The 71,537-nt window shown below is 46.9% G+C and overlaps 2 protein-coding genes and 1 pseudogene across 3 annotated transcripts; all 3 read right to left on the bottom strand.

Moving 5' to 3' along the window:
- Positions 1–1,093: 1,093 nt before the first annotated feature.
- On the bottom strand, positions 1,094–1,507 carry LOC130036106 (centrin-2-like). The gene has a single exon (XM_056128079.1). The coding sequence runs from the start codon at positions 1,505–1,507 to the stop codon at positions 1,094–1,096; it is 414 nt and encodes a 137-aa protein (XP_055984054.1).
- Positions 1,508–15,760: 14,253 nt separating this feature from the next.
- LOC130035713 (40S ribosomal protein SA-like) lies at positions 15,761–16,640 on the bottom strand (annotated as a pseudogene).
- A 30,401-nt stretch (positions 16,641–47,041) lies between these two features.
- On the bottom strand, positions 47,042–62,823 carry LYRM9 (LYR motif containing 9). 2 transcript variants are annotated; one of them, XM_056127883.1, is made up of 4 exons: positions 62,742–62,823; positions 51,346–51,482; positions 48,798–48,890; positions 47,042–47,181 (listed from the first exon to the last, which is right to left on the bottom strand). In XM_056127883.1, exons 2-4 carry the CDS (start codon positions 51,469–51,471, stop codon positions 47,164–47,166), a joined length of 237 nt encoding a protein of 78 aa, XP_055983858.1. In that variant the 5' UTR covers positions 51,472–51,482; positions 62,742–62,823; the 3' UTR covers positions 47,042–47,163. The 2 variants fall into 2 exon arrangements, with proteins under 2 accessions (XP_055983858.1, XP_055983857.1); XM_056127882.1 differs by lacking the exon at positions 62,742–62,823 and adding an exon at positions 55,352–55,426.
- Between the last annotated feature and the right edge of the window lie 8,714 nt (positions 62,824–71,537).

Genomic DNA, 71,537 nt, shown 5'->3' with positions numbered 1-71,537 from the left:
ATCTAATTTAGTGGTAAAATATTGAACATTTTTATTTTGAGAAAATGTTTGAGAAAATGCAAATATCCACTATTGTCATTTATATTCAACTCCTTATTAGAGGTCCAGGCCAATGCAATAAGTCGAAAAAAAGATATTGAAAAGGAAGTTGCAAAATTGGGTGGGGAGGGCGCAGAGAGTGGGAAGGTGATTTTCTACATAATCATATATGTAGAAAATCTGAAGAACTATTATAGCAATTGACAAGTTGACTTAACAAACTCACTAGTTACATCAATATACAACATCAATTTTATTTCTATATATTAAGAATATTGATAATAGAAGTTTAATTATTTTTCAAAACAAGAAAGAATTTGGGGCTGGAGCAATAGCACAGTGGGTAGGGCGTTTGCCTTGCATGCGGCCAACCCAGGTTCGATTCCCATCATCCCATATGGTTCCCCGAGCACCGCCAGGAGTAATTCCTGAGTGCAGAGCCAGGGGTAACTCCTGAGCATCGCTGGGTGAGACCCCCCAAAAAACCAAAAAACAAAAAAGAAAGAATTTATGTTAAAGACATAACAAAGTAGCACAAATACACATCCAAATGCAAGTGAGAGTTTTATAAAAGAGAAAGCACAAGGTGTCAATTAAAACAGGATCCATCAAAGAGATTCCCCTACCTGAGGAACACTGGCACGAGATGTGTTTGTCCAGGAAATTCACCTCTGGTTGGATAAAGTGGAATGCATGCATGAAGGGAGCAGTATTGGATGGGAAGTAGAATCTCTGAGGCCCTTTCCTCCATTGTAATGTGCTCTCTTACTGTGCCTGAGAGAATTTAAGAGTCATCAGATCCTTTGGAAAAGAACTTACTAGCAAAGAGAACTTTCAGAGGTTAAAAACAGTTCTGAGCTGGTGGCTAAAGTTAGACAGGGAGTTCAGAGGCAGGAAGTGTTTGTGTTGCACAGAGACAAGTTTCACAGAGGCTGGTTCTAAGCTAGAGTTGGATGTGCTTGCAGTAAAAATAGGCTGATCTTAATAAAGGCTGAAGATGATGTGCAGAAACTACTGCTCACTGACCTCTCTGTCTCCCTCTTGATCGGCTTCATCAATCATTTCCTGCAGCCTCCTTGTCAGAAAAGTTATCATCCAACTCCTCGAACATTATTCTGAGATTTTTGAATGATATTTTTCCAGTTTCATCATCATTGAAGAGCTTGAAAGCTTTTGGAATTTCTTCTCTGGTATCTTTCTCAGACATTTTCTGAGTCACGACAACCAAAACATCACTAGCATTCACTTTCCCAGGGCCTTCCTTATCAATTTTGCTTACCATTTTCTTGATCTCTTCTTTCTTGGGTTCAAAGCCAAATGCCCTCTTTGGCACCTTAACTTCTTTGACATCTATGATCCCAGTTCCATCAGCATCAAAAACATCAAAGGTTTCCCGGATCTCTTGGATCTGCTCTTCAGTAAGTTTTGGTTTTGGACTCATCCCTTTTCTCTGTGCAGCTGATGCCATGTTTACCTTCTTGAAATTCAAAGCCCAAACCTTCTGGGCAAGAACGAAGCAGAAGAAGTGGTGTCCATTGTGAAGATGTGTGCAATAGAGGCAGTGGGGTCTTTAGAACTTTAAATTAATTTCCATTTAAAATGTAGGTGTGTGTGTGTGTGTGTGGTGGGGTGGGGGAGGTTCTGTGTGTGGGTATATGATAGAAGAAGGGAGAGTGATGCCAATGAAAAAATATTTGTGTGTAAAAGAAAATACAGATAGCAGAAATGACACCATGGTGATACATCAGAAGATTCAATATTGAAAGTTGACATTGGACAAAATACTCAATGTAGTCTCAGTTGAAACCCCATCTGTGGCTGTCTTCATTGGGGCAACTTGGAGGGGGGCGAGTTGAGTTTCCCTCCCAGCCCCAGCAGAGCCCCAGCAGCCAAAAACCTCCAGAACCCAACCACACAGCCATACTCAAGGCCACTCTCCACGGGTTCGGACAAGCCTCACCTACGTAGGAACCTGCAGAAAAACCCAGGTATGTGGAACCCATGACTGAGATCCCTAAGCTTGCTCAGAACAGACTGGGCTTCCTCCCCTAGCTCCCTAGTTTTCTAGTAGCTTGGGAGTCACACCCCCAAGCTGCCTCCAATGCCATATAATCTCATCAATGGCCAAGATCCAAAAACTATGAAATAAAGCTCCTGGAAGAGAGTGACACAGAAGGTCCTGGAGCCACAAATGTGGTTGCGCAAACTCTTATACCCTAGCCCACTGATGTACCAAAAGTAGCACATATATTCGTTAACATACATGCCTATAATCTCTTATACAAGGGCTTAAAGGACTCCAGGGTGAAATACAACAATCTTTTTTCTTATGGAGGAATGGAGGCAGCAGGTGAAGGTGCATGGTGGTGGGATTGGTGTTTGAATATTATCTGTAATAAACTATTGTGAATAACTTTATAAAAATAAAATAAAATCTAAAAAAGCAAAAGAAATCCTAGCTGTATGAACCAGAGTGATAGTACAGCAGATAGGGCGCTTGCCTTGTACCTGGCTAGCCCCGATTTGATCTCTGTCATCCCATACGGTCCCCCAGCCTGCCAGGAGTGATTCCTGAGCTCAGAGCCTGGAGTTAACCCAGAGCACTGTCAGCTGTGACCCAAATAAAATTCCCAGCATTATTTTAAAAATACAGATATATAAGGGACCTTAATCATTCAGTCCTTGTCACAATCATTTAATTCTGCTTTTGCTACACAGAAGCAAGTATAGAAGTGACGTAGACATACATTGCTCCAACACATTTTTATTTACAAAAACCAGTTGTGGGCCAAATGGGTCTTGCAGGCATTATTTTGCTGACCTTTGGCCAAAACAGTCATGACAAAAAAGGGAAAAGCTGGGGATTAATGTGAAGATTCATTAAGTAACTAAAAATGGTATATGACTAATAGGGACTTTGTCTGCAGTCAGACAAGCCTGTGTGATAAAGCATCTGCTATGAATGTCTAAGAAGTCAAGAATATAAACAGTAATAAATTGTAATTTCCTTTTCCCATAAGTGATTAATATCAGCAGAGAGAAAGTTCTTTCTAATGAGAAACTATATGACTCTATCAAATGCCTTGCACTCTTCAATGCTTTTAGTCAAAAAATTAAGTGAAGATATAATACTTCATAATATCTATACAAGCAAAATAATATCTAATATATTAGAAAAGAAGATTAAGTTCATAAACACTTCAGTGAGGATGGAATAATCAAGTAAAACAAATTAAATTTGTTTTTAAAAATTATGAAGTCCAAATAAAGTTAACAGAGATTTTTTTTTTTAATTTCTATTAGTGAAACACCATGAGGTACAGTTGTAGACTTACAAATTTTTGTGCTTGGGTTTCAGTTATACAATGATTGAGTACCCATCCCTCCACCAGTGCCCATTCCCCACCTCCAATGCTCCCAGCATCACTCCCACCCCCCCAACCCCCCATCCCACCCCACCCCTGTGGCAGGGCATTTACTTTTGTTCTCTCTCTCTCCTTTTGGGTGCTGTGGTTTGCAAAAGAGGCCTTGAGTGGCTATCATGTTCGGTCTATAGTCTATTTTCAGCATGCATCTCTTATCCTGGGAAGGTCCACCCAACACCCTTTACTTGGTGCTCCCCTTTCTATCTGAGCTGCCTTCTCGCTCAGCATGTGCGGCTGGCCTCCAAACCATGGAGTGAACCTCCTGGTACTTATCTCGGCTCTTCTTGGGTGTTAGTCTCCTAATTTGTTACTTTATATTCCCCAGATGAATGCAATCTTTCTATGTCTGTTCCTCTCTTTCTGACTCATTTTGTTTAGCATGATACTTTCCATGTAGTACCACTTATATGTAAATTTCATGACTTCATCTTTTCTAACAGCTGCATAGTACTCCATTTAAACGAGATTTTAAAAAGATGCATGGAACCAGAGAGATAGTACAGTGAGTGGTTAAGGCACTTGCCTGACAATGGCCAACCTGAGTTCGGTTCCCGGCACCACATATGGTTCCCTGATACCACCAGGGGTGATCCCTGAGCAAAGAGCCAGGAGTAAATCCTGAGCAAAGCCAGGTCCGGCCCAAATCTCTCCTCCCTAAAAAAATATTTGTGTACCAGGTGGTAATCATTGTATTATTTAGAACAGATAACAAAAACATAAATGAAATGTTCAACAATAGTGGGAAAAGTTGACACATTATACAATAGAATTTTTTCATTCGTCGATTGCCTCGAGCAGGCCCCAGTAACATCTCTTTCATCCTAGCCCTGAGATTATATTCAAGGCTCTTTAGGAGAATGAGACCCATCATTGTTACTGGTATTTGGCATATTTGGTACGCCACGGGGAGTTTGCCAGACTCTGCCCTGTGGGCAGGCTACATTCAATAGCCTGCAAGTTTGTCCAAAGTAGGAATGAGATAATAAGATGTCATAAAAAATACAATAGAATGTTATATAATGTTATACAATAGAATGTTAAGATAAAATACTGTCAAGAATTTTATGTAGCAATTGTGATTGGGGTAGGGTATGGGTCAGATCCAGCTATACTCAGCTAATATTAATTTTTTTTTCTTTTTTTATTAGTGAAAAACCATGAGGTACAGTTATAGGCTTACAAATTTTGTGCTTGGGTTTCAGTTATACAATGATCAAGTGCTCATCCCTCCACCAGTGCCCGTCATCCATCCCCACGGGTCCCAGCATCCCCCCCCACCCCTCATCCCCCCCCCCGCCCATCCTGCCTCTGTGGCAGGGTATTCCCCCTTGTTCTCTCTCTCTTCTTTTGGGTACTGTGTTTTGCAAGAGAGGCTTTGAGTGGCAATCATGTTTGGTCTATCGACTACTTTTAGCATGCTTCTCCCACCCTGGGAGGGCCCTCACAACACTCTTCATTTGGTACTCTCTTCTCTATCTGAGCTTCCTTTTCACCTAGAGCCTGTGGCTGGCCTTCCATTCATGGAGCAAAATTCCTGGTACTAATCTCAGCCATTCCTGGGTGTTAATCTCCCTTTTTGTTGCTTTATGTTCCCCAGATAAATGCAATCTTTCTGTGTCTATCCCGCTCTTTCTGACTCATTTCACTTAACATGATACTTTCCATGTAGTACCACTTGTATGTAAATTTCATAACTTCATCTTTTCTAACGGCTACATAGTACTCCATTGTGTAAGTGTACCAAAGTTTTTTTAACCAGTCATCTGTTCTTGGGCACTCAGGTTTTTTCCAGATTCTGGCTATTGTAAAGAGTGCTGCAGTGAACAAACAATTGCAGATGTCACTTCGACTATACCTTTTTGCCTCTCTAGGATATATTCCCAGGAGTGCTATAGCTGGGTCAAATGGCAGATCAAATTCTAATTTTTTGAGAGTCGTCCATACTGTTTTCCAAAAGGGTTGGACCAGCCGGCATTCCCACCAGCAGTGAAGGAGGGTCCCTTTCTCGCCACATCCACGCCAGCACCGGTTGCTTTTGTTCTTGTGGATGTGGGCCAGTCTATGTGGTGTGAAATGATATCTCATTGTGGTTTTGATCTGCATCTCTCTGATGATTAGTGATGTAGAGCATTTTCTCATGTGCCTTTTTGCCATTCAAATTTCTTCTTTGCGAAAGTTTCTGTTCATTTCCTCACCCCATTTTTTGATGGGGTTGGGTGATTTCTTCTTGTGGAGTTTAACCAGTACCTTGTATATCCTTGATATCAACCCCTTGTCGGATGTGTACTTGGTGAATATCCTTTCCCATTCTGTAGGCTGTCTTTGTATTTTGGTCAATGCTTCTTTTGAGGTGCAGAAGCTTCTTAGTTTAAGATAGTCCCATTTGTCTATCTCTGTTTTCACTTGCTCGGCCAGTGGCGTGACATCTTTGAAGATACCATTATCAGCTAATATTAATTTTGTGTTCAGGAGTGACCAACCCCTGCACTCAGGGATCACTCCTGTCAATGCTTGGGAGACCATCTGGGATGCTGGGAATCAACCATGGTCAGGAACGAGCAAAGCAAGTACTTTACCTGCTGTACGTCCTCTAACCAATAAATTGACCAACTGGTTCTTGGGGGACCATTTGTGGAGTAAGAAATTCACTCCAGGGTTGAGAGGATGCTAGGTAAACACCTTGATCCCTGTACTCGGTTTCAAGCCCCAGCAACTATGGTTTTATATAATGTCATTATAAAACGGCGTTGAAAACTAGTAGTGACTTGAAATATACAATCTCAACTTTGCTTTAAAATATTAAACTAGAGGAGTGGAAGTAGACAGGTGGATGTGGCTAGGGGGAGGTCAATGAAGAGAAGGTTCTGTGCAAGGACATTGAATAGTATCAGCAACCTGGCTGTGATACTGTATTACTGTTTTGCATAATGTTATTAAGTGACATCTTGGGGATCCTTCTGCATTATTTTCTACAACTGTGTGACATGTCAATGGTTTCAAAATTTTTAATTTGATTTAATTTTAATTCAATTAATATGTATAAAATATACATGGCTAGCTGCACCTAATTTTTCCTAGTCGGTGAAGTGTCCTTAAACATAGATGTCTTTGGGGCTGGAGCAATAGCACAGCGGGTAGGGCATTTTCCTTGCACGCGGCCAACCCAGGTTCGATTCCCAGTATCCCATATGGTCTCCTGAGCACCGCCAGGGGTAATTCCTGAGCGCAGACCCAGGAATAACTCCTGTGCATCGCCGGGTGTGACCCAAAGAGAAAAAAAAACACGTAGATGTCTTCAATTCTAAAAAATTTATCATATTTATATGATACATTTATATATAATAGTATATCTTTTTTGTTTGCTTGTTTGCTTTTATTTTTTACTGAATCACTGTGAAGATACACAGTTACAAAGTTGTTCACAATTTGGTTTCAGTCATATCTTAAGGAATATCTTAATATTCCTAGGAACAAGAAAGTCCTGAGTTTTTGTTTTGTTTAGTTTAATGTTTTTTTTGTTTGTTTTGGCTTTGGGGACAAACCCAGACATGCACAGGGCTATTCCTGGCTCTGTGCTCATAAGTAACCCCTAAAGGTGTTTGAGGTCAGAGGGATTCAAACCAGGGTCAACAGAAAGGAAGGCAAACAAGCACCTTATCCCCTGTACTATCTCTCCTGCTCCTTTTTAGTGTGCTTTATTTATTTTTTAAATCCCCTTTCTCCTTGCTTTTGCTGTGGTGACCGGAAGTTTGGCAGAACTGAGTCAGGCCTGTGCATGCTGAGGGTGGATTGAACCCATGACCTCAGGGATTGCCGCTCAGCTATCCTCAGGCATTCATCCGTTTCTTTCTTACTATTTCAGAGATAACATCAACTCTGGAGAAAAGTCCCTTGTATTTTGGTATAAAATACATTCATTTTGACTGTACAATCTCAAAGTTTTAAACATATGAACACGATCATGCAACTAATACTCAGATGAAGACATAGAACATACTCATGAAGAGAAAATGCCCATTGTGTTCTTTGGGCTTTGGGTTCATTCGCTCTATTCTTTCCTGCAGACATAGCCACTGTTCTGACTTCTATCATCACTAGTTGGCTCTGCCTATTCTTTATTATTATTATTATTATTTTGCTTTTTTGGTCACACCTGGCAATGTACAGAGGTTATTTCTGGCTCTGCACTCAGAAATTACTCCTGGTGGTGCTCAGGGGAACATATAGGATCCTGGGAATCGAACCCAGGTTGGTTGCATATAAGGCAAATGCCCTACGTGTTGTGCTGTCGCTCCAGCCCCTGACACTGCCTATTCTTGAAAGGGAATCACATAGGATATATGTTCTTTTGTGTCTGGATTCATTTGTTCTACATAATATCTCTGATCGAGTGATATGTTGAGGTCATTTTCTAAACCTGCAATTGGGTTCTTGCAGACTGCTTAGTACTCCAATATGGATGTATGGATGTAGCCCAATCTACTTATCAGTATACCTGTTGTCTCCAGCATATGACTATTCTAAGTAAAGCTCCTGGGAACATTTTTGTGTGGTGTGTTTTGTGGACTCCTTTCTTGGGCTAAGTATAGAGGAGTGAAATTCCCAGGTAGTGTGATAACCTTCTAAATATTTCCAGTCAGTTTCCCAAAGTTGTGCCCATTGACACATACCTCCAACACCCACTCACCTGCAATGCCCAAAAAGTATAGTTTGTTCTTCCTATGATTTACTAGCATTTGGTATGGTTGGCTGTCTTGTTTCAGCTAGGCTGGTGGATGCAGCCCTCCTTTTATCTTCATGCCAAATATGTGTTGAAGACTCTAAGTCAATTCTCCCAAAAATGTTCCCACGTTTGGACTGTGACTTTCTGGTAGTATCCTACCCCCAGTATTTCTTTCCCTTAGACTAATGAATAGCCCTACAGAGCCCAGTGAAGATATTATTCCCCCCCGCCCACAACTTCCCAGGTGGCTCTTCCTGATCTCCAGGCATCAAATCAGAAAGAACACACTGAGGATAGTCATCCTTCAACTAATTCTAATAACACCATTGGGTTCCTATGAGGTCAGTGTGCTCTATTTAGTACTGGGATGTTGTTAAGCTTCCACTGGACTTTAACACAGATTGATAACTCCTACTTAGACTCATTATTTCATAAGTTTCCAAATGAAGATATTATTATAACATTCCTTTCACACTCATTATCTGTACTCATTTATAAAGTACTCTTTCTTATCAATTATTTGATTGCATTTAATATACTTCCTACCAGAAAAGCAAATGACTCCTTGATGCTTTTTATTTTCAATATCAGAATAATTACTTGTTCAACCTCCTTGCTTCTCTACAGAAACTAATGAACTTGAAGTATCATTATAAATTTAAGGATTTATAAATATTGGAAGTGTTTCAATTCATTGCAATCATTCTTTTCAATGCTCAGACTGTCTCCTGTTTGTCTAATGTGAGTGCCTCCAAGTTAGTGCATTGCTGGAGAGTTGGTTCTGGTGGTGCCCTGGGAACCAGAGAGTGCCAGGGATTGAGCCTACACCTCCTGCAGGCAAAATATGTGCTCAGCCTGTTGAACCATCTCTCAAATTCCCTGGACATTTTATCAGGGAACTCGCCAGAAGTACTTGGAGGCTGAGACCTGTCTGGATAATACGTGGAAAGGGCTGTGGGTCTAACAGTTTAGTGTTTGGGCTCATTGATGTAGTATCTGGTAGGGGAGGACCTCCAGGGCTACATCTGGTGATGCTCAGAAGGGTCTTGAGAGCTAGTAATAAACTTGGGGTCTGTGTATGCACTTCCCTTTTCAGCTAGCTCCTTAGCTAGAAGTGCACAAAAATTTTTTAAAAAAATTTTATTAGTGAAACACCATGAGGTACAGCTTTAGACTTACAAATTTTTGTGCTTGGGTTTCAGTGATCCAGTACCCATCCCTCCACCAGTTCTCATTCTCCATCAAGATCACGATCATCCTGCTGTTTGTCGATTGCCTTGAGCAGGCACCAGTAACGTCTCCTTTGTCCTAGCCCTGAGATTTTATTTATTTTTTTTTAATTTTGAAAATTTTAATTCCCCTTGCTTTACATAAACATTGTGATTTACAAAATTATTTATGATGATTTGTTACAGGCATTCAATATTCCAACATAAGTCCCACCACCGTTACACCTTCCCTCCATCATTGTCTCCATTTCCCCAACCACCCCTTAAGTCTGCCTCCATAGCAGGTCCTCAATAATATTATATTGCTTTTTGTTTGTTTGTTTGTTTGTTTTGCCTTTTTTGTTTTTTTTTAAATTTATTTATTTATTGAATCACTGTGGGAAAAGTTACAAAGCTTTCAGGTTATGCAAATATCAAACACATTTCCCTTTACCAATACTTATTTTTCACCATGAAGAACCCCAATAAACTCCCCTCCCAACCCTCCCAATGCCTGTGAGGCAAATTAATTCTAGTTAACACTCTATCTACTTTGACTAGATTCATTGTTTTGATAAAAGATGCCCCCGTTATTATTTAGATTTTACACCCCCAAATCAGACATGCTGAAAAGGCATTGTGAAATAATTTGTTTTCTACAGCTGGTCATGAGAATCAACTAATGTCGTGTGGCCGCAATAGCGGCCGCACAATTTTGGATTTCTGGTATTTTACTTATTAACCCTGGAAGTATTTCTGCTGAGAGTCAGATAATTATAAGATTGGTTTCTGTGCTCTGGAGCCATGGCTGTGCTGGAGAGCCGCTTGTGGGGGGCAACTCGTGACCTCAGTAGGACGTGAAGGATGAGCCGGGAATACCCCCCTTCCCATGAGGTTTTGGTCGCCCCATTACAACCAGCTCATACCTGGCTTTCCACAAAGCTCCCAAGCGGCTGCCATCTTTCTTTCCAGAGGGAAAAAGGCAGAAGAGACCAACACCCTTTCCCCTCTGGGCAGGCATGGTGGCATGGATTAACACATAGTCCATTCACTTTTCTGCTGCGAGCTGCCGTAGCCCTGAGATTTTAAAGTGCCATATTCAAGGCTTTTTCAGGGTTAGAAGAATGAGACCCATCATGTTACTGGTATTTGGCATATTGGGTACTCCATGGGGAGTTTGCCAGACTCTGCCGTGTGGGCAGGTTACATTTGGTAGCCAGCCAGGTTGTCCAAAAGTAAGAATGAGATAACAAGATGTCGTGCGACCGCAAATGCAGTCGCACGCTTCCAGGAGCTGGGTTTTGTAGTCTCTGGCTGCTGATGGGATTACACGGCACCAGGGGGTCAGTTGGTGGGTGTGACCCCTGCCTACTGGAAAATGGAGGATCTGGGTGGAGGATGCTCAGCCCCAGATCCAAGCAAGCTTGGAGATCTCAGCCTCGGGACCCACATGCCTCTGTTCCTCTGCTGGTACCTTCATGCGTGTGGAGAGTGATCTCAGCATGGTTGTGGCTGGTTCTGGAGGTCTTCGGCTTCCGGAGCTCTGCTTGGGGCAGGGAGGGAAACTCAACCCGCCCTCCTCCAAGAAGATCCGGCAAGGACGGCCAGGCATGGGGGCAGGAGACTCTGCCATTCTCCATCATCAATGATGATCATTCTCCATCATTTACATTTTTTTTTAATTTTTGTTAGTGAAACACCATGAGGTACAGTTGTAGATTTACAAATTTTTGTGCTTGGGTTTCAATTGTACAATGATCAAACACCCATCCCTCAGCTAGAAGTGCATAAACATTTTTAATGCTTTTAATATCAAATTGCTCTACAGAGGGCTCTAGCACTTGGAATGCCTAATATAAAGATTCATTTAAAAAAAAAACAAGAATACAGCTACCATACAACCCAGTGATAACACTTTTTGCATCTATTCCCAAAACACAAAAACATTCATCCAAAAGAATACATGCATATCTATGTTTATCACCAGACTTGGTAAAATAGCCAAGATATGGAAACAACCCACAAGCCCATAGATGAATGGATCAAGAAGTTGTGGTATATGTACACAGTGGAATACTATGCGGCTCTAAGAAAGAACAAACATATGCAATTGGTAACAACATGGATGGAACTTAAGGGTATCATGTTGAGTAAAGTCAGTCAGAAGGAAAAGGATAGACATGAGAATGATCTCTCTTATATGACTTAAAGATACACAGCATGTTAGCAACAAAGGCCCAAGGGCAACATAATGGGAGAATTGATCCACACAATTGAGTTGGGAGTGTTGAGAGGGAGGGGTGTTAGGGTCCTTCGGGGAGGGAGATGGGCATATTGGTGATAGGTGTGATGTTGGAATTATATGCATGAGAAACCATTATTAATAGTATTGTAAGCCACAGAATCCCAATCAATAAAAAAAGAACTTGACATACCTTCAAACGAAGAACAGAATGTTGGTTTTCTTCTACTGTCATCGATGGTGAATTCTGTAATATATTTGAAAAAAGTACCTACCAGCCTGAGAGGCTAAAATTAGTATCATAACGGATTTTTTTTTTTTGCTTTTTGGGTCACACCCGGCAATGCTCAGGGGTTACTCCTGGCTCTGCACTCAGGAGTTACTCCTGGCAGTGCTCAGGGGACCATATGGGATGCTGGGAATTGAACCCGGGTCAGTCGCGTGCAAGGCAAACGCCCTACCCACTGTGCTATCCCTCCAGCCCCCACAATGGATTTTTGTGATAAAATATATAAAACATAAAATTTACCATTTTAGTCCATTTTAATGTACAATTTTGTTTCATTAAGTACATTCATACTGTTGTGTAATTATCAACATCATCTAGAATCTCTAAGACTTAGGGGAGAGCTGGACCACATTGGTAGTTTTTGGGGGCTACTCCTGGTTTTGTGCTAGGGATAATGTGGTGTCAGACATCTAGTACTTGCTTTGCATTCAGCCAGACAACTAGTGTCTGACTGAATGCAAAGCAAGTACCTTAACACTTGTACTATCTCTTTTCAATCTGTCACTGTCACTGTCCTCCCATTGTTCATCAATTTTCTCGAGCGGGCCCAGTAATGTCTTCATCATGAGACTTTGTTGTTACTGTGTTTGGCATATCGAATACGTCACGGGTAGCTTGCCAGGCTTTGCCATGCAGCTGAGATACTCTCGGTAGCTTGCTGGGCTCTTTTTAATCATCCAAATTAAACCTCTGTATACACTAAGTGATAACTTTCATTCCTCTCTGCCCAGCTCCTGAGAAAATTCTTCTATCTCATTGAATTATTTTTCTTTTTTATGAGGGGAGGGGTTTTTTTGGTCACACCCAGCAATGCTCAGGGGCTACTCCTGGCTCTGCACTCAGGAATCACTCCTGGCAGTGCTCAGGGGACCATATGGGATGCCGGGGATCCAACCTGGATCAGCTGAGTGCAAGGCAAACACCTTACCCGCTGTACTATTGCTCTGGCCCCTTTGCACCTTAATTTTAACTTTTTAATTTTAGTCAAGGGGCCAAAGAAATAGTACAGGGGATGGTGCATTTGCCTTTTATGAGGCTAAGTCCAGTTCCATCCCTGGCATCACAGATAGTCTCTATCTGTGAATACAGAGCCAAGTGTAAGTACTAAGTGCTGAGTTGGGGTGACTTTAAAACAAAACAAAACAAATAGTAGTAAATGATGCATCATTTGTACTAACGCTACCATTTCAGGCTCAAAGCAGTCCCCAAGTCTGTGTGGTACAACTTGAGTTGTCCCCTTAACCCCCTGCTTCTCAGTCCCCATGGAGTGTCTACAGGTCAGTGGCATTCTGGACACTTCATTGTGTGACCATCACTTCCATTCCTCTCCTGAACTTGTCATTTTCCCAAACTAAAACCCTATCTAGAAGGAATGTACTTTATCCTAATTTCTTCCAGCCTCAGGCACCACCTTCTATTCCTATGAATTGGACTGTTCTAGATTCCTCACAGAAGTGAAATCCAACAATATTTATGCTTCTGAAACTGAGTATTTCCTTTAGCTAATGTCTTGAGGGTTTATTCAGAGGACTGCAAATGTGTAAATTGCTTCCTTTTTAAAAATTGACAAATAAAACATATATTTGAGTTGCACTGTGTGATATTTTGACTTGTGCATGCATGGTAAAATCTGGTTAATTCACATTACAGTTCTGACAGAATTACAGTTCTGGAACTGTGCAGGGGTGCCTCTAAAATAACTGCTCAGGGAGGCCCTTGGGCAGGGACCAATGTGTCTGTCACCAAGTTGGGGGCTAGAACAGTAAATTCCCTAGTGCCTTCAGTTTGGGAGATGAGGGAAGGGGGTAATTCTAGGGTTGTGACAAAAACTATGATATTGTTGGTCCAAGGTTCTTTGTGCATGTATGTGGTAGGGCTGGAGGTGCCTACATTAGTTGTGAGAGTCTGCAAGTCTTCCTTGATTAAGACTGAGGCCTAGTCAAGAGAATGGCTGAATGATAATACACTGGAAATGCACTGGCTGAATGCACTTGCCTTGCATACAGCCAACCTGGGTTTGATCTCCAGCATCCCATATAGTCCCCTGAGCACCGTCAGGAGCAATTCCTGAGCTCAGAGCCAGAAGTAACCCCGGAACATTGTCCAAAACCAAAACAAAACAAAGCAAAAGTGTACAGAACTTGGTCATGTGCAAGGTAAGCACCCTACCCACTGTACTATAACTCTGGTTCCCAACAAATAATGTTTTAAGTGATATAAGGAAAAGGAATCATGGCAAAAATGAGCAGTGCTTGTTTTTCGAGAAAGAGCATCACCTTTTCCTCTGCAGCCCCTCCCACTTCTCCCTTCCCCTCAGCAGCACCACACCCCACCCTCACGTAGCTCATTCCACAGCCACTCTTTGGAGTTTTACCGCCCAGATTTTGTAGTGATTTTGAACTCTATGGAATCACACTGTTTGTATTCCCCAGAGATTTTTTTCCCTACCCAAAAGTGTATATGCCTGAGGTTCACTGCCTTTGCTGGTGTGTTTTGCTGTAGGAATATTTTCAGAATCCATTTTCTGTGGCACCGTGGAAGGTTCTCTCCGTCCTTCAGAGTTGTAACTGATACAGTAAGTCTCCTCCACAGACCTGCTATGTCTCCTTCAGAACATAGGCAAGACTTTTTTAGGAAGCAAACTATTTGCAGGGAGACACACTCCAAGTGGTGTTCAGGGGTTACTCCTGGCTCTGAACTCAGGAACTACTCCTGGCAGTGCTCAGGGAATCAAATGAGGTATTGGGGAATTGAATCTGGGTTGGCCTTGTGCAAGGCAAACATCGTATCCACCGCAGTACTATTGCTTTGGCCCCAGCACCAAAGTCTTTATGGCAAAGGGCTCTTTGGATTTATCTGTCATAAATATAGGAGGTTTGTTGCTTCTCTTGATAAGTTCCAGTGAACTCAGCATGGGTTAGTTTTCTTTAGAACCCTGAGATACTTTCTCTGACACTCATGTAGATTCTTCTTCCTTAAGTTTCTTTCAAGTTGATTTTAATCCATGTTGGACCTTCTTTCTCACTGCAATTATTTAGTATCTAAGATCTTTCCTTGGGGCTGGGGAGCTGGTGTATGGTTAATTCACACGCACTACATGCATCCGACCTTGGTTTCTCAGAGTGGTGCTGACTTGCATTTCTCTCATTTTGATCATCTTTTCATATGCTCATTGACCACTTTTTACCTTCTTTAGACAAATGTCTGAGTACTTGACTCATTTTTAAAATGGGAGTTTTACAGTTTTTGTGGTTGACTGAAATGAGTTTCTTCTATATTCTGAATGTCTCTCTAAGTGATAGGACTTAAAAATATTTTATCCCATTGCCTGGGTTGTCTTTTCACTTTGTTAGTAATAGTAATGTCCTTTAATGAACAACTTTTTTTTTTTGGTGCTGAAACCCAGAATAAAACTGAACAGCTATTTTTCTTTTCCTTTTTTTTCTTTTTGGGTCACACCCGGCGATGCACAAAGGTTACTCCTGGCGGTGCTCGGGGGACCATATGGGATGCTGGAAATCGAACCCGGGTCGGCCACATGCAAGGCAAATGCCCTACCCGCTGTGCTATTGCTTCAGCTCCAGAACAGCCATTTTTAATTTTAATGAATTGTGATTTATTTTATTTTGATGCTTGTTTTTTTTTCTTTCATATCCAAAAAAGCATTATGAAATCCAGCATCATAAAGTTTTCTCCCTGTGTTTTCTTCTTAGAAGTTTATAATTTTCTTTTATTTTCAAGGTCCATTTTTGTTTTATTTTATTTATTTTTTCAGAAACTCATTTATTTTCCGTCAACCTTATTTTCATTTCCTATTTGAGTCTAGACGAACAGCTTAAGACCACTCGGTGGTGGTTCCAACCCACTCAGTGGCCTGAGTAGTAGGAGCCGCAGACCAGTCTTCTGTGGCAGGCTGAGCACTCCAATCTTCAGCAGGGAACTGCTGAATGGGCACAGAGGGCACCTGCACCCCTTCAGACCAGTCTGCAACCTCAGGGCCGAGTCACAATGAACTCCGAGCTGGGGCAGTCCACTCACCCTGGAATTCTTCCTTAATCACGGCCTTCTCAGCAGCAGCCTGCTCTTCCTTTTCAACCTTATAGGGATCTCTGTAGAAGTAGAGATCACGCATGACCTCCCATGGGTGTTCACGGGAGATGGTGCCTCACATGCACAGAACCTCCCGGACCAGCATCCACCACATGAGGCCCACAGAGTGAGCTCCCTTGTTGTTGCAAGGGATGGTAATGTCCACATAGCGCAGAGGAGAGTCTGTATTACACAGAGCAATAGTAGGCAGGTTAACGTAAGAAGCCTCTGTGAGGGGCTGGTGGTCAGCCCTGGGATCAGTAACCACCAGAAGAATCGGCTCCCAGAAAGCCGCCTGGATTTGACTGGTGAAAGTTCCAGGAGTGAAGCGGCCAGCGATTGGAGTGGCACCCATGGCAGCAGCGAACTTCAGCACAGCACCCTGGCCATTCCTGGATGAGATCACACTGACATCGGCTGGGTTTTCAATGGCAACAATGGCACGAGCTGCCAGCAGAAGCTTCTCCCAGGTTCTCTTCAAATTTATGATGTAGATGCCATCACTTTTCCTTTTGTAGATGTACTGTTCCATCTGGAAGTCCAGGTTGGTGCCATCTAAGTGGGTGCCTGCTGCAAGGAATTTGAGGACATCCTCCTCCTTCATCTGCAGGACATCAAGGGCTATGGAGATTGTGAAATTTCTCTTTAAGTTACGACTGGAACCATGAACAACGCCGTATAGGTCCCTCGCTGAGTAGCGCGGAAAGCTATTTTTGTTTTGAAGGCCACACATAGCAGTACTCAGGGATCACTCTTGAAGTTACCTGGAGTTTGTATACAGTGTCAGATATTAAACCTGGGTCAGCCACGTACAGGGAAAATGCCTTAAACTCATACTACCTCTCTGGTCCCTGAGTTGGTTATTAAATACAGTGTCAGGTAAGGGCTCACTGTCATTCTTTTGCGTTGAAGTATCGGATTTTATGGACAGTGTTGGGTGAAGAGACCATTTTCCTCCATCAACACATTTACTGGTATCATTCCTCCCTGTGAGTGAGAGTTTATTTTTGGGTTCTCTGGTCTGTCCTACTGGTCTATCTGTGTTTATGTCAGTGACAAACTGTCCTGGAGCTTTTGATTACTGTAGTGTTGTAGTAAGTTTTGAAATAAGGATATTTAAGTCCTCAAGTTTTATTCTTTTTTAAGATTGTTTTCAGCAATTTGGGGTTTCTTGAAATCCCATGTGAATTTTAAGATGATTTTTTCCATTTCTTCAAAAACCATCACTTGGTATTCTGATGGGGATTTAAAGTACTGAGGGAAAAAAAAATCATACATAGAGAGTGCTAATTAAGGCATGGCTGTTGTAGAGGCCAGGGGTGTGGCTCAGTGGTATTTATACTTGGCACACATAAGACCTGGGTTTAACACTGGCACTACAATTTTTTCAAAAAATAATTTTTAAAAAATGGAATAAATTGGGGCTGGAGCAATAGCACAGCGGGTAGGGCGTTTGCCTGGCATGCAGCCAACATGGCCGACACACGTTCAATTCCCAGCATCCCATATGGTCCCCCGAGCACCACCAGGAGCAATTCCTGAGTGCATGAGCCAGGAGTAACCCCTGAGCATCGCCGGGTGTGACCCAAAAAGAAAAATAAAAGGAATAAATTATCCAAGTGTCCAGGAATAGATGACTGGATAAAGAAACTATAGTACATATAGTACATATACACGCAGCCAACATGGCCGACACAAGTTCGATTCCTCCGCCCCTCTCGGAGAGCCCGGCAAGCTACTGAGAGTATCTCCCCGTGACGTATTGGATATGCCAAACACAGTAACAACAACGTCTCCAATGGAGACGTTACTGGGCCCGCTTGAGCAAATCGATGATCAACGAGAGGGCCTTTACTTTACTTATAGTACATATACACAACGTAATATTACTCTTCCATAAGAAAAGATAGTCACGAGATTTGCTGCTTCATGGAGGGACCTGGAGAGTATCATGCTCAGTAAAGTTAGTCAGTGAGAGAGACTGACACATAATGATCCTATATGTGGAGTATAAAGAAACTTTATGGTGGAATAATGAATACCCAAAGACAATGGAAACAAAGAACATGAGAACTGGTTTAGTATGAAACATGCCACTTGAGGGAACTGGGGGACAGGACAAGGGGGGGCAATATCTATGATGGCGGAGGAGGAAGTGGTGCTAAAAAGTGGTAAGTCTTACATGGGAAATCTTATCAGCAACAGTATTGTAAACCACAGTGCAAAAACTACATTTAAAAAAAATTTTAAAAACCCTCTGATAGAGGCAGACTGGTGGTGGGAGGCAAAAATGGGTGGGGGGCGCGCATTAGCAGAGGGACACTGGTGAAGAGGTGGTTGTTGAAACACTGTATGCCTGAAACCCAATTATGAATAACTTTGTAATTTGACAGTGAATAATTTTTTTAAATTTTTTAATTAAAAATTTTAATTTAAAAATTATTTTTTAATTTTTTTTAAATTTAATTTTTTTTTAAAAAAGGGAATAGCTGTAGTAATATTTCACTAGTGTTACTTCTTGGACTTCTAGGGAGTTAGAGAGTATCTATACTGTTTTCTGGCTACCTGATAAGGGGCTCCTTTAAGTGATGCCCATTTCTGAGGGGTGTGTGTGCATGTGTGCGTGTGTGCGTGTGTGTGTATGTGTGTGTATATGTATGCGTGTGTTTTCTACAGTAATGTCAAGACTTAGAACCAATAACAGAAAGGAAAAAGAGCCCAAAGAGCTGACTTACTTTTCTCACCCTGGCAGGGAAACCCCAGGCTCCATGCTCAGAAGAGAAGGGAGTTCCTTAGAACACACATGCAATCAGCTGATGGAGGGGATGGAATCTCTCCCCTCTCCTTTAGTTTAACATTGGCTTAATGCCCCTCCAGTAAGGGGACAGCCTCCAGCCTCTGCCTCCCAGCACTGACTCAAGCCATCTGTTGGACACAGGGAACACATCTTACTGAGACTGTGCTCAACACCCCTGTCACTTAGTACTCTGGGAGGAAGCTGTATCCCCCAAAGGGCATACATTGACAAAGCACATCACTGAGGGTCTGAGTGGGTGGGATGCTTACCTCGCATGCAGCCAACCCGGATTTTATCCCCAGCAATCCATATGGTCCCACAAAGCCCTGCCAGGAGTGATTCCTGAGTGCAGAGCCAGGAGGAAGTCCTGAGCACAGCAATGAGCTGCCTCTCAGGGGCAACCCCCATTAAAAGGGCTGGAAGCAAGCACTGCAGTGTCTCCACTCAATTCCGTTCCCATTCACTTGGGGGTACTTATTCATTCTCAGGCCAGAGGCTTAGAAGTCCCCAGGGAAAGGCTACAGAAATAACAGAGGCCACTATGACCCTATCTTCTTGCACTTGCAATGCAGATGTTTGCAGCTGGCTACAGAAGAACAAAGGCAAGGCAATAAGCTAAGTAGAGTCTTTGGCAAATGTGCTTCAACCAAGTTGCCTTTGTGTAGTCTAACATTGGTATTGGATCATTCTGTCTGCTGGTCGAAGAGGGAAAACCAGTAGATCTGCCCTGGGAAATCACCATTCTAACCACCGGTGCTAGGTGGGGCTCTGCCTCCACCCCAGGAAGCCCTCACTCTGAGAAAAACACTGAACTGTGAGGGAATTCCCAAATGTTGAAGCTCCCAAATGTCCTCCATCCAGGCTATTCCTTGTGTCACCTTTGGCCAAGACTCACTTTTTCTATTTCACTTTCTTTTTCTTTTCTCTATTGACAGCACCATTAGGGAGAATTAAGTACAGAATTAAGCAACCAGCAGGGGTGGGGAAGCATGTGGCTTTTCTGCTGGTTTGCTCAAGTTGACTTGTTTGTTTGTATTGCCTATTTCTCTTTACAATTTCTCTTTCTGGAAGTCAGCTCTGCATGATTGACTCACAGCTTACAACCCTGAATCAAAGTTAAAAATACTTGTGACAGGAACAGGACAGACAGCCCAGAGGTTAGGCCCTTGTCTTACATGTGGCCAACCCCTCTCTGATTGCCAGTACCCCCTGAGCAAAGCCAAGAATGACTCCTGAGCACAGGACCAGGAATAACCCCAGAGTACTGCTGGGTGAGGCCCCAAAACATAAAAAAATAGGGATAATAATAATAACCACTGTGATCTGTGGCCAGGCTTTGATGTGCAAAGAGGTAATTATTAAATGGTGCTCTTTTCCAAGAACCATCTTCGATTTGTACTTTGGTGATTTCCTGGGGAAACCTGGACCATTTGTGCTCCTGAAAAAAAAATAGTTAAAGCCATCACTGAGCAAGTTATCCAGCTCTGAGGATCTATGAACAAACAAATGCTCTGCTTCCCTCCCTCCTCTATTGCTCCAGCCCCCATATCTAAACTCTTTTGTCCTCATTTCTGATAGACTATTTCCTCCTTGGCCAGAACCAGCTTCCAGTTTCTCTCTTTAGTCTTCATTCTAGGAGCCAGAGAGATAGTACAGGGGGTAAGGAACTTGCCATGCACAAAGCCAACCCAGGTTTGTTCCCTGCACCCCAAATGGTCTCTCAAGCCCAGCCAGGAGTAATCCAGGAGTGCAGAACCAGAAGGAAGACCTGAGCACTTCTGGATGTGATTAAACAAAATAATAATAATAATAATAAATTTCATTTTAGCTCTATTAAAAGATTAGACCACTTGTGTCTTTATTTATAGAGAGGAAATTTAATAACACCTGACTTTGGAGTGCTCCTTAAAGAGAACTCTGCACTTTAAATGTTCACCAAGGTATTAGGTAAGCAGTTTCTCCCTGAGAGGGTAAGACCCCATGGGGGTGAGACACTGGAATGATGGGGACAAGGTAAAAAGGTAAAGGCCCTCCCGTTGATCGTCGATTTGCTCGAGCGGGCCCAGTAACGTCTCCATTGGAGACTTTGTTGTTACTGTGTCTGGCATATCGAATACTCTCGGTCGCTTGCCGGGCCCTCCGAGAGGGGCGGAGGAATCGAACTCGGGTCGGCCATGTTGGCCGCGTGTAAGGCGAACGCCCTACCCGCTGTGCTATCGCTCCAGAGGTGTAGTAATGCCTGGTGCACTGAGAGAGGGGGAAGGGTTGTTTGTCTGCTGTTTGGTCCTGTTAATTAAGCCTCATCTAAGCACCCTCTGGTGGTTCACACCAGATTAAGGTGTGGGAAATTAGATTTCCAAAGGGAGCACTGACTAATTTACCTTCTGAAAAAGGTGCAATGAGCCAACTCCATTGAAGACCCCCTGGTTACAACTATTATTCAAAAAGAATTGGCTGTGAATGTGTTTAGCTGCTGACCTGAATCCATTTTCTTGGCGCTGATTTGGATTGGTGGGGTGTGGTATAGTCACATGTTCCCTCCTCTGTTAGAAAGGACCATGTTTTCTTTTCTTTTTTTTCTTTTTGCTTTTCAGGTCACATCCGGTGATGCTCAGGGGTTACTCCTGGCTTTTCACTCAGGAATCACTCCTGAAGTGCTCAGGGGACCATATGGGATGCTGGGAATTGAACCCGGGTCGGCCATATGTGAGGCAAATGCCCTACCTGCTGTGCTATCACTCCAGCCCCAAGGACCATGTTTTCTTGGGTTGCCAGGAAATCTTCAGGTTAAAACAATCTTTCTGGGCCCAATCCTTCTGGCTCAAAGGTAGTATCTGCCTTGCATGCATGAATTCTCGAGTTCAAATCACAGTGCTCCCCCATACCATTGCATGAGATTCCTAGCACTTCCGGTACGGTCCCAGGCATGCCATAACCAAATGTACGACTCCAGAGAGCACCACCAACACAACCAAGGGAGGGGGAGAAAACAGCAAAAAAAAGCTTTAAAGAAAAGCAAGCAGAGGCCAGGGAGATAATACAGGGGGTAAATCTCTTGCCTTGCAAGCAATCGACCCCAATTTGATCCCCAGCACCATCTAAACCCCAGAGATTTAGCCCTTGAGAACTGCCAAGTATTGCCCTGGAGGTACTGAGTACTGCCAAGGTGACCTGGAGAATCCCCAGCACCACAGAGTCTGAGTAGAACCACTGATTCTATTAACTGAGAATCATAACTGGAGAGATAATACAGTGGGTAGGGCACTTGTCTTGCATGTGGCTGACTCAGATTCAATCCATGGCACTCCATACAATCCACTGAGTTCTACCAGGAGCGAGATCTGAGCACAGGGTGAAGAGTAAGCCCTGAGCACCACCTAGTATGAGCCCAAATAAAACTATTTGACTTAAGTGTCACCAGGAGGGACCCTCAGGCCATCTGAGCACCATTTGGGAGATGCTCCCAAATAAATAAATCTGTAGCACTGTAGCACTGTCCTCCCATTGTTCATCGATTTGCTCGAGCAGGCACCAGTAACGTCTCCATTGTGAAACTTGTTGTTACTGTTTTTGGCATATTGGATACGCGACAAGAAGCTTGCCAGGTTCTGCCGTGCTGGGCAGATACTCTTGGTAGCTTGCCGGGCTCTCCAATAGGGATGGAGGAATCGAATCCGGGTCAGTTGTGTGCAAGGCAAACACTACCCGCTGTGCTATCACTCCAGCCCAAATAAATAACAGTGACAATTTTAAAAAGAGTTTTAATAGAACAAAACCAATCTTTTCTCCTATAGGTAAAACTCTTTGCATGGCAACACATTCACGCACTTTCATTCTTAGGACCATATCTGGTGGTTCCGGGGTGGTAGTGGAGGGGTCTATTCTGGCCTCTGTACTCTGGATCTGCATGTGGCCATGCAGTGCCAGGGGATGGCAACCACACCTCCTGCATGCAAAGCGTGTGCTCAGCCTGTGGATTTAACTCCTCTGCCCCACACATCCAGTTTCTTAAGTCAGTTCCATAAGGAAGTAACTGTGTCCTTCCCAAAAAGGTGTCTTGCTCCGTGCATGGATGAAGACCAACAGTTCTGTGTGGGACCCTTGTCCAGGACAGATGTGCTGATGGTCACATTCAGTGCCCCTTTCAATGTGCTGCCTGGAAGACACACACAGGTCCAACCTCCCACACCAGGCTCCTTGATGAGCTTCTTCTGAGTTCCAGGTTGGGAGAACAAATATGAAGCTGGCACCTCCTTACAGAGCTCCATCCGAGGAGAGGTGGATGCACAAAACAACCCCACAGGCCCGGGAATTAAATCCACAGGCTCACCGTGCAAAGCATGTTCACTAGTCCCTGAGATATGTCCTGAGCCTCTGTATATTTTATTTCTCCTCGTGGCAAGAAAAAAATACAGTCACATGACTCTGTGCTCAACAGTGTTCCCTGGCTGTGCTCAGAGGATCGTGTGGCGCCTGGATTGGCAAGCACCTTAACTCCCTACTATTTCTCCATCCCAGATGCCAGCATTTTCAGCCCTCCTTCTAGACGATTCTAATGTGTAAACAGAGATAGAATGGTCATGGATAATATGGATCACCAAGCAGTTCCTAGCTCTTGAGTTTATGATCATAGTATCGGGGATGAGAACAAGCACAACTTATTCTAAGGTTGCTTTGTGCGCATGTGTGTGAGCTTCCCCCAATAAGAGCTGCTCTCCAGGAATGCAGAGAGGACAGAGACCTCTGATTTTGACCTCAGCAATGTTTGGAAACCATTGATTTGTTTTCTGTCCTTATAGACCTGTTGCTGAAATGGTTTCTTTCACTTAGCAGAAAACATTTGGCCTTGCTTTACATCATTGATTTAGCAGATTTTTTTATTGCAAAGTAATATTTTATTGAATGGATGTGCCACAACTTTCTTGTATCTTCCTTAACTCGGGGAAATGTAGGCTGTTTCCAGATTTTCACAGAAACAATATAGCTATAAACACCGGTTTTGAGTGATTGGACTTCTCTTACTTCTCTCAACTATGACTTCTGAGTCATACGGAAGATGTGTTACCTGTATAAGAACTTGCCAGTATGTTTATTCTAAAATGGTTGTAGTATTTCTGCAACCCTACCAGAGGTTACTCTGCTTCCTATTTATCATTTGATATTGCCAGTACTTTTCAGATTAGACATTCTAACAGATGTTATATGGCATATCACCTCAAGTTTTAACTTGAATTTCACTAATGATGCAGAGAAATTTTCATTATGCTTGTATATTTCTCTTGCCATCCACCTTTTCTGCCATATATGTCTCTTTAATGAAGCATCGGCTTAAGTCTTTGGCCCTTTTTTATTTTGTGTTGTGTTTTGTCTTGTTTGGGGGCCACATCTGTGGTCGGATCAGGGAATACTCCTAGCTCTATGCTGGAGTGGGGATGGAGGTGTCAGGGGACCATGTGGTAATAATCAGGGAGTACTTGGACCTTCTACATACAAAGCCTGTGCTCCAGCTCATGGAACTGACTCCTCTGCTCCTTTTGCCCTTCTAAAATTGTGTGGTTAAAAACACATGTCACTCATAAATAAGGAGGTCAACAAGTTCCAGAAGATTCTCCTGGACACCTGCACAAGGTTGAGTCATTCGGGGCACCCCAGAGTGGGGCAGGTTAGTTCAGAGTGCACCCAACAGAACACCAGGAGCCAAAAGCTCCCATGTTTCACAATCACCACCATGAACTTGGCTGGACCCCACTGCTCAGATGAGCCTCAGCCAGAAATTAATCTGCTGGAAAAACTTAGATATGCAGGCTTTGTGACTGAAATCTCCAGCTTTCTCGGAGTCAGGGTGGGCTACCTCCCTCCTCCCATCTTCCTGTACTCCCAGAAGCCCTGACAGTCACACACGCATCCCAAAGCAGCATGCCACCCAGTTAAAAATTTAACTCTAGCTGCCTCATCTCATTAAAAATTTTGGATTTCCTGAAATGACATCTAAAACTCTACAACACTGATAAACCAATAGTAGTACACCAAATTAGATGGGATATAACGTAGAAGGCAACCCATCTCGATTAACAAAATACAAATACAGAAGTTTTAACCTTTAACGATATCTTAGTCATTTCTTATACAAGGACTTGATGGCTTCAAGGTGAAATACAACAATCTTCACTAACTTTCTTCTAAGGAAACATTTTTTTGGTCATTCTTTTAGCAAATTATTGATAACAAACAATATTAAATAAATTATTAGGGCATGCTATGGGGGCAGGCTTCAGGGGTGGTTGGGAAAATTGGAAACAATGGTGGAAGGAAGGTGTAATGGTGGTGGGATTGATGTTGGAATATTGAATGCCTATAACAAATCAAACTCAATACATCAGGATCCTCCTTGAGCTGTATTATGGATTCACTACCAGGAACTCACAATTCTACAAGTGATCAACGACATAAAGAGAGGGATTTGGCAGGGTGATACCATTTCACCGAAACTCTTCAGTGCCACCCTGGAGAACATCATGCGACAACTGGAATGGGAAGGAATGGGAGTGAAGATAGACAGTCTGCAACTACAGCATCTCCGCTTCACTGATGACATCATCCTAATAACACCAAACATTAGCCAAGCAGCACAAATGCTGGCCGACTTCGACCATGAGTGTGGAAAGGTCTGACTGCAGCTGAATATCATGAAGACAATGTTCATGAAAAACAAATTCGTTCCTGACATTCCATTTGCTCTCAACGGAACAAACATCTCCAAATGCAGCAGTTATTTGTACCTGGGTCGAGAACTCAACATGACAAATGCACCTGAGCAGCACAGGAGGAAGAGAGCAGCATGGAACGCCATCAGGACCATTGAAGAAATAGCGAAGAGGATGAAGAACCTTCAGCTCCAGGAACATCTTTTCAACTCCACCGTTATCCCTGCACTAACATACGCCTCAGAGATCTGGGCCCTATGAAAACAGAATGAGAATGCTATTCAGGTCACCCAAAGAGGAATCAAAAGAGCTATGCTTGGAGTATCACGCTTCACTCAAGTGAGAGAAGAAATCTGGAGTTCTGACCTCCATCGATGATCAATAATAGGGATGCTGTCTCGTTTGCCAAAGCGTTGAAAATCAGATGGGCTGGACATGTAATGCAATTTGAAAGACGACCGCTGAACTAGAGCTGTTACCAACTGGATTCCATTGGACATCAAAAGAACACGTGGCTGCCCACCTATGAGATGGTCAGACTTCCTTTTCAAGACCCCGAATGAACAGTTTGAGGCTCTTCGTGTTCCTGGAGCGAACTGACACCACTGGGCTACACTAGCACGCAACAGAGACGAATGGAGACGTCACTGGTGCCTGCTTGAGCAAATTGATGAGTAACGGGATGTCAAGTGATCAAGTGATAACAAATCATTATAAACAACTTTGTAAACCATAGTATTTATATAAAGTGTAAGGGGAAAATTTGAAAAAAATTAAGTAATTTTAAAAAACACATGCTGCTTGGGACTGGAGAGATAGTACAGCTGGTAGGATCCTTAACTTGGACATGGCTGACCTAGATTTAATCACCAGCACCCCAGGGCACCTAAGCCCTGCCAGGTGTGATCCCTGAACACAGAGCCAGGAGTAAGCCCTGAGCACCACTAAGGGTGTCCCCCAAACAAAAACAAACATACAAAACCCCCACATGTCACCAGCGGGAGTGTAAAGTGACCCAACTTCTATATAGGGCAATACAAAATTACAAGTATGTATTCGCCCTCCACCCAGCAATTATCTCCTAGAAACTTAAGAATACAGATATCCTTGACTCTGTTTGAAATGCCATTTGTACAGGGTCACTCTAAGTAATGTTTATAATAGCATAAGAAAGAAAACAAACCAGATGCCTCAAAAGATTGCCCAAAACATTGTAATGCCTTCATGCAATAGCTTAAAGTGAACAGGAAGGAAAGAAGGAAGGAGAGAGGAAGAGAGGAGGGAAGGGAGAGAGAAAGGAAGGGGTTTGGAGAGATAACATGGGTTAGACTTGTTATTCACTTATAAATCTCTTGGAAAAGAGCAATACAAGAGTGACATGCTGAAGAGATGCCTCTGGACCCCATGCCAGGCTATCTTGTCAGGGGCAACCTGAGGGGGGACAGGTGAGTTCCCCTCCTCCCCACAACAGATCCCTAGCAGGGTCGAATGAGCCTTATTCACAAGTGAATCTGCTGAGAAATCCAGAAATGTGTGACTTGTGACTGAAATCTCCAGGCTCATGGGGAGTGTGGAATGGGTGAGCTCCCCCACCTCCCTGTGCTTCCAGTAGCCTGGCAATCATACCCACGAACTGCCTCTGGCACCAGTAACAACGATGATCCAGAGACTCACAAATAAATCTCTCGAAAGAGAGCAACACAAGAATGACATGCTGCAGAGATGATTCCAGATCCCAAAGTCACCATCCAGTTTTAAAAAAATTAATTAACCTCACCTGTATAATTGTATTTGAAATTTTAAAATTTCTGGAGCAATATCTCATACTCTACACCACTGATGTACCAAGATTAGCATATATATGTAAACATTTGATGGGGTGTAAAGTAGAAGGCTGGAGCAATAGCACAGCGGTAGGGCATTTGCCTTGAGCGCAGCCAGCCTGGTCGAGCCGGGTTCGATTCTTCTGCCCCTCTCAGAGAGCCTGGCAAGCTACCGAGAGTATCTTGCCCACACGGCAAAGCCTGGCAAGCTACTGTGATGTATTCAATATGCCAAACACAGTAACAAGAAGTCTCAAAAAAATGGAGACGTTACTGGGCCCGCTTGAGCAAAAGTAGAAGGCAACCAATCTTGGGGGAAAAAAAAAATATATATATATATATATAATTAGACAAGGCTCAACCTTTAACAATATGTTAGTATTACTTATACAAGGGCTTAATGGCTCCAGGGTGAAATACAACAATCTTCCTCTAAGAAAACTTTTTGGGATCATTTTTAGTGGATTATTCATAACAAGCAATACAAAATAAATTATTTAGGTTCTGCCTTGGGGGCAGCAGGTTTTGGTGGTTGGGGTGATGGTAGGAAGGTGTAATGGTGGTGGGATTGGTATTGGAATATTAAATGTAATAAATTATTGTGAACAACTTTATAAAAATAAAATAACTTTTTTTTAAAAAGGCACTTGCCTCCAGGTTCAGTTGCTGGCACCACATGGTCTCTCCTGCACACCGCTAAGAGTGATCTTTGAGCACAGAGCCAGAAGTAATCCCAGAACATGGCCAGATATAGCCCCCAAACCAAAATAGAATAAAGTCTTATATGCATTTTATTTTATTTTTCTAAGGAGTTTTGGGTTACATCCAGTGGCACTCAGGGCTACTTGTAGCTCTGTGCTTAGTGGTTACACCTCGCAGTGCTTGGGGAACTATATACGGTGCTGTGGATTGAAGCAGGGTTGAGCTCATGGAAGCATCCTATCTCCTGTATTATATCTCCAGCTTCCCTTATATGTATTTTAAAAAAGAATTACAATATAATAAATTAAAACAAATCAAAGTTTAGAATAGAGTTTATAAGTAACAACCATTTAAGAGGGGAAATTTAAAAAAATGTAAACTAGAAAACATCATGTATGGGCTCCGCATTGGCTCAAAGGTAGACCAGCTGCCTTGCAGGCATGAGACCTCTGAGTGCCATCCCCAGCATCACCCCACATACCAAGGGGCCATCCTGGCAGAGGCCAGGCCTGCTTGCATATCCAAGTGTGTGGGAACACTGCATCAATGGGAGGAAGAAAAGGGAAGAAACATATGGGCAGCTTTTCCATGCATGGGCCACCTCTTAAGGAGAAGGAAGACTCTGGCTGTATAACTTGTCTTGGGAGAGGGAAAGTGGCTCTGAGGGGATTTTTCCAGTGCAAGCACTGTAACTATTCCATCACTAAATAAATCTATGAGCAAGTATTCATGGGCTAAATAAACTTATTGAACAAGTGGCTTCTATCCAGTACCTCCCCTGCTGTGCAGAGGGACCGAATCAAGGGAATCTGATCTGCCCCACACCCCAGTTCCTGGCACAATCCTGGAGAGGAATCCACCACTGGAGGATCCCCAGGCGTTTTCCAGAAGACAGATGGGATGAAAATTATTCTGATCAGCTGACACTGTTTCCAGGAAAGGGCTTGCTTCTCTTCACGAAGGTGACAGGCTGCCTGGGGTCTTGCGGACACTGCCTTCTTGGGTGATTTCCTGCACAGCATTAAGGAGGATCCTTTGGTCCCTGTCATGGCATCATGCTGCTGGAGCGTGTGTGTTCATGCAGCCTGGTCCAAGCCTGGCAGTTGGTGCTCTCCTGCATACATGCCAACTCTCAGGGCTGGATACTTAAGGGTTAAGGTGCTTGCCTTTCACGCAGAACTTGGGTTCCATCCTTGATACCATATATGGTCCTCAAGGCCCACCAGGAGGGATCTCTGAGCACAGGCAGGTGTGGCCCTAAAACAAACAAATAAATAAACAAAACATCAACTCTCCAAAGGTATTTTCATTACTGGGGGAAGGATCCTGGGTGGGTAAAGGCAAACTCAGCTCTACTTTCCAATTGCTACAGGTCGAGCATTGTGCTGAGAATTCTGATTAAATTCCAGAGGAAAGGGCAGCTGATGGCCCAGGAATGTGTCTCGGGCCATGGGTTTCATCACCTGGATTTGATAAGAGCGTGAAAGGAAGAAGGAGGAGAGCAGAAAGCTCCAGAAGCAGGGAGTGCCTTGGGCAGGGAGGGGGCCTTGGGGATCTCTGCTCTGGAGCTGCTCTAGACACATTGCAGGGGGCGAGGGAGGGAGGACATACCTGAAAAGATCAAGGGGAAAAGAAAATTGGGCAAGGGTGGGAGTCTTAAAACTGCAGCCGCTGTCCAGGCAGGCACCTGGGTCATTAGAGATGATGACTCCCCAGCCCATTCTATAGATGCAGAAGCTGAGGTTCAGGAGAGTGCCAGAAAATGATCTCACATAAGTCACACTGGTCACATAAAGAAATAGGCTCAGATCTCTCCAACGCTGGAAGCTACTTCATTGACTTTTTAAAATATTTCCCTTTGAAGCCCTGTGATACTTTTAGATACTGCATCTCAGCAGAGAGATAGAACAGGAATTAAGGAACTTGAATTGCATTCCTTTGCCTTCCGTTTCAAATCCATGTATGATCCCCTGAGCACTTCCAGGGGTAACTTCTGAGTATAGAACCAGGAGAAAGTAGCCCCTAAGCAATGCTAGGTGTGACCCCCCCCGCCACGAACCAAAAATTCATACATACATGCATACATCCATACATACGTATATACAGTTGCATCTCATTATGCTATTTGCCATCTGTAAATTATTTCTATTCCAAAAACAATTTCTTTTTTCTTTCCTTTTCCTCTTGAGTCAGACCTGAGCCATCCTAAATACCAGAATCTTTCCATGGTAAAATATGGAGTCAAAACCAGCAACTGGGCAGGAAGATGGCTCAAAGGGCTGGAGCACATGACTTAGGCAGGACCCAGGGTTGAGCCTTGGCACCCCATGTCCTCCAAAGAGTGCCCTGGGGGTCCTAAGCACCACTGAAAAGCATATGCCCCTGGAAAAAAAGACCCACATATTTCTACTTTGGGACCACCTCCCCCAGCCTGTGTCTTTTGGCTCTTCTGAAGACAAACCCAGGGAATTCATCTTACATTAGCAATGTGGACAGTGTGTATTTGGGTTAGACATAAGAAACCACTGGGGTTTGGGGTTTGGTTTTGTTAATTTGTCTTTAAGCCACACCTGAAGGTGCCTAGGGATGATTCCTGGGTCTGCACTCAGGGATCACTCCTGGTGGAGCTCAGGGGATCATATGTGGTCCTGGAGATTGAACTCTGGTCAGCTGTGTGTGAGGCAAGCACCTTACCAGCTTTCCAATATTTCCTATTGCTCTGGCCCCCAGAAATCACTTTTTTTTTACAAATCCTTATACTCTTACCATAGACTTGAGGTTACCATGGTGTGCAGGGGAGGAGGCTGAGCAGGTGCAAAGGGAGGAAGAGAGATATACAGGGATTAAGGCGCACTGCTGACCTGGTTCAATCCCTAGCACCACATATGATCTGAGGCAGGAGAAATATCTGAGCACTGAGCCAGGAGTAAACCCTGAGCACTGTCCTCCCCTCAACCAATAACTCCCCTGAAAATAAATTACAGGGTGAAAAGAACAGCATAGAGAGATATTGGCACTTTGGATGTGGTGTGAGAATATTGTACATCAAAAGTATAAAACATTTACAATCTTGTAAACCAAGGGTACCTCAATAAGAATAATTGGAAAATGCGATACCTAAGTCCATCCTCACTCCAAACTACTGAGAAGGATGTGGGGCACATGTCACCAAGTGCCATGTGGGCACTGAATGTGGCCACTCAAGTTCAGACTCAGGTGACAGCGTTGGAAAAATCTTCCTACGAAGTCAAGTCCAGAGCTAGTGGCTGTATTCTGTAGTCCACACACCTCTGTCGACAGGAGCACCTGGGACATTTCCTTTTCTTCCTGTGTTTGTCCCAGTGCTTTCTAACCTTTCAGACTTGAGGATTGGGCCCTGCCCTGTATATGAGCCCACAAGCCAACAGTTTTAACTGAGGCCATGGATCAGTGGCTTTGAACCCTCTACATACTTGCAGATCAGCACTGGGCCATGGTTGGATGATTGAATACCACTGGCTGATACCAGAGGCATAAACCTGCCTCCAAGTACAAACATTCCGCATTCTGTCAGCTGGGCTAAGAAACCCCAAAGCTATCTGTGGCTATCACCAGGCTCTTCCAAACTTCCCTCCCTTGGGCCTGCCTCTGCCAGAGCCTAAGTATATGACCCCAGACCACACTAGAGCATGTGTGTCCTCTGGTCTCCCAGGAGCACAAGCTCCTGACTCTAGGCTTTCCCTTAGACTTATATACTTGATCTTACTTCCTATTACCAGAAAACAGACAAACTTTAATGTGTCTTCATGTAAACTGATGTTTATGAACTGCTTAGAACAATGACTGTTACATCCAAAGTGCACTCTGGGATGTTTGCCCTCCTCCTCCTCCTCCTCCTCCCACCTCCCCTCCCCCTCCTCCCCTCCCCCTCCTACATGCTTAGTATAACACATCTCAGAAACCCACACCGCTCAGTCACCACCATGTAAGCTCATTCATCAACCTCACAGATTCACAATTAAGCCTCAGAAGAGGTCAACTAGCTGCATAGCTGCCAGCTGAAAACTCTGGGCACCCTCAGGAGGGGTAGGGTGAGCCAAGTTGCTGCCTGCTGAAGGTCTGGTTCCTGCACTCACACCCCACAGCTGCCACCATTCCAATGGCCTAATTCCACTCCACCATCTCACAACTAAGCTCTGCAGCGATGCCAAACTGTCAAAAACTTCAGGAACATAGGTCTTTAGGCTGAGAAGTCTGGGATATTCTTGGGGGTGAAAGCCTCCTCCCTTGTCCACCCTATACTTCCAGAAGCCCCAACAGCCATACCAGCCATAGCCCACACCGCTGCCATGTAAACTCATGACTCAGTTAAATATGCTGGAGTTTCTGGAGCACGCAGCCACATGTGAAGCCACATGAAACCTCCAAATTCTACAATACTGATAACCCAGTAGGACCACACCAAATTAGATGGGAAAGTAACAGAGAAGCTAAGCTTAATAAACAAAGAAGGCTCAACTATCAGCATCTTCTTAGTAAATCCTCAGACAAGGACTTAATGACCCCATGGAGAGATAAAACAATTTTCACAAATATTCTTTGACTGATGTATTTTTTTGATAATTCCATTAGCCATTTAGTTGTAACAAGCAACTGTAAAATAAGTTATTCTGTGTCTGCTAAGAGACAGGCTTGGGGAGTGGTTGAGACAATGGTGGAAGGAAGGTCACAGTGGTGCTGGGATTGGAGTTGGGATATTGGATGCCTATAACAAATGCATTATGAACAACTTTGTAAACCCTGGTGTTTAAATGAAGGGGAAAACACTTCATCCTGGGGCTAGAGAGAATATACAATGGGTAGGGTGCTTGCCTTGCACATACCTTTCCCAGGTTTAATCTCTGGGACCCCTTATGTTCCATCAGCACTGTCAGGAGTGATCCCTGAATGTAGAGTCAGGAGAAAGCTCTGAGCACCTCCAGATGTGTCCCCAAAATAAAACAATCAGACACTTAACTCAGCCTTACTGATCCCACATAACGAAGTCCCAAAATCTTAGCACATTTCAGGTTTTTTGTTTTTTTCATAAACGTTTTTCTTGTGGTACCAAGGATGAGACCCAGAGACACACATATGTGTGTCAAGCACTCTGCCACTGCGCTCTTTCCCTGGTTGAGCATCAGTCTTGTGAGTTTCTCCTACATCACCTCTCTCAGCTCCCAAATACCTGGACTTCTTTCAGCCCCCAAACAAGTATGACTCTCGACCTTGGCCTAGATGCTGTTTGCTTCGCTGAAATGCTCAGTTCCTGTCTGCCCCCCACCCCAACACCTCATCCACCAATTCTCTGTTTGAATCTAACTCTCCCTGAGACCCCTCCCCCATGTCCATTCCTTCCCCACCCCTCACAGCTATGCTGGCCCTTTTTGCTCCGCTTTCCCTAACACCTCCTTTGGTAACTGCTCCATACAGGCAACTATTTTTGGTGCCAGGGATCACATAATGAATTTCTTCCCACACTCAAAAAGTTCTCCAGACAACAGCTTGGTTGTCCTAGAATTCAAATCAGCTCTGACACGACCTACCTAGAGGCAGGGTCAGCTCCCACAGGTCCAAGCTTTAGTCCTATCAGACTGTCACCACCTCCGGATGCAGTCACAAGTCCAGGCTGTTACCTGAGCTTCTGAGTGGCTCTAGACGAGAAACTCCCACCCCTCCCCCCAGCCCCACTCTGCAAAGAATCCCCCACTTGGCTTGTTTGTTGGAGTGACTCACAAACACTCTGAAAAACATTTTATTAAGGACTCTACGTTCTCATACCATGCTATCCCAGCCAGCGGAGTGAGAGACACAGGGACAAGAACACATACTCAGGCTCCAGCCTTGCACTTCTCCCCAGGTCTCCATGGGTTCACCAACCTGGAAGCTCTCAGCACTGTCTCCTCTGAAGCCTCTATGGCAGTCCATCGGGGCATGAGTAAGTGACTCATCACCGCTGGCAACTGACCCAACCCCAGTCCCCTCTTCCTTCTGTGCAGGGCTGGGAGGAGGGACTGAAAAATACAACCTCCAATTCCAGCTCTGTTCTCTGGTCACCAAGCCCCCATCCTTACTTAGGTACAGTTCCAAAGTCACCACAATAACATTATAGAAACCACCTTTGCCACTTCATCACTTAAGACATTCTAAGGGTTTTCAAAAGTTGCAGAAAAGACCAAATTATAGATGACAAATACATATTTCTCACAAGTTACAATATCACAGCATAAAATTATTTTGGGGGGCTACACACCTGGTGGTTCTTGGGGATTACTCACTGCATGTTGACAGAGCCATCAGCAATCCTGGCTCTCCCACATCTGAGAGAGCGTGGGTCTCAGCCCTTGATTTCTCTAAGCCCTGTGTCCTCAATAATGAATGAAACCATCCCTTGGAGCAGGGCTGCTGCCAGAATTCAAGACCATCATGATAAATATCTACTTAGCTTGTATCAAGTATCTGCTAAGTATAGTTGGCCCTTGAACAGTCTTTTGCAGTAAAAACTTTCAGACAGAGAGAGAGAGAGAGAGTGCAAGTGAGAGAGAGAGATCGCCAAAGGGCTTGCAAGGTCAGTGTGAGCACACGCCCCAAGCACACGCTCTGTATGAAAGAGATCTGGGTTGAATATCTGGTACCACACGGTTCCCTGAGCTCTGCCAGGACCCCAGCACTAAGCTAGGCACAGCCTGAGCACTACTGGGTAAGACTCATGGAAAATTTTTTAAAAATTTTTATACAACTTTCACTCCCTCAAAACTTAATTAGTAATCGTCTGCTAATAACTGGAGGTCTTGCATTCTGTGTATTGCATATTGTCATCTTCAACTGAGAAAAAAGAAAATTTTACTAAGAAAACCATAAGGAAGAGATAAATGCCAATATTTTTGACCCATGCATTTGACAACACATGTTTATAAGAGAACTCACATGCCACCATGGACTCTCATAGCCCATGTTGGTCAAGGCCAATTGCATAGGGAACAACTGGATGTTGGAGAACAGGACATGCTCTCAAGGGGGCTGATTTCCAGGAGAGACCAGTGTTGGCTTTGAGAGTGGTGAAGGCCTTTGGGGGACAAGAGAGCTTGGCAGGCTAAGAGGATAAGCCTCCTGCAGGCACTCCATGGTCCCTCAAGTCTGCAGGAGCAAACCCCAAGCACACCAGGTGTGCCCCTTCCGCCCCCCAAAAACAAAGCACAGAAAAGGAGTCAGCATTTGAGCAGAGCCCTGAGGAAGAGCGAGAGGCTTGACACATAAGGTTGGAGAATAGCTTGAACAAGACTGGGACTGGAGCCGGAAATCCTGGGCCCTTGCAGACAGGTAATAGGATGCAGCTGTGGTAGAGGAGGGTTCGGGGGGGGGGGGGGGGGGGTGGTTCCTGGGACGGAGGTCAAAGACAGGTCACAGCTGGCGCCAAAGGGCTTGCAGGGTCAGTGTGAGGCTGCAGGAAGGCCAGGCAGGCCTGCAGTACCGTCAGTCTTGGCAGTGAGGCTCTTGTCAGGAGAGATGACTCACGACAGCAACAGGAGAATGAGACATGGAACAACACATACTCAAACCCACAAGCCCAGAGGCTCTGAGCCAAAGCTCTCGGTTCCCCCTGAGGGTCACCTACTCCAAGAAGGATGCCCCTTTTCATCCGGGTGTCCTAATTACAAACTGAAGTAGCCCCTTTGGCTCAAGAAGGAGACTGGGAATCCAGGGCTCAGGTCAGGTCACGCGCCCTCAGCCTCATCCTCCTGGCCTGAAAGAATTCTTACCTCACAGAGGACTGCTTCTGTCCTTGGGGTGCCAAGATGATAGGACCTGAGAGCACAGCAGGGGATGCAGAACAAGCCCCAGGGCCCTGCCCAGTCTGTCTGTACCCACAAAAGCACTCTAACAGGGCCAGAGCCAGTGGAAGTGGGGACAGCCTCACTCTGGAGGAAAAAAGGACCGTATGGCCCCCTGAGCCTCCCTCTGCTCCCCTATCAGACCAGGCATCAATGCATCTCTGCCAGGGCGGATGTTTTGTTTAGTGGTTCAGACAGGGTCACACCCATCTTTGGGGATCGTGCTGGGCCTCAATCTCTCATCTTTTAACCTCTCTGAATCTTATTTTCACTCAGGCTTACTCTTGGCTCCGTGCTCAGGAGTCAATCCTGGTGGTGCTCAGGGGACCATATGCAGTGCTGAGATGGAACTGGGATCTGCAGAATGCAAAGCACATACCTTAACCCGTTCCCCCTCTCTGGCCCATAGGGTGACTGCTCTTGTTGTTTAAGATTTTTATTTCCCATTAAAGACAAATTGCAAACTTTAGGGAAATGAAAGAAAAAATACACACATAGCTTCCTTGCCCTGCTCCCACCTGGATGCTCTGTCCCCAGTCTCCTTGCTCCACCTGGGCAAGTTTATCTGCCGATCTGTGACAGAAGCAAAGGCATCTTCCACTTGGTTATGACATTTTCTTAGAAGCCTTCTACCACAGGCATTTTTCTTGCTTTATTAAAGCACGCTTATGATGCTCACCCCTTCAAGAGCCTTTTGCTATTGGAGGCTGTGTGATTCCCAGACAGGAACACAGGCTGCTGAGCCGGGCTGGCCCAGGACCTATCATGCCTTGATGCTTAGCTGTGCAGTTTCAGATACATGAATCTAGGCCTCAGGGTTTTGTTTTGTTGCTCTTTTGGGTCACACCTGGCGATGCTCAGGGGTTACTCCTGACTCTGCACTCAGAAATTACTCCTGGCAGTGTTTGGGGGACCATCTGGGGTTCCGGGATCAAACCTGGGTCGAACGCCTGCAAGGCAAATGCCCTCCCTGCTGTACGATTGCTCTGGTTCCTAGACCTCAGTTTTATTACAGTAAAATGAAGTCACCTTGCATGGCTTTTAAGGATGAAAGGTACTACAGGCAAAGAAAAGAAGCAAATCAGAGTCCTAGAAATGAATGGCAGACCTCAGAGGTGGGCTCTCAGAGCTAAGCAGGAGCCTAATACAACCCAGGGCATATGCAGTGAAGCCCCAGGGTGACCAAAAGTCACCCCCTGCTGACTGTTCCTGCGTCAGAGGTGGCTGGCTCAGGCTTTGATGCTGGGCTGTGCTGGGCCCCCATCTCCCATCCTTTAACCTCTCTGAGCCTCGATTGTTCCCACTTGTCAGCAGGAATCCTGGCCCAGAGCTCCATACATGCCATCCAGTGAACACAGAAAGTGCCCAACACAGAGACCACAACAGGGGCTCAATGCCCCCTTCTGCCTCTGCACCCTCCCCTAGAATCCCCTGGTTTTCCAGGGATGAAACAGACTTGGAGGCAGGGGTGGGAATACACTTCCTGGGTAAGCCACAGCCCCCATCCCAAACCTCCATCCCCACCTTCCTCGCTGTGTACCACCAGCTCTTGCTGCTTCTTTGCATTGGGACAGGCCATCAGACCAGGCCAAAGGATGGAGGAAGGAACAGACTCACTGCTGGGAAGTCCCTTGGGTGAAGGTCAGTCTCGGCCTCCTTCATGGCTGGGGAGGTCCAAGAACAAGGTCAAACCTCAGGGGCACCAGAGCTGCCACCAGGCAGTTTTCATCCCTCTCCAGGGCCTCAGTTTTCACAGCTAACAGACGACATTCAGGAGGGCAGTTCTTTCCAAGGTTTCTCCTGACCCAGGCCCAGTATTAGCCCGAGACGGGTGGGGTAGGCGTTGTGGAGAGCAGAAAACTCACCCTGCATTTCAACAACTCCGGGAACAGGAAATCCAGCTCCGGAAATGCCTACAGAGGCTGGGGGAGGAGCGACCAGGGAGCTGCAGGAAGTGCTCGGTGCTACCCCCAGTCCTGCCTTCTCACTAGGAGGCCCCACAGCTCCTGCCCCAGGACCCACAGAGGCCGCTGCCTCCCCTTTGCCTTGGGAGAGGGCAGCCCGAGGGTGAGCTCAGAGACAAGGAGACAGAGGGCGCTGCCATGGGCACAGCCTGGAGGGGCAAGAGGGAAACACCAAAGGAAAACCTTAATTAACTCCACAGAGCAACACACTGAAATGAGGGAGCACTGGCTGGTTGGTTGTGGGGGTCCTCACAAATAGTGTCAGGGGGCCTCGGGGACCACTCCCAGACGGCACTCAGGGGATGGTGCCTGGTGGCTCAATGGGAGGGCATGAGGATATAGTACTGCTCACGCCCTGAGTGTTTGGGGGCTTTCAGAGCTACACCCCGTGGTCCTCAGGGTGTCGTGTGGTACCATAGATGGAATTGGGGTCCTGTGCTCGCAAAGCACGTGGCCTGACTCCTATGTGATCTCCCTGGCTCCAAGGACTCTGGTGTTTTTTTTTTTTTTCATTTTTTGTAATTTTATTTATTGAATCACCATGAGAGCAGTTACAAAGCTTTCGGGTCTAAGTTTCGGTCATACAATGAAACACTCATACCTTCACCAGTGCCCATTTTCCACCACCAAAACCCCCATTATACTATACCCCCCATTCCACACCCTCTCCCTACCCGTGGGGCAGATGATTTCCACATTACTCTCTCTCTACTTTGATCACATTCAATTTTGGACACCAGACCCAACATTATTATTTGAGATTTTACCCCAACACTTAGATCTGCTGAAAAGGCAACAAGGACTCTGATTTTTAAATCAATCCCAGTCTCACTTTCACCTGCTGTGTGACCCTCGGCAAACCATCTTACCTCTCTGGGCCTTTAATTCTCTCTGCTGCAAAGTAGGGTTGTTCATAATAGCACCTGCTTGTCCAAGGAAACAGGAAGGAAAGTACTTAGAGCTACACTCTCTGGTGGTAAGTAAAGGCTCACTGTAAACAGGTAACTCATTAAAAAAATAATTCATCCACGCCACCATGTCTGCCCAGAGGGGAAAGGGTGTTGCTCCCTTCCGCCCTCCCCCCTCTGGAAAGAAAGATGGCAGCCGCATGGGAGCCTTGTGGAGAGCCAGGTATGAGCCAGGGGTTATGGGGCAACTAAAACCTCACGGGAAGGGGGGCGTTCCGGCCCGTCCTTCACACCCTACTGAGGTCACCAGTTGCCCCCCACGAGCGGCTCTCTGGCACGGCCATGACTACAGAGCACAGAAACCAATCTCTTAATTATCTGACTCTCAGTAGAAATACTTACAGGGTTAATAAGTAAAATAGCAGAAATCCAAAACCACGCAGCCGCTATCACGGCCGCATGACATCATTTAATTCTTTTTTTTAAGTTTTTATTTTTTTTATTAGTGAAGCACCATGAGGTACAGTTGTAGATTTACAAATCTTTGTGCTTGGGTTTCGGTCACACAATGATCAAATACCCATCCCTCCACCAGTGCCCATTTTCCACCACCATGGATAATATCCCTCCCCACCCCCCCCCTCCCACCCTGCCTCTGTGGCAGGGCATTCCCCTTTGTTCTCTCTCTCCTTTTGGGTGTTGTGGTCTGCAAAAGAGGCATTGAGTGGCAATCATGTTCAGTCCATAGTCTACTTTCAACATGCATTTCCCCTCCTGGGAGGATCCTCCAAACACCCTTTATTTGGTGCTCCCTTCTCTATCTGAACGGCCCTTTCCCCTAGAATACCCGGCTGGCCTCTAAGCTATGGAGTAATCCTCCTGGTGTTGATCTCAGCTATTCTTAGGTATTGATCTCATATTTTGTTCCTTTATATCCCCCAGATGAATGCAATCTTTCTATGTCTATCCCTCTCTTTCTGACTCATTTCACTTAGCATGATACTTTCCATATTGTACCACTTGTATGTAAATTTCATGACTTCATCTTTTCTAAGAGCTACATAGTACTCCATTGTGTAGATGTACCAAAGTTTCTTTAACCAGTCATCTGTTCTTGGGCACTCAGGTTTCTTCCAGTTTCTGGCTATTGTAAAGAGTGCTGCAATGAACAAACAAGTGCAGATGTCACTTCGACTACACATTTTTGCTTCTCTGGGGTATATTCCCAGGAGTGGTATTGCTGGGTCAAATGGGAGCTCAATTTCTAATTTTTTGAGAAACGTCCATACTGTTTCTTGAACCCAGCTGTAGAAAGCAAATCATTTCACAATGCTTTTTCAGCATGTCTGATTTGGAGGGGTGGTAAACTCTAAATAATAATGGTGCATCTTTTATCGAAACAATTAATCTAGTCAAAGTAGAGAGAGTGTTAACTAGAATTCATCTGCCTCACAGGCATTGGGAGGGGTGGGGGTGGGGGTTTATTGGGGTTCTTCGTGGTGAAAATTGGTAAAGGGAAATGTGTTTGATATTTGCATGACCGAGACCTAAACCTGAAAGCTTTGTAACTTTTCCCACAGTGATTCAATAAATAAATAAATTATAAAAAAAAAAAAGGAGAGAAAAGGAAAGGGAGGGAGGGAGGGAGGGAGGGAGGGAGGGAGGGAAGAGTTATTATTTTCATTTACTACTTTGTAATTGATTTTGCTCCCAAATAATTTTTATATCAAAAAAGGCATATTTTGGCATGATGCAGTCTGCCTTCCTTCAGTGTACTTCAGGTGAGTAAATTCAAACAAAACTAGAAAAGTGTTTTTCTGCTAAGGTTAGCTCTCGTGAATCATTTGGCTTCTTACAAGGAACATGTGTGAGGAGGGAGAGACAGCCCCCAAATTCCAGAGCACATGCTTTACATGCAGGAGCCTCGATTTGATCTGTGGCATCACAGAGTCCCCCAAGAACTGCTGGCTGTGCTCCCAACCCACAAAAGGGGTGTCTGTTGTGCACAGAACCTTTTTTTGGGGGGAGGGGGGTTGGATGGGGTGGGGTGGGGTGAAAGAGAAACTTAACATTTGTATTTTTTTTTTCTTTTTGGATCACACCCAGCAATGCACAGGGGTTACTCCTAGCTTTGCACTCAGGAATTACTCCTAGAAGTGCTCAGGGGATCATATGGAATGCTGGGAACCAAACCCGGGTTGGCTGCATGCAAGGCAAATGCCCTAGCTGCTGTGCTATCACTCCAGCCCCTGTGCACAGAATCTTGACAGAAAATGGGAAGCCCTTAAAAAAATTTTAAATCCTTCTCATAACAGACAACAAAAAATACATTATTTCGGTTCTGCTTTGGGACAGGGATTGGGGCTTGGGATGGAAACATCCCAGATATGGTGATGGGAAGATGTAATGGTGGTAGGATTGGTGTCTGAATATTAAGTGTAATCAAATATTGTGAACTACCTTATAAAATTTTTTAAAAATTTAAAGATAAAATAATAATAATAATAATAATTCAGAGCACTGTCTTCCCTTCCCTCTACCTGCTTACCTGTTTGTCCTGCAAAACCCAGACAGTGGCATCTTCCAAAGTGACTGTGCACATTCTTCACTCTAGTCCTGAGGACAAAAAATGGAGGCTGACCAACCTGCCCCTAACTACAGAGAAAGCTAAGACATAAGGGGCCAAAATCAAGGAATGATGGTTGAAGATTTAAAAAAAAAAAACTCATCCACAGGCTGGGGTGATAATACAGCGGGTGGGGCACTTGCCTTGCATATGGCTGACCCAGATTAGATCCTGAGAACCCCATATGGTCCCCTGAGCACTGCCAAGAGAGCCCTGAGCAAAGAGCCAGGATTAAGCCCAAGCATCGCTGGGTTTGACCCAAAACCAAAAGCAAGAAAGAAGGAAGGAAGGAAGGAAGGAAGGAAGGAAGGAAGGAAGGAAGGAAGGAAGGGAGGGAGGGAGGGAGGGAGGGAGAAAGAAAGAAAAAGAGAAAGAAAGAAAGAAGAGAGGAAAAGGGAGAGAGAGAGAGAGAGAGAGAGAGAGAGAGAGAGAGAGAGAGAGAGAGAGAGAGAGCAAGCTCACCCACTTAGTTGTCTTCTGGGTGCAGGAACAATCATAAAGCTCTGTGGATGTGACTGCATTTACGGATTCGTGGGGCTGCTACCACAGGGTCCAGAACAACCTCATGCAGGGATGGTTGCATGCAAGGCAAGTGTCCTTCCTGCTGGACTATCTATCTCTCCAGCCCCAGTGGGGTTTTTTGGTTTTTGGTTTTTTGGTAAGGCACACCTGGTGATACTCAGAGGCTATTCCCAGCTGTGTAGTCAGGAGCAGCATATAAAGAAAGTGCCTTATGCCCTATGCTCTCTCCAGTCCAGGGAAACATTTTTAGTGTGTGTCCTTTTTGCTTTCAAATTGTCCCTCCTTGGGGGGTAGGGGGGTAGGGGGCGAGTCAGTTCAATGGGCTGCAGCACATGGAGGTCAGGGTTCAATATCTGGCAACACATGGTCCGGGTAACTCCAGGAGTGACCCCCAAGCACTGAGTCAGGCCTAAGAAAGTTTCCAAGACTGACCTGAAACATTGTTTCCCTTTTTCACAACACTCCAACTGCCAGCTCAGTGGGTGGGGTGGAAGGTCTCCAAAGGTGTCCACTAAGTCCCTCCCAGCATGGTTTTTGGTTTTTTGGTAGGGCACACCTGGCAGTACTCAGGGGCTATTCCCAGCTGTGTGGTCAGAGGGACCTACAAGGAAAGTCCCCCTGGAATTTGGGTTCCCCTGGGACTAGGGTCTAAGTGGAATAAGGAAGGACCATGAAATAAGGAAGCAAGTATTATTTCAGTCTTAGGTCACAGGCAGGAACAGATGAGATGCCAGGGGGAAGAAGCGAAGAGCATCTTATGGACAAGGCAATGCCTTGGCTCAATCTTGACGGAGAAAACAGCGTCCTCCTGGGAAACCAGTGGGACACAAGAGCCCTGCAGACAGAAGTGAGGGCAAGTTGGCAAAAGGACAGGTCAAGTACTGGGAGATCTGAGGGTGCTGAGTAACATCTCATAGGCAGGGCTAGAGCGAGGGCTTCAGGGTGGGCACAGTAAAACCCACACAGCCTTTTGGGATGAGTGCCTGCTTCTTAGTACCACGGGCAGTGACCGTGGCTGGTGGGCCAAGTCAGAGATTCTGAGCCCTCAGAATACTCCAACTCAAGCCCTCTCCCCCATAACAAGGGAAGATTCCAGTTAGCAGAGCCGGTCCTGCCTCCAGAGCCTCTCGAAAGTAGGAGGTGAGGGAGGGGCTGGCTGGCGCTGTGAAGTGACCTAAGCCTGAATGAAAATTTTTTAAATACCTGTTCATGGGCTTACCCCCTGTGGCACCCCACAGCTCCCCCCAGCAGATTCAGCACCTGTGGGACTGGCAAGCACTGATGGAATTGAAGGTGGAGGGTGGTAGCTGGACCAAAACAGGGGGGTGACCAACTCTCCTTATCCCTGTCACAGAAGCAACAAGCAATGTGTGCAGGACAAAGCCAAGACACCAGCCTCCCAGGAGACCCCTCAGTCACAGCCTTTGTTTTCAACCGAAGATGTCATCTTCAGGAGCACTGTAGGCTGTTTTGTGAGTTACTCAGCCTTCCTAGGAGACCTATAAATAACATATGTATACATATCATATATATGTACATAATTATAGTTTATGTCACTTTTGCTGTCTCCTGTCTGTCTTTTGTTACAGGGCTGTCTCTGCCAAGAACTTAGAGGGTCAAAGGAAAATTATATCCCTCCTCCCAAGGTCTGGCTTCTCTTTCCATCAAAGGGCAAGCTGCAGAGGAGGCAGGGAGCACCACCGCCATTCTCAGATTCAAGGTCTGGGACCCTCCTACTAGGTATCAGGTGCTGTGTCGGGAGCTGGAGGGGTAAGGGTGGTGCATGGGACCAGCACCCAGGAAGCACCAACTCACCTCTGTGTCCTCACCACCTGCCCAGCCCAGCACACAACAGGTGCCCAGTTAGCGTCCTCTTCCCTCCCAGCTCTCTAAAGACTCAGGCCCGGAGAGGGAGGACAGGGGGAGGCACATGCCTGGCAAATGGGTGACCCATTTTTCATCCCCGCCCCCAGCAATGCATATGGTCCCCTGTCCTGACTGCACCAGACCTGTGTGCAGTCTGGGATGCCCAAACTCATCAGCCTACCGGGTGGTCCCTGTCACAGAGGCTGAGAAGTGGCTGCGGTCTGCAGTGAGCAGCTCAGGACCAGATTCCTCCAGCTGGCTCCAACCCCAATACTTTCGCTTGCTTATTATTATGTGCTGAAACGATGTGCCCTCCTGGGGTAGCCTTGTGGCCTCCCACAAAGCTGCTTTTAGCCTGTCAAGCACATTTCTCAAAGCTCTGGGCTTTTCTCTGAACTCCCTCACCCATCCCTTTGTGGACGAGGTGCGTCCCTCCCATGACCCTGCCTGGTTTCTGCCTGCTGCTCACAAAGGTGGTTTGTTGGGCTTGCCCACTTGAACACTGTGCTCCCAGAAGGCAGCAGCACAGGTAAACTGGCCAGGCTGATGCATGAGGGTGAGCGGAAGTTTGGATTTCAGTACTTGATCATCTTTGCTTTGGGGAAAATCCTCTCTCTTCCTTTAGACAAACTTCCTGGAGAAGTCTAAGGGAAGCCACTGACCTCCAAATCAACCACAAGCTGAACTGGAACTGTACATAAGATCCTCAGTCTCAGGGGCAAGAAGATGCATTCGCAGGAGCGATAGCATAGCAGGGAGGGCTTCTGCCTTGCATGTGGCTGACCCAGGTTCAATTCAGGTTCGATCCCTAGCATCCCATATACTCCCCTGAGCACGACCGGGAGTGATTCCTGCGTGCAGAACCAGGAGTAACCTCTGAGCATCGCCAGGTGTGACCCAAAAAGCCAAAAAAAAAAAAAAAGAAGAAAAAAAAGATGATGTCATTCCAACACACACACACACACACACACACACACACACACATACACACACCCCACACAATATTTAGGCAAGAAATAAAATAATCACCAGAAAATCCAGAGGGGGAGAAAAATCCCCTTCCCCTTGTTTATTCAGCTGGTTGAACAAACAAATTACCACTGGATAGATGAAAAGGCGGGGGGGGGGGGGGATAACAATTACACAAGCGTGGGGAATCTATGTGAAGATTCCAAAGATGGTCAGGCAAAACTCGAAATTTCTGCATCATCCTGGGATAGCAGGAAGGGGCAGCCATAGGCGCCTGCAGCAGGAAGGCACAGGGAGAGGAAGAGACCGTCTGTTGGGCGGACACATGTTTGCAGAAGGCAAGAAGACAGATTTCACCCCTTTCTTGATCAAGTTCTGACCGAAAGGAGGATCCGGGGAGCCATGGCCTCCAGAAGCCAGCCAAGGGCAGGGCCCTAACTCCCGGCAGCTGGCCAGTCTCCTCTCACACCTCAGCACCTCAGCTACTGGGATGCAGCCCCTTCCCTCCTCTGACCCAGACCTCCCCCTGCAGCTCTTGGAGGCACCCACAGTGAGGTGCAGAGGGAGAGGCTTCAGACGTGGGCCCATGAGGCTCAAGGGAGACCACAAGGGACCGTGAGCCTGACCCGTAAGGCCCCGGGAGGCTCTGTGAGGCCTACCTGAGCCTCATCTTGCTCCCCAATGACTGGAGGTCTCAACACCTGGAGTGACGGCAACACACACAGCAGGAGCAACACCTGCCGGGGAGCAGGTAGGTGCTGGAGAAGATCCAGAACTTTCTCCAGTGGACACGTGTGCCTCCTGGTGGGCTAACAGCTGAGTGGCTACCGATGTGGCTGCATCCCTGTAGCACATCGACGCTGGTGCCTTGACTTGTATTAAACCACAATCCAATACACCCCCCAGTGGTACCCATGGACACCAACATGTTAACTCATAACACAGAAGGCCTGACGTGCCGGCTCTGGGGTGGGGGCCAGGGGTGCCCCGCACGGCTGCTTTCCTTACTCTCACCAAGGCTCTGGGCCGTCCCTGTGACTCTTCCCTTTCCCTTCCTTTGGTCCCATCCACTGTTCCCCTTCAGCTCCCCAGTCTCAGGGCTCCTGGAACTCCCAAGCCCCAGGGGTCAGACGCGCCCGTCACAGGCTCCCGTGGCGGGTTCTGAGGAGGCACTTCTCGAGCCAGGGGTGTTTCTCGAGGCCCTTCCTCTACCAGAACAGATACTTGAAATGTTTCCTCAGCTTCCCTCCTCACTGTGTCTCCTCACCACAGTCCTCTGAGGCTGCCCCCCCCCCTCCGCTCCCCTGGTGGGATGGGAGATAGCAGGCGGGAGAGGCGAGGCGAGAAACCCAGGGGCATCTGCTGTGGAACTGGGATGTGACCCAACCTTCTCTCTCTCCATAGATGGCAGGCTCCCATGACCGAAATGATACTCGAGCACTGTCCTTTCCTTCCAAGGTGATGAAAATGAGGGAGGGGCCAATCAGTACAAACCGCAAGTTCCTGGAGCCGCAGTAAGGGCCAGACAAGGTGCCAAAGTGAGGAGGATGAGAGTGAGAGTGGTGCAGGGTGCACAGAGCCCCTCGGCCCAGTGGTCTCCTCAGGGTACGGCACCGCATACGCCAAGCCTTGGGGCAGGCTTTTTTTTTTTTTTTTGCTTTTTCTGGGTCACACCCGGCAATGCACAGGGGTTACTCCTGGCTCATGCACTCAGGAATTACTCCTGGTGGTGCTCGGGGGACCATATGGGATGCTGGGAATCAATCCCAGGTTGTCTGTGTGCAAGGCAAACACCCTGCCCGCTGTGCTATCACTCCAGCCCCTGGGGTAGGCTCTTCATCTTCCTGAATCCCGTCAGAGCTTGCAGGAAAACCCCGGCCACACTGCCGCGCTGATACAGATTCATCTTTCACTCCTCCTTCCTTGATTAGGCTCGGACAGAGAGTGCAGGGAGGCCCATGGGACCCACAGCCTTGAGAAGCCAGGCAAGGGCTGGAGCCCGTGGCCCATCCTCTGCACATCTGGGGACAGCCGCTCCAGGTCTGAAAACCACATCCCTCTTCAGAGCAAAGTAAAAACATTCTCCCCACACTAGATCAGCAGAAAGAGACACATTAAGGACTCGGGGTGTGGGGGCACCACGATGGGGGGAGGAGAGGCCTGGTGGGTCTGGGGAGGAGTGGTCTGACGGGAGTCGGGGGAAGAGGTCTGACAGGAGTGGGGAGGGTGGTTTGGTGTAAGCGAGAGGAAGAGAGGTCTGCGGGATTGGGGGCAGCCTTGCCCTCACCTGACTCTTGCCTGAGATCAGGCAGGGCCCTGGAAACCCCCAAACCACCACAGTGGCTCCTGCCTGGATCCAGAAGAGGGTCTCACAACCTCAGGGTCTTCCACCCGGCGCTGGGCTCTGGTGCTGCGGCTCAGTTTTGCTTTTTATACTGCAAGATACCAAGATCAGAGGAAGAGGGCAGGGGTCAACACGGAGGAAGGACAGGGAAATCAATGCCTGGAAACCAAGGGCCTCGAGGTCTTGGGTGCCTCCTGGAGGGAGCTCCTGGAATGGAGTAAACAAAGTCAAAGGAACTAGACAGTCAGAACTAGCTGGCCCCTGGGCCCCTCTCCCCATACCTTTATATCAGTAACTCAAAATTTGTTCGGGGGGGGGTGGTTAAAAAAGCCTCAGATGGACAAAGAGTTATCTAGTCCAGCAAGAAGTGGACTGGACCCCACCTCTAGAGATTCTAGTGTCTCCACACAGCAGGACAGCAAGCCATCTCCAAGTCTCTGGGCTGCTCTGATACCACAGCAAGAAGGTAAGCAGGAGCTGAAGCGATAGCACAGCAGGTAGGGCATTTGCCTTGTACGCAGCCAACCCGGGTTTGATTCCCAGCATCCCATATGGTCTCTGAGCACTACCAGGAGTAATTCCTGAATGCAGAGCCAGGAGTAACCCCTGTGAATCGCCAGGTGTGACCAAAAAAAAAAAAAAAATGAAGGTAAGCAGCAGCCAGTCGTCAAAGGCCTGGCTCCTGGCTCTCCCTTCCTCCACCTGAACAGACACCTGAATGAACAAACAGCCTGGAACCAGTGCTTCCTCTTACCCACTGCCCAACTCAGCTCATTCTCTGCAGAGTCAGGGTCAACAGACAAAACTGGTCTTTAGGGAATTATTTTCTTTCCATTTTTTTTTCTGCTTTTTTGGGTCACACCCAGCAATGCACAGGGGTTACTCCTGGCTCTGCACTCAGGAATTACTCCTGGTGATGCTCAGAGGACCACATGGGATGCTGGGAATTGAACCCGGGTTGGCCGCGTGCAAGGCAAACTCCCTACCCGCTGTACTATCGCTCCAGCCTTTTTTTTTTTTTTTGTAAAATATTTTTGCTGAAAATGGAGAGAGAGAGTTGGAGCGATAGTACAGCAGATAGGGCAACTGCCTTGCATAAGACCAACCCGGGTTCAATCCTCGGCATCCCACATCAACCTCACCAGGAGTGATCCCTGAGTACAGAGTCAGGATTAAGTCTTGAGCAGAGCAGGGCATGGACCAAAAACAAACAAACAAACAAACAAACAAAAAACAAACAAATAAAAGTCGAGAGAGAAAAGCTACTTGTTCAAGAGAATGCAGAAGGAGAAAGCTCCCAAGAATTACACTCCCCAAGCTGAGATGTGGACAAAAGACTCCTCAATGGAATACATCCCTTTGAGATTGAGGACAGGGACCCCTCCTTGCAGAAAACTAAGACAACCAGATGAGCAGCACCTTTCAGCCACCTAGACTGGGAGCTGGCCAGGGGCCTGGACTGTCATTGCTCCACCTCAACAGCAGGACAGCGTTGACCCCTAGTGGTCACAGAGCTTACAACCACCAATACCCCAACAGACAACAGCTGGCTACAGCCTAGGCACAAGCACTTCCTGCCTGGAAAGGTGGTTGGTTCTTGCTTTTGTTCAGCTTTTGTTTTGTGGCATAGGAAGCCAAACCCAGGGCCGAACATGACGGAGGCGAGTGCTCCACTGTTGAGCTACATCCCCGGTCACCCGCACTTACTTTGTTCAGAATCCAGTCAGCATCTTCAATGGCTCTTTTAATTATCTGTTGGATTCTCTCAGGGTTGTCTTCATCTGAATGAACTCGGAAACTCTGTAGAGTTGAGCATTAAAAAAATGACTCAGTGAAATTCATGGCGCCAACAGCTTCAGAGCACAGAGTGAGAGCCAGGCACACACCAACCCGGCACTTTATTTTAATTTTTTGTTTTGGGGTCATCCCAGAGATGCTCAGGGAGACATATGGGGTGCCAGAGGTAGAACGCAGGTTTGTTACATGCAAGACAAGTGCCCTACCCACTTTACTCTCAGACCCCTGGCCCAACACTGTAAACTCAGCATCACTCCTAACTCCTTCAGGACTGTGATGACAAGCCTATCTTGAAGGGAGAAAATAAGAAGCCCCAGAGCATGTACTAAGCAGCCTTGCCAACATATGAACCCTAGTGTACTCAACTGCCCAGCCCATACCTCTGCCAGCAAATTTCCTGAAAAAAAAAAAAACTGCCCCCAAATTTCCCCAAAGTCAAGCTGAGCCCTGGGGTGTATCAGGCAGTGACAAATGCCTTTATCCACTGCATCTCTCCCTGTCCAGGGTGCTGTTTTCACGAGGTAAGATGTTTGTACAGTTTCTTGAAACAGACTTCTCTTGGCCATGCTGCAAAGCCAGCAGTGAAAGGAGGGCTGGAGCAATAGCACAACAGGTAGGGAAACTGCCTTGCACGCAGCTGACCTGGGTTCAATTCCCAGCATCCTCAGGCCTCTGCCTGGAGTGATTCCTGAGTGCAGAGCCAGGAGTAATCCCAGAGCATCACTGGGTGTGGCCCCAAAACAAAAGCCAATAATGCAACCAGGCCCCAGACAGAGCACCTTGGGGCTACAGTCCTCTCCCACCAGATGCTTGCCCTGAGAAACAATGTGAGGTTAAGGTTTGGTGCCGCGGCACCTCTGCCCTGTCACTCTCGCCCCTCACAGACTCTGACTTGTCCTTAGGAGTGCTGAAAACTGTCACCCCAGGAAGCCCCCCCTGCCCCCCGCCCCATACACACAACCCAAGCAACTAACTGCCACCTTCTCCAGAGCCCTCTGGTACTATCCCTACTGTTTCACATTCTACATGATATTTGCATTCATTTTACTTTTAAATTTTGGACTTGGGAATCAATTTTAACCTCCAGAAAGATTTCAAAAAACAACATTAAAAAAAATCCCTTGAAGGCCAGAGAGAGAGTACAGGGGTGAAGGCATTTGCCTTGCACATGGTCACGCCTGGTTCGATCCCTGCAACCCATATGTTTCCCTGGCACCGCCGGGAGTGATCCCTGAGTGGAGAGCCAGGACAAGGCCCTGAGCATCCACGAGCACACGCGCACACACGCACAATTCCCTACCAGAATCACTAGCTGTTAGCCTTTTGCGAATGTGCTGTCTCATTCTTGCTTTCAGTGCCTGGAGACAATTTTTGGGAGCAGTTGAAAGGTGTGGGCATCATTCCCTTACTCCACAATCGCCTCAGTGTGTACTGCCCGACAAAAGGGGCATTTTACACGCAGTGACAGGTCACAGCCAAAAAATGAAACACTGATACAATACTTTCTTTTGTGTGTGTTTTGGGGTCCAACCTTGCAGTGCTAAGGGGCCACTTCCAGGGCACAGTGCTGTTCCCAGAATCATGCCAGGGATAAGAGTCTCACCCCCTCATTCCCCAACCCTCATGACCCCCCATGCCCTGCAAGCAAAGTATGGCTCTTTGAGCTCTCCCACGTCCGTGACATACCATTAACTTACAGCTCATATCCCAATTTCACGAACTTCCCCTGTAATGTCACTTAATAAACTCCAATTTTTTTTCTGGCCCAATTGAATTTTTTTTAAGTGAATCAGCACTAGATACACAGTTACAACATTGTTCAAGGTTGTGTTCAGTCATACAATGTTCCAACACCCTTTCCTTTCCCCAATCTACATTTCCCACCACCAATATCCCCAGTTTCCCTCCGGCCACCACCTTCCCCACTTTTTTCTTTATCTCATTCTCTTTCTCTTTCTTCCTTTTGGACACTGAGAACCTTCCAGGATCTGATCCAAGCTCACTTACTGCACCTCGCGGTTGGTCACATCTCTCCAGTGCCCTTCCCAACCAAGCAGCTCTGCTGCCTCTGTCTGCTGGTCACGACACTGACCCCGGGGGCTGAGGCCCGGCCAGCTGTATGTGGCGGTCAACCTCTCCATCTGGGCAATGTTTTCTCGAGATTAAATCCAGGCTGTGCACTGGTAGTTGGGAATGCCTGTCAAAATGAGGTCAGGTCCCAGGATCTATTTTAATTATCCAGTTGGCTGCCTTTCCAGCCCTGGCATAGAGCTAGGGCTCTGATGATGCACCCTGCTTCCTTGGCAGACACTGGGGTGTGGGTCTGGGCCGCCCAGCCCTGGTTCCTGGTGCCTCTTACCTAACTGCTACCCTCGCATCCCTGCCACCTGCTGGGGCCCCAGCCCTGTGACAGCCCCTATGAGAGAGCTCCTGTCCCAGTGCAGCCCCCAGGACTCACCTGTCTGATAGCATGTCTGTAATGCTCCTGGATGCCCTTGGTTGGCAGCTGCCTACAACAGCGCAGTAGGTATCGGTAGAGCTGTAGCGGCGTCTGGACCAGCTCGGCCCCTGGCAGCGGGGCCATCTGCAAGAGTTCTGGAAAAGAGAGAGTGTTAATTCCTTGGTGCCAGGCTCATGGGCTCTAGCACTCTGAGGGGCAGCATAAGAGAGAACAGAGAGGCCAGCTCTCCCTCGGGCCATATGAACACAGACAATGAGCTCAATGGGGGCCTTTGGGGGCAGTAGAAGTTGAAGGCCAGAGCAAGCATGCGAGGCCCAAATACGCAGACTCGTCCTAGCATCTTTCTCTAGAGACCACCTGAGGAGCGGGTCAAGAGGCGTCACAGGCAGGAAGAGAAGGGGTGTGAAGCAGGAAGACCCCGTGCTGCAATCAAGAAGAAACCAGCTAAAAGGAGAACCCCTGGAGGTCTGAGCTCACTACTCTCAAAGGGGTCCTGGGCCCACAGCAGCAATCTTACCCTGGAGCTGGTTGGAAATGCAGTATCTGACAGGACCTATAGGGTTCTGATCCCCTGTAATTCCCTGGAGGTGCAGAGCTGGGAGTAGTCCCCAGCACAGAGCCAGGTACAGGTACCAGACCCCCAAACCACAAAGGGGTTGATTTGGGGGGCAGTGGGGGAAAGAGGGAGCTAAAAGGGGATAACAGGCCAAGTAAATCTGGGAATCATTAAAACAAATGGCCCATAGACCCTTGCCGCCTGCCTGGCCCCGGACCCCAACACCTGACCCGATGCCCTGCCTCCAGCCATCTTCCCCTCTCTCTGCCACACTGACGCTTGGGGGACTCTGGAAAAACCATCCAAGGCAGCCTCATATCCCCCACACTGGCAAGCAGATCCCCTCAGGGGGCAGCACCCTTCCTCTCTGCAGTGTGGGAGTGACTCCTGTCCAACTAGCCAGGTCCAGCTCAATGTCACTGCCTCTGCCTGGGGCACAGAGCCCTGTTCAGGGGGCGGGGACAGCGCCTTCCACACTGCCAGGGATTCACTGGCTGCCAGGCCTGCAGAGCCTAATCTAGGCCCCAGCACCTCGTGCCCTGAGTGCTGAGCAAGAACACAGCTCGAAGTGTTCCAAACGAAGGTGCTCAAAGGCCTGGAGAGAGTACAGCCAGTAGGGTGCTGGCCTTGCACGTGGCTGACCCAGGTTCTATCCCTGCCATCCCATGTGGCTCCCCAGAACCACCAGGAGTAATTCCTGAGTACAGAGCCAGGAGGAGGGAGGAGGAGGGAGGAGGAGGGGGAGGAGGAGGAGGAGGAGGAGGAGGAGGAGGAGGAGGAGGAAGAGGAGGAGAAGCAGGAGGAGGCGGAAGAGGAGAAGGAGGAGGAGGAGGAGGGGGGGGGGGAGGAGGAGGAGGAGGAGGAGGAAGAGGAGGAGGAAGAGGAGGAGAAGTAGGAGGAGGAGGAAGAGGAGGAGAAGGAGGAGGAGGAGGAGGGATGATGATGACGAAGACGACTCTGGGGCTGGAGTGATAGTGGAGCAGCTAAGGTGCTTGCCTTGCACAGAGCTCACCCTAGTACAATCCCTGGCATCCCATGTGATCCCCCAGAGCCTGTCAGGAGTGATCTCTGAGCTCAGAGCCAGCCAGAGCCAGCCCTGAGCACTGCCTGCTGTGGCCCCCTCAAAAATAAACCAGGAGAAATGGGTGCCCTCAGTCCTAAAGTAACATGAAGAGGAGGGATCCGGAATACTAAATCTATGGGAGGCCCTGAAACTTCCTTACTTCCTAAGTAAGGAAACTTATTAAGACACTGAGTTTAGAAGCGCCTTCATTCCATTTCCAGTACTTGATCTTCCTGGCAATAATAAATATCTTGTCTCCAGCTAAATGGGCCAGCTACTGCAGGAACTTGGAACACTTTGAGGCTGCGGGGAGTAGGGTAGGGGGGTTGGGGGGTGAGGAGGACAGTGGAGGTGGGTAACCATCCTCACCCCATGTCCTCCTTTAGAGGAAACAGTCCCAAGTCCCAGTTCAGTAGTGGGGATTTTGCTGTTGGCCGGTCCTGCCTCAGTCTTCAAGATCTGAAAGGGCTCTGACCAATCAGAGCCCTTCCTCCTCCAACCAGAGCCCTTCTTCCTCCAATCAGCACCCTTTCCCCTTCAGGCAGGTGATGGACGCCAATCCAAGCCCAATCCAATCAGACTGAACCTCAGCACCTCTGGGAGAGTGACAGGAACAGACACGGATCTTTTGTTCTAGATTTGCTGCTAGGAAGACTTGATCTTCGTCAGAAAAGTCTTCATTGGAGCCTGAAGCTGAAGCCACACAGCCAAAAGCAGAGCTGAAACCAAGTCTGGAGAAACTCCTCGAAACTGGAAGGAAACTCACGTGCAGACAGCCCACCCCTGGCGCTATCAGGGATCCAAGCCCTTTACCCCTGCATTTGGGTATGGTCTTGTCACCGGCAACCAAGAGTCCTAACGGAGAGACCCCGCACCACTCAAACATCTCCTATGACACCCCAATGGCTACAGTTCTAAGGAAGCATGGAAATGGCTAAGCCCCGTCAGCACCCCCAGCCCCCAGCAGTACCCATTAATGTGCCAATCGGAGACGGGCCTCCATCCAGGGAACAGAGGGGCTCTCCCTCCAACAGAACAAAGACCTTCAAGGAGCACCGCAGAGGACACAGCACCCAAGCCCCCAACCTGACGGGCGGACTCCACTGGCAGGCTTACCCAAACTATATAAAGTGCTAATCAAATATTGTAAAATGCTAGTCCCGGAACAGATGGCTACCATCTGCCGCCTTCAAAATTAACATTTGGAAAGAGCACAACTTTGTTTCATTACTTAAAAACCCAAGCAATACTTAGAAACCAACCCAGAAAGTATGGGCGGGAGATTATTTTCAGCTCAATTATAATACTTAGTCATTCTCAGTAATAACTGGCAGAGACTGCATGTGTGGGTCCACTCAAAAGAGCTCAACTAAAAATGTTTTAATTTAATTTAAAGTGTGGGTTTGCTATTATTCAAGGGACAATGAACCTCAATGCATCACTGCTGACATGGCAGTCAGAGCTGGTGGCCCAGGGAATGCCTGACTCATGCAGCCTGCCCTTTGGACGTGGCTCAGCCTCCTCCGAGCTGGGCTCCCCACTTTCATCTTCTGCAGTAACCACAGCACAACTGTGGCAGAGCCCACCCAGACTCCTCCCTCCCCAAGCCCCATGCCAAGTGTTTCTCTGACCTATCAAATTCTGCCTCTGAACAGCCCCTCAAGTCCGTTCCCGCCTATGGCCACTGCACATGCTCACTGCAGACCCCCGTCACCACTTATGTGAATCACCACTGCAGGGTCCAACCTACTCTCCACTCAGCACCCAGAATAAATCTTTCCAAAATGGGTCTCAGTCTGGCACATCCCTGCTGAACTCCTCTGGCCCCTCTTCCTCCCATCACTCACAACTCTCCCCTGTGTGTGGCCAATGCCTGAAACCTTTTTTTTTTTTTTGTCATAACTGGCAATGCACAGAAGTTACTCCTGGTTCTGCACTCAGGAATTACTCCTGGCGGTGTTCAGGGGACCATATGGGATGCTGGGGATCAAGCCCAGGTCAGCCACATGCAGGGCAAGTGCCCTACCCTCTGTACTATCGCTCCAGCCCCCTGAAATCATTTTCAAAAGTATGGAAACAAATCTTTTTGTTGTAATGATGTAAAGCTTTATTGTCATGGGTGACAAAGGGGCAAGTCCTGTCATTTCATAGGTACTGTGGCTTTAAAAAAAATGAATGGCTGTAAATTTTTTTAAATTTATGTTTTAAATTACCAAGCAAATCAGTAAGCATTTAAAATGAGGCTACGACTAAAATCATGCAAGTGGCATTGATAATCTGGAAAGTAGAGACCTCCAGAATAAAAGCCACAATCCTTCCTGGGTTTCCAAGGACCTTCTTGTCCTAGGCCCTATTCATGCTTCATCATATCTTTCTCTACCCACCCCTGAGTCAGGCAAACTGAATTCTAGTGGCACTCACCATTCCCTGGTCCTGTCCACTTATCTCAGTCCCTGCACTGTGAGAGAATGCTAGGCATACAGTATGGGGGTTAGGGTTTTCTAGGGAGAGAAGCAACAGGGACATTCTCTCTCTGTCTCTCTGTCTCTGTCTCTGTCTGTCTCTGTCTCTCTCTCTCTCTCTCTCTCTCTCTCTCTCTCTCTCTCTCTCTCTCTCTCTCTCGGCTGGCTCCTCCCACAGTGCCAACTGTCCCAGTTTGAGTCTGAAGGTCAGAGCTACTATTGAACCAGGAAGAGAAAATGTTCCACTAAAAAGCCATTGGACAAAATCTCTTATTTGAAGGTGGGTCGGTCATTTGTTCTATTCGGGCCTTCAAGTGACTAGATGAGGCCAACCCCCATGATAGGGGAACAACCTGCTCTACTCAGTCTCCTGTTTTAAAAAGTTGATATCAGGGACTGAAGAGATAGTATAGGGGGTAAGGCACTTGCCTTGCATGGGGCCAACCCCAATTTGATTCTGGGTACTGCATATGGCTCCCTGATGACAGAGCCAAGAGCAGGTCCTGAGTACTGTTAGGTGCGGCTCTAAAGTCCAAAAACACAAATAAGAGGGGAAAAAATGAATGTAGGGCCAGGGCGATGGCTCGAAGGACTAGTGTACGTGCTCTGCATGAAGGAGTTCTGAGTTCAATCCCTCGCCCCTTAGAGCTGCTAGGAATAACCCCCTCAAAAAGAAAAAAAAAGGTTAATGCAACCCAAACATCCTCACAAACATACCTAGAATAGTGGCTGAGCAAATATCTGGGCATCCAATGCCCAATCAAATTGACATAAATTCAACCATCACGGCTGGTATTTACTTAATAGCCACATGTTGAACAAATTTTTCTGCTCCTATGTTTCTCCTATCTGCTTCCTGCAAAGCCTCCAATCCTTCAACACTCGATTCTGACATCTGGCAGCTTTCCTAGGAGCCCTTGCTAACCTACCGCCCTGCCACCATGCTGTGGAAGGCCCACAGACTCTTCAAATAGCCCTCCTACCCCACATGACTCTGGCTGAAGCTTCATCCTCTCTTAGATGGATTACTGAAAGGATCTCTCTCTCCAAGATCTCAAACCCCTTCCAGGGCAGCCAGACTGTGCTACCTTAATCCCCAGCCTAAAACAGCCCCAAAGTTGGACACTATATGATGATGTGAATTAGCAACTATCATTTTTTTTAAGGTCTATAACCATGTTGTGGTGCTGAGAATACCCTTTCTTTTTTTTATTATTAGAGAAACACCATGAGGTACAGTTATAGACTTACAAATTTTTGTGCTTGGGTTTCAGTTATACAATGATCAAGTACCCATCCCTCCACCACCAATGCCCATCCTCCACCACCACGGGTTCCAGCATCCCTCCCACCCCCCATACCCCCCATACCACCCTGCCTCTGTGGCAGGGCATTCCCTTTTGTTCTCTCTCTCTCTCTCCTTTTGGGTCCTGTAGTTTGCAAGAGAGGCATTGAGAGGCAATCATGTTAGAATAACATTTCTCAACCAGGGACCATACAGGTCTCAGTCCCTAAAGACATTCCAAAGGATCCATAGGTAAAAATCACATAAGTGAGGGGACCACGGCAATTGGTAGGACGGGGGGCGGGGGGACTGATTTGGAGATGATGCGGCATCATATCTGCAATCCACTTGCAAGAGGTTCAACAAAGAACATGAAAAGAAAGAGAGCGAATGAGCAACATGAAACAAACAGGGGCCAGAACAACAATATAGTGGCTTGGTCATTTGCCAACTGGGTTTCCGTCTCCAGGATCATATATGGTCCCTGCCAGGAGTAAGCAAGTGCTGAACTTAGTCAGGTGTGGCCCCCAAAACAAAAAAGATCAATAAGAATTAAAAGAGCATGGCAAGACTTTCGTGTCTGTTCAGCTGGCAAGTACAAAGTGTAGACACCACAGTGTTATTTCAACTGCTACATATTTTGAAAATTTTCCCCATAAAATGGTTATTTCAGAAAAAGCCATCCTTCCCCAGCTTTCCCACCTGCAAGTCTTAAACTCCTGAGGCTGGCAATTCCTAAGCCTCTGATCTTACCCAAATCCCTCCCCCATTCCCTCTTCACCTGCCAGGCCCAGCGATACCCCATCTATAGCTCCTTTCTTCATCACCTTCACTTCTAATTATTATTACCATTACTTTAATGAATACTTCTCATGTGACAGGCACTATTCTTAAAAATGCACATGAATTAACTAATTCTAACTCTCATAATAACCCTCGCACAGAGAACAGCATTATGCTGTTCTTTTATGAAGAAACAGAGGTAAAAAGAAGATAGGGAATTAGTCCCAGGTCATAGAGCTGATACCAAAATCGGGAATCTCACCCAGAAAGTCTGGCCCCAGAAACCAACGGCCTAGAATCCCAGCTCCAGCCCACGAATGGACTTCTTCTTATCTTGTAGTGGTCACATGGGGTCCTGTCTAGCAGCACTCCTGCACCTCCAAATCTTTGTAAGGGATGATTTGTGTGTGTGTGTGCGCGCGCGCGCGCGCGTGTGTGTGTGTGTGTGTGTGGTGCTCATGCATCCGAGGCATGCACTGTACTGTTGAGTCACATCCTTAGTTCCAGGGGATAATTTTTTCCCTGTAGGCAAAGCCTGTTGAGACTCATCAGCACCCATCACTCCTCCACTCCTCATCAGCACTCACCCCTCCATCCCTAATCAGCACTCACCCTTATCAGCACCCATTCCACCCCACCCCTCATCAGCACCCATTCCTCATCAGCACCCATCCTTCCTCTATTCCTTCATCAGCATCCATCCCTAATCCATCCCTCAGCACCCACCCCTCCATCCCTTGCGGCCACAAGGAGAAAATGACACCCAAGCCAACTGCTTGCTCCCCACTTCCAGGAATGGCCTTGAACACTGCACTGCAAAGAGGCTGAAAATAGACTCTTGCCCCCACAGTGGTGAGCCCTGATGAGCCTCTTCCTGCTTGGGGCTGTCCTTGTGGATCTTGTCACCTGCCCTGTTCTCCAGGCTTCTACCATACTCTGAGCTCCTTGTGCTCTTTCAAAATAATGTTCTGAAAGTAACAAAATAGGAGACTAATACCCAAGAATAGCCGAGATAAGTACCAGGAGGTTCATTCCATGGCCTGGAGGCCAGCTGCACATGCTAAGGGAAAAGGCAGCTCAGATAGAGAAGGGAGCACCGAATAAAGGGTGTTGGGAGGATCCTCCCAGGATGGGAGATGCATGCTGAAAGTAGACTATAGACTGAACATGACTGCCACACAATGCCTCTTTTGCAAGCCACAGCACCCAAAAGGAGAGAGAGAACAAAAGGGAGTGCCCTGCCACAGAGGCAGGGTGGGGTGGGAGGGAAGAGGGGTGGGAGGGATACTGGGATCCGTGGTGGTGGAAAATGGACATTGTACTTGATCGTTGTATAATTGAAACCCAAGCACAAAAATTTGTACTCGATCATTGTATAACTGAAACCCAAGCACAAAAATTTGTAAGTCTACAACTGTACCTCATGGTGTTTCACTAATAAAAATTTTTTTTAAAAACTCAAGAAAAAAAATAATAATGTTCTGGCTAAGTCCTCCTCTTCCCTTCTGCCCACACAGGCCTAGCCCCTCCTCTTAAGTTAGCCTCTAGTAACCATGAGCAGGAAGGGCATGTGCGTTTCGGCCTTTCCTGCTCCCCTTGCAGACCCAGCTCCCTCGAGTGCAAGGACTCTGTCAACTTCCCCGCACACACCCGACTCCACCCCAGCTCCCTCAGTACCCACCAACATGTGGGAACACAGTGGCCTCCTCCACAAATGCCTGCTGGCTGAATGACTTCAAAATTAAACCCCCATCCCAGGGAAACAGCTCTGCCTCAGGACCTGGGCACCCAAGTGTGTCCTCTGCTGCCAGAAAGTGATGCCCCTGCTGGGACTGTTGTCTATAGTCTATTTGGTGCCCTCTCCTACCCATCTACTTCCAGACTTTCCCTGCTGTGCTCCAAGAGGGACTCTCTGAGAGGGACTCCCTGTGGGAAACCCAGGCCTCCCCACTTCCAGAGGGGCCGCCAGACATAAGTGCCTCAGACCCCCTCCATCACGAAATGTATTCTGGCCCGAGACCAACAAGCCCTAAGCACAGATCCTCCCAAGTGTGCACTGCATCTAATCATTCAGAGCTGTGGGCACGGAAAGGCAGGAGGTGCCAACATGAGCACAGAGACCCGGCTAGGGAGTTAAGGAAAGGGAATGCCAACTTGGGCTCCAACTCCAGGACTGCCTGCCAAGTTCTTAAGGAAAAGAGGACCATGGGGCTGGAGCAATAGAACAGTGGGTAGGGTGTTTGTCTTGCACGAGGCCGACCCAGGTTCAATTCCCAGCATCCCATATGATCCCCCAAGCACTGCCAGGAGTAATTCCTGAGCGCATGAGCCAGGAGTAACCCCTGTGCATCTCTGGGTGTGACCCAAAAAGGAAAAAAAAAGAAAGAAAATAAAAGAAGGCCATCCTTCCCAGGCTGGGGGAGGCCCTCAGATCCTTTATCCTGAATTAATCCAAGACCCTCTGCTTCCTCTCCACCTCCTCCTGATACTGCAGCCAGAATGGGCCTCCAAAGACAGATCTCATCTTTCAGTCCCTGGCCTGATGCTAGTGACTAAAGACACACACAATAAGCTCTATGAGAGAGAGAGTGCCACGGGCAGGGCGCTGGCCTTGCACATGGCCACAGCATCCTATAAGATCTCCAAAGCCCTGCCAGGAGTGATCCCTGATGGCAGAGCTAGGAGTATGCCCTGAGCACTGCCACATGCAGCCCCTGAAACAAAACAAACCCCCCAAAATCCCAACCAAACTTGAAGGGACGGGTGCTGGAACACTGTATGACTGAAACTCAGCCATGAACAACTTTGAAACTGTTCTCACTGTGATTCAATTAAAACAAACAAACAAACAAGCTCTAAGGTCAATTCACACGGATGTGTTTGGGGGAAAGGTAGGGCATTCAAGCACATCTCCCATCCACTGCCAATCTTTATGTCATCTGCAGCCAAATCCCTTATTCATGCTACATTTTTCCTGCTCTCTCTGGATCCTTGGTTACTGAACCAAGCTCCTTTGTCACACTGGGGTATTGAGGGGTTTGTTTTTGGATCACTCCCAGCGGGGCTTAGGGGACTCTGTGGTGCCAGGGATTGAACCCAGGCTGGATGCCTGCAAGGCAAGCACCCTACCTGCTATACTATAGCTCCAGCCCCACCTAGTCTTGTACCAAACACTTGCTCAGTCCCTCCTTCCAGCCAATACCAACCCTACAATATCCCCCAAAGACAACTTGTAAAAAACACACTTGCAACTCCCCTTCTCCTAAACCTGTGTGGGGTGCTCTATTCCACAGCCTTCAGAAATCTGTCTTCTCTCATCAAACTCCTCCCCTGCTCTCCTCCCCATATCTCCTGCATCAGACACACACTGCATCTGGAGGTTCAGTTCTCAGCCTTTGGGATCAGGCAGCCTGGGTTCAAATCCCTCTCCTGCCACACCTGGCTGTCGGTGAGCCTTGCTCACTGCCATCGTCTACAGGACAGACACTATCTCAAGTCAGGCATCCCCGCACAGCTGCAGAACAGAAACCCACAGAAACCCAGTTATCATGTGGTGCTTGATGCCCATTTACCAGTGACAACTATAACTGACTGTCCTGTGGCCACAAAGCCTGCCTGTGACAGAGCCAGGTTTCAAACTCGTCTTTTGGTCTTGAGTCCTTGGCTCTCTCTGAACTTCACAGTTGTCAGGTCAAACCACCTAGGGCCTTCCATTCTAGGCTAAAGCTAGGGGGTCGAGGTGGGGCGGGGAGTTAGGGAAAGCCAGAGGGTTTTGAGAAAGGAACGTTAAATCTGGAATCTGAGATTTAAGATTGATTTGGGCAGTGAGGCAGACAACAGCCTGCAGTCTGCAATTAATTAGACTTGAGGTGAACGGACCACCAGGCCCTCAGGAATCCAAAGGCAGAAGGGCAAGAACAGAGGGCCCAGCCTAGGAAGGCAGGTCACCTCAAGAAGATCCAGGTACACACCTGAGAAGGGAGATCAGCCCGGAGGTGAGCTGAGGAGCCAGCACCCCTACCGCATGCAGACCCATCACCTAGGGTTCCTCCCCCACACCTGAGTATCCCCGGAGTACTAACCCAGCAGTAGCCTGACCTCTCCACCACCATCAAATTAGCCCTGAGAGGATAAGAGACAGAAGCACCCCTGGGTGGTCCTGGTAGCCCCTTGCACTGCCGCACCTGGAGGGCCCCCACAACCCCTTACAGCCTGAGAGATTCCCAAAAATGAATTTTTAAGGATTTTTATGAGCCAGAGAGATAGTTCACTGGGCTGAGAGTACACTCTGTCTGCAGGAGACAAGGGTCCAACGCCTGACCAGAGGCACCTTCTGATTCCCGCAGTTCCAAAGATGACCAGGAGAGCCAGAGTAGCCCCCCAGCACCACCGAGTGGAGCTCAAGAAACAATACATGTGCGTATGATTTGATTTTTGTTTTGTTCTGGAGTCACATCAGGGCTTATTCCTGGCTCTGCTCAGGGAATGCTCCTAGCAAGACCATGTGGCATACTGGAGATTGAACCCAGGTCGGCTGTGATTGCCTAAATTGTGGCCCATTCACACAGCGGAATATCTCCTTATAATAAAGACAAATGAAGAACTGCTACAACACAGCCCTTGAACGCCGAAAGCAAACACAGCCACCTCGAAGGGAAGGAAACCCTTGAGATTAGACAAATCCCAAGGCAGAGAACAAACGGTCCCTAGGATTTCTGGGGCACAGAGCGATAGTAAAATGGGTAGGGCACAGGCCTGGCATGCGGACACCCCACATGGTCCCCCAAGTCCACAAGGAATGAGCCCTGTGCAGAGTCGGGAGTAAGCCCGGATTACCCCCAGGGGTGGCCCCCAGTACCCCAAGAAGTAGCAATAAATAAATAAACGGTTTCTTGGGGTTTCTTCGGTGAATAATGTAAATGGTGGTAAACTGGCATCGGTGTGGGCTGCAAACTCCACGCTAGCCCAACAGGACAAGAGCTCGGCCTTTGGGCCACCGGACCTGGGAGCGGACGGGCAGACGGGCAGACGGGCCGACAGGCCCGCGCGCCCGCGCGCCCGCGCCCGGCCCCGCACAGGCCCCGCACCGGCCCCGCACAGGCCGCGCTCCGGAGCCGCCGCAAAAAAAGGCAGCGGCAGCGCGGGGCCCACGCGGGCGCCCCCCCATGCCTCGCAGTCGCCGGTGGCCCCGGCCCCCGCACCCGCCCGCGTGCCCGCCCCGGCCGCCGCCGCCGCGCCGCTCACCCGCCTCCTCGCGGGGAAACGTCCGTCCCGGGCGCGGCGGACGCGGCGGCCACGAGTGCGCCTGCGCCCCGGGACGCGCGCGCACGCGGCGCCGCCCCCGCCCGGCCTCTGCGCACACAGCGCCCTCTGCCGGCCGCGCGGGGGACTCGGGGAACCCCTACAGGCAGTGCCTGCTGGGCTCCCCCTTTCCTGGTGTGACCCCGCCCAGAGAGGAAAGCAAGCTGCCCCCCCTAACAACTTTCTTTATCTTGAGCAACCCACTCTTCCTCGAGCTGCATCGCACCCCTGGAGGCAGGCTCTCCCCCAGATTTCTGCCTATGCCTTGCTGCTCAAACACTTAGGGGTGTTCAAGAACTGAAAAGGCGTGCGTGCGGGAGGACTTCTCCTAAACCGCTCATGTTGGTGACAGGAATTATATTTGGATGGAAATATGCGTTTTGAGTCATTTCGTCAAATTACAGTCCCATAACACCTGTCAAAAGAATAAATATGACAGTAATAGGCTTGCTTCCTTTCAGACCCATCTATAATTATAATTGAGGGAAAGAATACAGAATTTAAACTCAGAACTACTGGCAGCTTTCTTTGAAAATGAAATAATGCGATTTTATTAAATAGGCTCTCCCCTCTCTCTGCTGTTTAAAGCTTAAGTGCTTCCTTGAATTGATTTAAATACAAGTTTTATATCCTGAAAGAAAGAAAGATGAGTCTTTATCTTAAGACAAACCTCCTGTTCAGTGATGCTGATATTCTCTTGGCTGATGTCTAAAAGGAGTTAGATTGTTACTGGATAATATTGCTTCAGTTCCTGTCTCTTCTCTAGGGCTTTTTAAACTGATCTGTAATGAAAACGCTGATTTCCTAATGTAGCCAGATTCCACGAGTAGCTGATTTAACAGGACAATTAGGTTTTCTTTCTTTCCCCATCCTTCACCTAACACACCGGAGTTTGCCTCTAAACCAGGTGGGAGTTTCCGTCCTTGATATATTCAAATGATTTCTTCACCCTCCAATTTCTTTTCATTAGGGAGAGTTGGACCAAATACAGCTGGAAGCTGAGATTATACCACCCTAAATCAGCCCTCTTATTCACGCAGGCACAGTCCGGCGGGTCGTTAGAGCAGATGCAATCAATAAATCCTTCAGCATTTAATACCCTTATTAGGAACAATCTGCAGCATCAACAGCCCTTCCTGTCTTCAGTCTTTGGATCACTTCATATTTTAAAGAAATTTCACAGTCCCTCCTCTGGCCTCCTCTCCCATTTGTTCCTAGATCACTATGTTCTTGCATCAGAAACATTGTTCTAATATCTAGATCTCATAAAATATTCAAGAGGCAAGCTGTTCACTTTACCTCAAGAAGCTCCACCTTCAGAAACACCCGTGCCCCTTCTTTCTGATTTCATAAAGATTTTTTTCCTTTCACCCAAATTCTTACAAACAGCCAAACACCAAGGAAGGGGCAAAGGGCAATCATACCATAGACTTAGGCTGCAATTTTTCATTTTGTTCCCATAACAATGGAAACCTGGATTTTAAAAAAATAATAATGGGAGGGGGCATTGGAGAAATAGTACAATGGGCAGGGGGTCAACCCCGGTTCAATCTCTGGCATCCTGTATGGTCCCCTGAGCCTGCCAGGAGTAAGACCTGAGTATAGCCATGTCTGGCCCCAAAACCAAAAATAAAATTAAGATAATTGGATAATACTTGTACATGAAAGCAAACTTAGCTTAGGTTTTTACAGCTTCAGTAAAATCGAAAATTTCTTTCCAGTCCAAATATTCACTTACAATGTCAATTGGCCTATGATCTAAGGGAAACCTCTCCAGTTTTTTTATGGCCTATTTCCTTGTCCTAGACTTTAGAGGAGAAGCATGCTCGTGTCTCAATGCAGAGTTTTCCCTGATAAACAGAGCTGAGAGATTGGAGAAATTTGTCAACCAAGAGCTGGATTTCCAGGCCACGTGTTCTCCAGGGCAGTGTGTTGACTTTCCAAAGAAATGCATCAACACATACTCACTCTTGATTTCTGACATCATGTCACTTAACCCGATGACTGCAGCTATGTCTCCAGTATCTGTAGGAAAAGATACAAGCGCAGCCCCTTGTCCCAACTGAAACCTGTTTGTTCGGTTTCAAAGAGAAATGATACATTTGCATCCTCTGATGAAATCAGTCGATTGTCTCCCAGGCTGACCATGTAAATAATTCAAATTAATTCATCACTATACAATAGATTTAATAAGCATAATAAACACTTGGAAGCAAATACTTAGGATCCCCGTCTGCCCTGGCTTGCACTTGGCATTATCTCTGATTTCCTTGTGAGCCCAGAGAGTGGGACCATGTTGTTCTCTTCTATTGAAAATATGCAAAGTCGCTGTTTACCAGTTTGCAATTTGCATGTCTCCAGTCCTGCCAGAACACAGGGTGAGGAGCATGGGGTAACTGGTGAGTGTGCCAAAAGGGGACACCAGGGTGAAAATGAAAACACCATAGAGAGCTTTTCCCCCACATCCACCCCCCACAGGGTGCCATGAACCCTAGCCCTCCCTGATAGCTCAAGATTTGTTTTTTAAGACAAGGAAAATATTGGGTGTAAAAGGTTACATGAAATTTAGAGTGTCTTTTTCCTTTAATTGCTGGGTTGAAGAAGGGGATGAGCAAGGATTTCACGATTTTTTAGAAAAAGGAGTACAGGAGAGAAAGGGTATAGTTGTGACTATTTACAACATGCACTCGGAAGATTATTTACAGCCTGGGTTGGAGCCGATCTGGACCTCTGTCAAGAGTTACTTTCTGCAGCTTCATAAATCTAAGTGTGCCCCTGGTGTATATTATTCTAGATTTCGCAGTGTGTTTTCTAGTCATATATTAGTAGGGCTCACCCATGACAAGACACTGATGATCAGATGTTTGTCATCTCTGAAGGTGAATCTCCACTTCTTCAAGGCTGGAAAATATGCTTAATGTCTTATGAGTTAAGATTAGAAGAGAAGAGAGTACCAAATGAAGGGTGTTGTGAGGGCCCTCCCAGGGTGGGAGAAGCATGCTAAAAGTAGTCGATAGACCAAACATGATTGCCACTCAAAGCCTCTCTTGCAAAACACAGTACCCAAAAGAAGAGAGAGAGAACAAGGGGGAATACCCTGCCACAGAGGCAGGATGGGACGGGGGGGGGGGGGGGGGGGGGGGGGGGGGATGAGGGTTGGGGGGGGGATGCTGGAACCGTGGGGATGGATGACGGGCACTGGTGGAGGGATGGGCACTTGATCATTGTATAACTGAAACCCAAGCACAAAATTTATAAGCCTATAACTGTACCTCATGGTTTTTCACTAATAAAAAAAGAAAAAAAAACGAAGAAGGACAAAAAAATAAAAAAATAAGAAAAATAAAAAGATTATAAGTATCCAGCACAATCATTCCCACCATGGAAATTTTTCCATTAAAAGACTAAGTGTGGGGACTAGGAGTGATAGTACAGCGGGTAGGGCATTTGCCTTGCATGCGACCCACCCAAGTCAAACTCTGGCATCCCATATTGTCTTCTGAGCACCACCAAGAGTAATTCCTGAATGCAGAGCCAGGAGTATCCCCCTGAGCATTGCTGGGTGTGACCCAAAAAGCCAAAAAAATGAAGAAAAAAAGAAGAGTGGACTGACCATTATATGGTGATACCAAAAAGTTTAGGGCCTTGGAACACTTTTCCTTTTGGCATTGTGACGGCATTTGACTACATCCACTTTATTTATTGTTATGGAGGCCACTATTGGTGGCTTTGACCAAGGGGGTTGGGCCGCTCCCTGCCAGGGATTCACAGAGCCTCAACTCCAGCCCCCAAAGATCCTCTTTCAAAGCCCCTGCTCACAGGCCGGGTTCAACGAAAAGCGCACACATTTGCAGGTATGAGGCCTTGGATTTGGTATTTCAAGAAAAAGAAAAAAATAATAAACTAACTTACCTGTTCTCACAATGTATTTCTATTTTCACTGACTTTATTTGCAGAGCCTAAAGATAACAGAGAGAATTAGGGGCCAGAGTGATACAATAGCAAGCAAGACACTTGCCTGGTATGCTGCCAGCCTGGGTTCGAACCCCAACACCACATGTCAAGCACCACCAGGAGTGACTCCTGAGCACCGCTGGGCGTGACCCCAAAACAGATGGGAATTAAGCGCCTCCAGTAATGGCACTGGAGACTATGCGATGCAATCAGCCTTATTAGAAAGGATTCTTGGAGGAAGATGAGAGGTGGGGTGCAGAGGGAGAGGAGGAGAGAGGAGGGGGAAAAGAGGGGAAGGGGGAAGGAGAAAAGAAGGCAGTCACCTCCTCCACGCTCTCTGAGGAAAAGGCCTGACAGAGTTAAAGTAAAGCCCCAGACACATGAGGGACATTATTGATTAAGGGAGGCCATTCTGCAAGTGGCCAGGAAACAGGCTGTTGTGGTCAGTCAGACACAAAGTTAATAGTGACCTTCCACTTGAGTGCTCATTTGCGAGTCTCCCCCTGTGTAAAGCCCTGGGTCCCCATAGAGGTCTCAGGCCCCATCTCGCACACCCCCACTCTCCGGGCCTTCTCCACATTTTTGCTGGGGGAGGCCAACCTGTTGTTTTACTCTTCTGATGTGGCCCCCTTACTATCTTTTTGGGGTTGTCTGAATAGACCAGCCAAACTCCTCACAAGACCCTGTAGGCATGTCTCTCTCACCTCTCTCCAAAATTCTGGTCTCCTAGCACCACCAAGGCCTTTCAGGTCCTCCTATGTCCCTTTTCTCCCACCAGGCTCCTCCCCTCCATTCCCCAGCTGCCCAGGCAATCCCTCATTCCCTTGACCCTGAAGCAGATAACTCCTCCCAGAGTGTCCCATGACCTTCTCCCTGGCACACATCACAGTTTGTAATGATACATACTGAAGACTGGATTCTCCCTGAAGATGTCTCTAAAGCAAGAATTTAAGGGCAAGTAGTTTGATTTGGAAGGTTCTAGGAAAATACCTAGTAAGGGTACTAAGCCACTAACAAAACATCCTGCCAACTCATTTGCACAGTAAGCAACTGAGCTTCTCAGGAGTCAAGGTAGAACACAGACCTCTGCCTCAGTGGGGAGTGGAAACTGGGAGTTGTACACCACTCCCTGTTAGTGGGTTAGTTGGTTAATTAGTAGTTAGTGATTTAGTTGAAGAATGCTCACAAGGGCACTTACTCCTCTGAACTGCTTCTGCCCCCTGCCGTGCTTTTAGGCAAAAAACTGCAAATTCTGGCAGTTGGAGTTGCCAGGCATTAAAAAAAAAAAAACCAGCAAAGCACTAGCCACTAAGAACAAGATCCTACAGGTCTCAGGTGTAATGGGGCCTGAGACCTCATTACACACATGCTAAGGCCAGACTGTACATAGATGCATATGTATCTCGACTTCCTCAGCCACTCTATGGGGCAGGAATTGGGGAACTGTGTCTTGCCCAGAGCCAGTGTTTCCATCTCTGGGGTTCTTCCTTCACAACTCTGAACCCTCCGTCACATTCACTCAGGAACTCACCAACCTCCTCTTCCCACCTGTTCCCAATCAGATGAATGTTGAAAAAGTGAAACAACAGAACTGCTGGGATTTACTTCGTATTTATGATCTCATCTCCAAGGCACTCTGGATGCTGCCTGGGAAGAAAATGACTGTTTCTCTGAACTCCTACAATCTACTTTCATCTTCTCTCGGTGGTGATCTTGCTGACGGTTAAGACTCTATCAGTGATGGGGGCCAGGGAGATAGTACAGAGGGTAGAATGCTTGCCTTCTATGCGGCTGACCTGGGTACTGTCTCTGGCATCCCATATGGTTTCTCAAACCCACCAGTAGTGTTTCCTGAGTACAGAGCCAGGAGCAAGCCCTGAGCACCATCAGGTACAGCCCCCAAAATCAAAACCAAAAAATTCCATCCAATTCCAAAAATGGAGAATGTCTTACCTTCATCTTTTTGACACCAAGGAACCTGTCCTTAGGTCTTTGAAAAACCAATCTCTGTAGTGCCCAGTAGATGGCTCTGTGGCAAAAAGAGTCTGACTTGCAAGTGAGAGGGCTTGAGTATGATCCCTGGTGACACCCACATGTTCTGAGCACAGGCCCTGAATCTTGACTGCTTGGGACCTTCTGCACAGCCACCAAATGGGGTCTCTGGTGAGGTGATCACACAGCCAGGTTTATGAGAGTACCATCCCTAAAGTGTGCGAGCTGGGTAAATTCTACTACTAAAGACATGTAAGCACTACAGCCAGGAGTGTGAACTCAGCAGGGCCCCCGCCAGAGTGAGTGCCAGCACTGTGTGTGAGTACCTCAACCAAGCATGGGTATGACTCCCGGCCATCACACCAACAACAAGGGAGAAAAGTGGGAAAAAAACATTCCCCCAGCTAGGTTCTATTCCCTACACCCCCTCCTGAAATTCTTTTGCCTACGTGTATCTGCTCTTTTTGCTGTCTTCGTCTCCTTTCTGCCACCTGGCCGGCTAGGCAACGTTCTGACATGGTCCCAGGTGTTGCTATTCAAAGTGTGATTCATGGATCATAGCATTAGTCTTACTTGGGAACTTGGTAGAATTGCAGACCTTCCAACCCAGATCAGCAGAATCAGAATATATATTTTAAATTTAAGATTCACTTGGTTAGGCCATAGAGAGAACTCAAATGGGCTGAGCACATGCTTTGCATACAGGAGGCTTGGCTTTGATTCTGGGCATCTCCTGGGACCCTGAGCGCCATCAGGAGCAACCTCCAAGGACAGAGCCGGCAATAGCCCCCAAGGACCTGAGTCCCCAAAACTTAAGACAAACAAAAGAAGAACTGATCTGTTTCTCTGCAATATTTCCCCCGCTCTAGCATAATCAGACTTATATCCAGTCATTCAATGAATGATTATACAACACCCTGTAGGCACCAAACAATCTTTTCAGTTCAGGGGACACAGAAAAATAAAACAATTGGTGGGGCAGGGAATGTAGACTTGCCTTACATGTATGAGGCCCGGGGTTTGATCCCTAACATCATAAAAAAAGTGAAGGAAGAAAAAGGAAGAAAAAGCAATCATACACTTGTGGTTTCCTGGTATGAGAGAACAAAAAGAAAGAAGATGTGATCGGGTCATAAATAAATGCTTTACAGAGAAATAAAATATGGTCATGTGATAGTCACCAGATGGCTACTTGAGATCATTCCAAAGAGGTGACATTTAAACTGAGATCTAAATGACAAGAAGTCATCAGGAGCGTTGTCTACACAGTCTGTCTCACTTCTTCACTCATTTACCCATTCATCCCGCAACAGACCCCCACTGGCGCCCACTGTCACACTGGCAGCTAAGATTGGGGGTCCCCTGACTGGCATGTACTCCTCCATCCTGGCCTCCCCCTAACAGCCTCTGAGTTAACCCTCCCCAGCCCCCTTCTCCAAACAGAATTAACTTTTCCACCTAATTAGCCTTTTCCTTGCTATATATCATTCAATGTTAATTCTTGCAAGAGAGAAAAAAATAAATGTTTGAAGACTTCTCTAGGTCAGAGCAAGCGAAAGCAGGGAAGATAAAAGGGAAAGAGATAAATGAGATACGTTTTATTCAAGTTTAAACATGTAACTCTAAATCAGGAGTGGGGGGTGGGGAGGCTTCTTAAACCCTTTATTATGGCAGGTATATGTGGGAATGAGAGGGCTAATTGCTTTGATCCAGCTCACAAAGAAAAAAAGCTCTTTGAACAGCACTTCCGGACCTGCCTCCCCAAGGCCTTCATCAGCTCTCAGGGGCCCTGGGCAGGAAGGAAAGCAGTAAGGGGCTCTGAAGCTTTCTCTAGGACCCCCGGGTAGTCTAAACTCTAGTGCCAGGCCCGGAGAGAGCTCAGTAGGAAGCTTTGCATGCAGGAGGCCGGGGTTTAGTCTGTGCTCGGAGCACCACCAGGAGAGACCCCCCAAGCACCAGGCTGGAAGTAGCCCCTTAGCATTGCAGGTGCGGCCTCCAAACAAAAACAACTCCTGCCCCAGTTCTGGAGGGCGAATTGGTTCAATGAGGGGCTTGGGGAAGGGGCAGGAGAAAAACCACTTGCTAAAAACTGCAGAACTTCACCCAGGAGATGGAAATGAGTTATTATTAGCCTGCTGGTGTGTAGAAAGACCTAATTCGGCACAGGGAAGGTGGGTTAGGGATGAGAATGTACAGGGTCAATGTGGAAGTCAATGGAAATGGGGGGCGGCCCACATCCTACACTCACCACCCAGGACCATCAACACTGCTGACCTAGGAATTTCTTTTTAATTCCCAAGTACAGGCTTCCTCTTCAAGCTCATGATCTCCCTTGAATGCGTATCTCTCTTGCATGTTTCTGTTTCTTTTCTTGCCAGTGTCTACTCTGAAGAAGACTGTTCTCTCTTGAACACTCTTCTCTTTCTCTACCTTCACATCTTTCTAAATAAGTTTCAATAAAAACTATCTTGCTTCAGGGCCAGAGTGATAACGGTGGGCACGGCTGACCCAGGTTCGATCCCTGGCATCCCATATGGTCCCCCATGCGTCACCAGGAGCTATCCTGGGTGCAGAGCCAGTAGTAGTCCTGAACATCAACTGGGTATGGCCCCCAAACCAAAAAAAAAAAAAAACCCTCTATCTTAACTTCACCAAAATAATTATAAAATCATTCCCAAACACTGTTCAGCCCAATTGAAGCACTTAGCTCTCCTCTTGTACTCATACTACCAAAACAGAACCATGGTTACTCACGCATGCGTGAGTCGTCATAACAGATCCACAGTCACCAAA

This window comes from Sorex fumeus, unplaced genomic scaffold, assembly GCF_029834395.1.
Source record: "Sorex fumeus unplaced genomic scaffold, SorFum_2.1 ptg000063l, whole genome shotgun sequence".
In the NCBI taxonomy this organism is placed as follows: domain Eukaryota; kingdom Metazoa; phylum Chordata; class Mammalia; order Eulipotyphla; family Soricidae; genus Sorex; species Sorex fumeus.
Note: the sequence above shows the minus strand (reverse complement) of the source record. Positions and strands in the feature narration are given on the sequence as shown.

Excerpts from the sequence above, each read along its gene's own strand:
- LOC130036106 (XM_056128079.1), bottom strand. The coding sequence starts at position 1,507 with ATGGCATCAGCTGCACAGAGAAAAGGGATGAGTCCAAAACCAAAACTT.
- LYRM9 (XM_056127883.1), bottom strand. The coding sequence starts at position 51,471 with ATGGCCCCGCTGCCAGGGGCCGAGCTGGTCCAGACGCCGCTACAGCTC. Across the intron at positions 48,891-51,345 it reads ACAGACATGCTATCAGACAG|AGTTTCCGAGTTCATTCAGA; the intron begins GTGAGTCCTGGG and ends TCAACTCTACAG.